Raw genomic sequence first — 64,065 nt, forward strand, 5'->3', positions numbered from 1 at the left:
GACAGAGTTACTTCTCAGCAGTCTTATAGTCTTATCTGTCCAATATATAGTCCAAAGGGCAATTCCAATAGACAACAGAAGGGTTCTCAATCCTCTTCAACAATGCACTTTTGGTATTATATACCGGCTGCTCCGTAGGAAACCAACAGGTACCTGAATCCAACAGGTGAAAGATATCTACAATAAAACAAACAGGCGCTCCATAGTGCATTACCAGTTTAAAATTTGTTTTTATTAAAGGAAAAGAACGTCCCCAATACCAAGGGGTAACGTACCGCAATAGGCGGTATAAAACACCGCAAGAATGTCAGCATAAAAGATGTTAGTGCACAGCACTGTTACCAATACAGGAGCGGTCTCTCTCTTGTCTGGGCTCTGGTCTCAGCGACGCTAGGCCTGTTCAGGATTTGCTGCACAGTCGCCACTGCCCGCCGTGTTCCGGAGCCTCGCCGTCCCCAGTATTCAATGAGTCAGGGGCTCGCCGCCCCTGACCGCGAATTTGAACTCCTGCGGTGGACGCCGCAGGGAGCCTGAGGACGGCGGCAGACAGGGAGATGGAAGTCTCCCTGCCTGCCCCAGAACGTATGTGGGGGGGGAGGTGGGCTCCCCGGGAGCCAGGCAGCACAGGCTGCCCCCCCGGGAGAGCCAGCAGGGGACCAGGCATTCACTGCACTGATCGTGCATATGTAATGATCGGGTGCAGTAAATATATGAATATCTAATGAGCGTCTCTCGGCTCCCGGCCCCCTGCTGGCTGCTCTGTGTAAAAAATATATATATATATTTTTTTTTTAAAATTAAATATATATTCATGTGCTAAAAGCACATGAATAAAAATAGCATGCCCCTTCACAGATCCACGTCTGAAGAAGGAGTTACCTCCGAAACATGTTACGCTGGATGCCAATACACTGACGGGAGACTATCCAACTGGGATCGTTATTGATAAAGCCTGTGCGGTGGTGCAACCCGTTGCTTCCCCGGGACTTACCAGAATTTTCTAAGCACCAAGCCCACCGCACCCACCACAAACGGTGAGATCAATAAATCTGTTATCCACCCCCGTCGCCTTTTATGGTACAGAAACTGTTGTTTTATTCTACTCATATGAATTGTATTATATGGTATTTATTGTCATACCTTGTTCATATGAATGTTTGATGCAACTGCACTTTATTGCACTTGCACTTTTAAAATTGTTGATATATGTACAATAAAATTCTTCTGGTTAATTAAAATCCCTTCACGGGTCCAGATTGTTCATATCAGCTGTGTCACTCTTGCGCCGCCTCTGTAGACCTATACAAACTTCTTGGTCCCTTCTATAAGAGTTAGTGTTGCTCTTTCTTTTTGGTCAACAGAGGGCAGCAGAGTACTACACAGCTAAAATAATGCGCAGACAAAATCACCTTAACCCCTCTCCAGAAAGCCCATAGAGTCATACCATTGGGACTGCCTTGGTTAACTGACTGGTTCCAATAGGAAGTCACTGTAAGTCACAATGAAGCCATTGCAGTTTCACAGACTGCATTTGGCTTCAGTTATTCAGGGAGTGGCCCATGGGTCCCAAAGTGGAGAAACTATTTACCAGTCCAGGGGCCCAGCAGAGAAATCTCCTGTGTGTATGTGTTGTATGCCAAGCAGGCATGTCTTTCTAGCTTCCATAGTCATCACTAGTATCGGGGCATGTACTCACTCCTTGCTGGCTACAAATGATCTATCGGAAACGTGTCCCATCTCCGTCCAAGGCCTATAGAAGTTGGCATACATGCCCTCTGCACCACCAGAAGCTGTAATGAGTTCTGTGCATCTGTGTGGTCACCATCCAGTTGTCACTCAGAAATGCCCATTTAACAGCAAGAGTGTTCCAATCTATCTGTCTGTACTTGCGATCTCTGTCCATGTACTTGAAGCAGAACTTGTACAGTCAGCGATTTTTGTCTATGGCTCCTATGCAGTGTTCTGAATTCCAAACCCACTTGCATCTGTGATTTGTAAACTCGCTAATTTCAGCACTTTTTGGAGAAATTTGCAAAATGTGTTCCTAAAGTAAGACTTATTATGGAAACGAGACCCTGGATTTTAAATGGATTTATCTGCTAGATTATTAGGAGAACCTCAGCTACCCAAGCATATAGACTATTGTATTGAGAGCTATGATTGTGACGTCTTTATTAAAAAAATATGTCATAGGTGAGAATTGTCATCCTTACTGAAAATAGGGGCAGATGCACTATGGATCCATATCTGATCTACAGCTTTGTTTCCTGATGGTCTGTCAAGAAACCCCCCTTGATAGACCATTTTGTTTTCTATAACAGCTTTGTTGGTTTTTATGCAATATGATTGGCTGTAACCAGAGGCGTAACTAGACCTTTGTGGGCCCCATAGAAACATTTTGAAAGGGCCCCCCTGCACTCCATGAAAACAGGGGATGGGTGGAAGAAAGGGGGGGGGGGGGGTGGGGGGTTAGCTGAAGGGAGAGGGGTTTAGGGTTAGGCACTTACTAGGGATTTAGGTTTCTACCCAAATTCTGGCTTTTTTTAAGTCAAGCTGCAAGTGGATTACATTCTATATGCATTTTCAGTCACTTTTTCCTCCTGCGTCTGTAACAATTCATATAATACGCATGTGCTGTATTCTGATAATCTCTCAATTAGAGGATTTGCAGAGTAGCAATGTATGCTGAATTAGCCCCATAGAGTGTAAGATCCAATGGGGCAGGGACCAATATGAATGGCTAAATATAAATATTCTCTTTAAAGTGCGTTGGAATGTGTGTGTGTGCTATATAAAATAATTGGAGGTAAGATTATTGCTATTTATTTAATGACATCTTAATTAAATGTAATATTTTTAACCTTGTATTTGTTGAATATTTATGTATTTTTTTTTTTTTTAATATATGTTTCTAATATATACAGAAGTAGCCATGTGAATGTTTCCTGCGATGCAGCATGCTACACCAGGCTGTGACTATTCACAGTCGGTGATTGCTCCTTTAAATGGGTGCTGGACGGGGTCCTGACAGTCAGGATCCCGACAGGCATTCACCCGACGTCGGGATCCCGACTGTCAAAACACTGACAGCCGGGTTCCCGACGGCCACCTGCTATTTTCCCTCGTCCACGACCCCCATAGAGGGAGAATAGAATAGGTTGCTCGCATAGCGAGCCACCGTTCCCGCAGGGTGGCAAGCGCAGCAAGCCCGCGAGGGGCTTATTTGCTCTCACCATGCTGTCTGGGTCCGGCCAGTCGGGATCCCGAAGTCGGGCTAATGACTGTTGGGATCCCAACTGTCGGACCCCTATACCACACCCCTTTAAATCCTAATGGAGCTATCACCGGCTGGGAATAGTCACAGCCGGCACAGTATGCCGTGTCACAGGAAACATTCACATGGCTACTTCTGTATATATGAGAAACATATATTAAACAAATATTTTATATAATATTCTGTAAATAAATCCTCTTAACAATAGCATATGCTACACTTATTATGAAATAGTAGCCACATGTTGCACAGCTCAACAGCACCTGCAGGACTCAGTCACACTGCAGACTACTGGACATCTTCGGTCTGTCTTCCTCTTCAAAGCAAGCAGGCTCCGGGTTTGACATGCAGCGCTGAGTTCATATACCAAAGCGGCTCCTGGGGCTCTATTAGATGCAGTAATATACTACCTCCACTACTTCCCTTGCGGCACCAATCCCTCCACCCAGTACGCTGCTCCGGCTCTGGCCTGGCTCGTCCCGTCCATCGTGCTACGCTACCACAGCTCCGGCATTGCACACGACTCTTCTTTTCTACCCCCGCCGCTCGGTGCGCTACTATGTCTGGCTCGGCACTCTATTATGTCCTGCAGCTGCTCCCGCTCGGCACTCTATTATGTCCTGCAGCTGCTCCCGCTCGGCACTCTATTATGTCCTGCTCCCGCTTGGCTCAGTCAGTACTCAAATACTACTAATAAAAATATACAAAACTGTGCAGGGGATTGCTTGCTGTACCTCGGGCCCCCCAACCCGCCGGGCCCCATAGCAGCTGCATCCCCTGCACCCTCGGTAGTTCCGCCACTGGCTGTAACTAGCAATAGCAGACCCATAGGCAAACGCAAGGGGGCTTTCTGTTTGCCCGAAAACCCCCCTTCTCTTACCAATGGCTCAAATTGTTAAAGCTATAGTAATGCTATATAATACTAGAGATGCTGCCACATCATGCATTTTAAGTAAATGGCTATCTTGTGGCACATCATGGTCCTCAATCTGTGCACAGGACTAGAGAGTAGCTGCCAGGAAGAAGAGACAGGAGCCCTCCCATGAGGTGGGAGAATGTCTGCTTAGTGCAGTACTTGTTCTATTATGTTTTTGTACAGTATTTATTATAGTATGTTCAACCTTTTCATGGCCTTTGATGTATATTAAATACAGCCATAGACCATCTATATAGTTTTAAATATTGATACTGTATTGAATACAGTATCCAGTGTATAAAAAAGATCAATGTGTACATTAATGTCCAGTGTAATTACCAGGTTCTTCTTCAGCTCTCCCAGACCCCCACTCTTACTCCAATATTCTGCAGAGTGGGAGTCTGTGGACTGCATGCGGAAACTTCCCTCTAGAAACCCTGCGTTTGCCACTGAAACCCCACTCCCTGTAATAAAGATGTGATTCCTGGATTTAAGGGGTGGGCATGTGGCAAATAGGACACAATTCTATGATAATTGTATCATATTGGCACTGCCCATCTTCTTAGACCCAGGAATCAGAGGCATTTTGCCACAAGGAGGTGTGGCCTAATGTTGCAAATCATCTACTCCAACCCCAATCAGCTTCCTGCTGCATCTCCCGTTAACTGAAGAACCTCCTAAGCACACCCACCCCACCGAGCAAGTCCCTGCATTACCATGCGGGCAGATGTGTACGCTTTCACAACCGCTCGCATGCAGCTCTACAGAGGAAAGAACATTCGAATATCAAATGATTTTTCCTCCCTTTGTGGATAAAAGTAAGTCCATGCTTACTTATATCCTGGACAAAGATGGCTAAAATGAGGGCGGGCGCGGATGTCATGTGACGTTAGTCACGCGCCAGGAGCAGTCATGGGCACACCGCCGTCCCAATGGGCCCGCCCATCGTTTCTATGCGTGCTAACACCTTCTTTATTTTTTGGAGCACGCCCATAAAATGCTGCCGGGACCCCATTAAATGCCCTCTGGCCATCATTGAGTGAACTACCTGGTGAGTGTAGACCCCCACCATCAGGGATGGGGCCGAATTCGGACCTAAACGATCAAGGGGGAGATTCTCTAAGAATCTCTGCCCCCCTTCGCCGCCCATCGCATATTTAATTATCGCATATGCTGTAACATATGCGATAATTAAGGCAAAGGACAGGTCTTGCGTTAAGAGCTGTCCTTTGCGGTGAGAGTCGCCGGGTCCCAGCAGGTCCCGGCGGCTCTCCCCTCCCTCCCACACCCGGCGCTGCTGAGCCGGGCTCTCCTCCTCCCTGCACCCGGAAGAGGATCAGTGCAGGGAGGAGGTCACAGGTCCGGGCAGCACTGCGCTGTGCTGCCCGGACACAGGTGAGGGGGGAGGGGTCGATGCGGGGCGGCGGGGGGTCGGCGCGGGGCGGCGGAGGGTTGCGATAGAAGCCCATTGGCTTCTATGGGGCATCGCCAGATTTTTCTGGCGATGCCCCCCACCGCGGTAACCCGGGGTTTTTACCGCATTTTTAGCTTAGAGAATCTCCCCCCATGTCTGAATTGGCCCTTAAATGTGGTTTAAGTAAAACACAGTATTATAACACAGGTATAATAAAGACACATTTCCAGCAAGATTTTATATATTTTCTTTAATGCATTTCCAAATTTAGACAGATATATAATTGTCAATCCCTCTGTATTCTTCTCCTGTAGAGTAATTTTGCATAATGTTAAAACTTTTACTAAATACCAAGATTTGCTAGTAATATGTATATATTTTAAACAGGGTTGCCGACTTCTCAGCTGCCCTTTCTGGGAGAGGGCAGCCAGCTACAGGAAATAGGGGGCTGGACCAGAACCCGGTATGTTAAAGGGGCGGGAACGTGGGCGGAGCTACCCAAATTACATTTGGGTACGTAGCCACTACACTTGAAAATCCTTCCTCTCCCCCCTCCACACTGCTTCAAATTTATAAATAGAATTGATCCTCTCCTCCTGCACTCTCCCCATGCCCACAGCTTCAATATTGTTCCTCTCCCCTGTCCCTACTGCATCATATAATTTTTATAAAGATGGGGGGGGAGTCACCATTTTCGGAGCCTGAGAAACCCTTAAACAAAACATAAAAACAGCGGGGAGCGGAGCAGAAGTATAGAAGCAGTCAGCAAGTACCGAATCAGTCAGCAGCTTACTCACAACCATTTACATCGCGGCACTGCCCTCTGCTGCTCATGCCGCTCCCGAGGCTGCTCCCTCTCCCGAGGCCGCTCTGTGTGCTGTGCTGCCACTGCAGCACTGCAACCATGTGACCATGTCCCACAGAACCCTGCATCGGCCGTATTTAATATGACAGCAGCGATGACCCGGCACTCGTAACTAGCGCATGCACACTCACAGATTTTCTCCTTCCGGTCTGAAAAACCGGGAGGATCCAGGCTATTCTCGGGAGACCGGGAGGAAGACATAAAAAGCGGGACTCTCCCGCTAAATGCGGGAGGGTCGGCAACTATGATTTTAAACCACACAGTACCTATTACGTATTTCCTTAATAACATTTGTAAAATAATATTACAGTCACACGACCTCTGTAAATTGAACCAATATTCATAACATTTACGATGCACAAAAAGTGCAATAGAAGCTTCCTCAATGACGTCATTGATTCCTGGTGATTTGATAGGTTGCCTTCCCATGAACATTGGTTCTGTATGCTCTGTGTATTGTCCACGGCATTTGTGCCACACACACGATTGTCTGATAAAGACAAAGCAAATTGCAGTAGACTTTCGTAGTGAAAATCAGATCAGGCAAATGTCACATTTCCATTCTTGTGTCCCTGTTCCACAGAACGCTCCAATTCAGTGTAATAGTAAATTCTGTGCTCGATGGAACATACATATTATATATTACATGGGCTGGGATGATAACAGCATCGATTCATGTGAACATTGATCGAGGAATTTCAAAATAAATAGGTTTGGTTAATGCCCCTGAACTCACTCATGAGTTGGTGACGGTTCCTTTGTGTTTTGTGTTAAATAACTATTTTATTGTGTAGATTCAACAAACTAGTTTAAAAATTGTATTAAATTAGGTCAGCAGCTCTCTACTGTATAACGTGTAAATATACTAAGATGGGATCTCTATTGAAGATGGGACATTGCCCATAGCAACCAATCAAATTTTACAGATAGAATATGATTAATTGCTATGGGCAACATCCAATTGTCAATAGAAAGCCAATCTTAGTAAATTTACCCTTTTAGATAGAAGCTCACTTAAGGGCAATTTGCATCAGACAAGACTGAAGAAGCTTTGAAGAATGAGGTGGGTATGGGGCCTAATTTGGTTCGCTCTGCTATCTGCAGCGCAGTTTCCAATGCTGGGGGAACTGCACATGTGCAGCATGGGTCCCATTATCACATAGCGGTTGAATAGCAAATCTGCGATGAGCAGAGGCATTTGCGAAGAGGCATGGGTGGGAGAGGTTGATATTTTTTATAAACGGTTGTGCATGGCCCCTGTTTTCTGGGTGTGGCCAGGCCTTGGAATTTGCCTTGTTGCACAGTTTCCTTGGCCTCACAAACCTCACTGCGACAGTCAGGCAGTTTAATGCAATTGCAAATGCCAGCAGGGGGTGGTATGCAGACAGGGGGTGGAATGCAGGCAGAGGGTGGTATGCAGGCAGGGGGTGGTATGTAAGCAGGGAATGGTATGCAGGCATGGAATGGTATGCAGGCAGGGAATGGTATGTAAGCAGGGGGTGGTATGCAGGCAGGGGTGGAATGCTGGCAAGGGGTGGTAAGCAGGCAGGGGGTTGTATGCAGGCAGGGAATGGTATGTAAGCAGGGGGTGGTATGTAAGCAGGGGGTGGAATGCAGGCAGGGGGTGGTAAGCAGGCAGGGGGTGGTATGCAGGCAGGGAATGGTATGCAGACAGGGGGTGGAATGCAGGCTGGGAGTGGTATGCAGACAGGGGGTGGAATGCAGGCAGGGAATGGTATATAGGCAGGTGATGGTATGCAGGCAGGAGGTGTAATGCAGGCAGGGGGTGGTATGTAACCAGGGAGTGGTATGCAAGAAGGGGATGTAGTGCCGTCAGGGAATGGTATGCAGGCAGGGAATGGTATATAGGCAGGTGATGGTATACAGGAGGTGTAAGGTAGGCAGGGGGTGGTATGCAGGCAGGGGGTAGTATGCAGGCATGGGGTGGTATGCAGGCAGGGAATGGTATGCAGGCAGGGAATGGTATGCAGACAGGGGGTGGTATGTAGGCAGGGAATGGTATGCAGGTAGGGGTGGTATGCAGGCAGGGAATGGTATATAGGCAGGTGATGATATGCAGGCAGGAGGTGTAATGCAGGCAGGGGGTGTAATGCAGGCAGGAATGGTATGCCAGCAGGGAGTGGTATACAGACAGGGGGTGGCATGCAGGCAGAGGGAGTAATGCAGGCAGTATATGGTATGCCAGCAGGGAGTGGTATGCTGGCAAGGGGTGGCATGCAGGCAGGGAATGGTATGCAGGCAGGGGGTTGCATGCAGGCAGGGGATGGTATGCAGGCAGGGAGTGGTATGCAGGCAGGGGTGGTATGCAGGCAGGGGGTGGTATGCACATCCTCCTGCCTTTGCATTGCTTAAGGATTACTGAATTAGGCCCTTGGTGCAGAATAGGTAGAACATTTTTCTCATCTCTGTCCCCATTTGTCATAAGCTAATCATCAATAGATATAATACAGTAAATCTCAGACATGAGTGTATTGGAGCCAAGCAGTGGTGATGACAATTGCATACACGGACAAGGCTACAATGTATGCTCGGAAAAGAAATTTGTCAACAATGTAGCCAACCTGAAGCCACTCCTCGGTAATACCATCATTTTCATTCAAACAATCTCGGATGGACCCAATCTCTTTTAAGATACAAAACAGTACTTCAGATTCCTTTGTTACTATGGGTTGGCTATTGTAATCCTTTACATTTTCATTGCTGTAATTCATCACTGTAGAGAGAAAACAGCCATTAGTATAAATGTAGAAAAAAGAGAAATAGCAGCGCTCCAATATAGAGACAAAATATTTAATAATACAATCAATAAAAATGACACAGAATAAAAGAATAAAAGGAATTAAAAGGAATTAAGGTAAAAACATGATAAATGGCATAAAGTTCCACAATATAGCAGCAATAGTGAGGTAGAGTCCGTTTCTATTAGGCCCAAACAGTTGTTAGATGATAGTATAGTTACCAGTCCTGGCTGAGTATACAAGATAGGCTGATGGTATTGTCCATATGGTTCAAGTGGTCGGCCCAAGCTGGCAAAATGACCGAATACCACTGGCGAATTGGTTGGAGTAATACTGTATATGGAGATATACTGTATGTCCCGTGTAGCCAATTCTTACATATATACAGATTGCACACGGTCAACACAAGCACAAGCTTGTGGTGGCAAAGGGTCAACATGATTCTATTGGAATTGTTTATTTTTTGTCTTCCTCATACTATTTAATCCTTGTGGACTCCGTCTTGGAATGGTAAAGTGTGGGTTGAGCACAGCGGTAGTGGAGCAAGGCACTTGGTGTGTGAAGCAAGTCATGCAGGGGTGACGTGTTACAGTAATTGGGAGTTCACGGCTCAGGTGCCAATATTGACACCAACAATACCTGAAAATCAAATTTCAACATTTTCATGTATCAACCTTTTCATTTGTCTCAGTCAATCTTGTGTATGTTAATCTTTTGGTGTTAGCCTAATGACTGTCAACTTATACACTGTTGACTATTTATACCATAACCCTGCCAGCCCATCAAACATTTTCTGTCTAAGTAGTGAATGGAACTGGCCTCCTTCTAGAGCTTACTGACAATCATTTGTGCTCAAATATTTCTATCTACTAGAGTACCTGAAATACAAGAGCCCCTAAAAATTATTGGGGGTCAACTCAATTTGAAAAGAGTTTGGAAAAGTGAACTTGCATCATCGCTCATTTAAAAAATGTGCTCACTCGAGAAATGCAGAATACAGGTAGTAATGGCAAATCATAGGCATTATGGCTTTATTGTGCAATTTGTCTATAAGTAGTAATCTGTAATAGGTGCAAGAAAAGTGAACCCCCAAAAGTATAAACTGATGGTCCATCTACATATGCCTCAATTGGTATTTCTACAAGAACTTGCAGACACTGTTGCTGATCTATTTCTGGAGCACCAATGATGGCTCATCCTCTGGAATTTCAATGCATGGGTTGATGACAAGCTCTCACATCTTAGCCAAGACCTTCTGTGCACAATGAATGTCCTGGGCATCACACAAATCATTCCTTCTGTCACACTTAAAAGTAGTCACACACTAGATCTTGTCTTTCAGATTGGATTACAAGTCACTGACCTTAAAATAAACCCAGTCACGTGGTCAGACCACCACTCCCTTTGGTTCTCTATTGCATCCCCTCAAAATAGATCTTTGCCAATGGAGCTGACCATGTATTGCCCAAGGAGGGGTATGACTCCACAGGATCTTGTAGCAATTCTGGATCTCTCTGCATTACTGGGAGCTTGTGAAGATCCCTGATCCCTAGTCCGAAACTGTAATAGGGATATGATGGCTGTATTTGATATTATTGCCCAGTGCGTGTACAACGTCTCAAACCACATTGTCAAGCTCCCTGGTTTGACAGCAGTCTTAATGAGCTCAAGAAAAGGAGGCATAGAATTTAAAGACAATGGAGGAAGACTAACCTTTTGGAGGACAAGACAAAATTATCAAAGCATATCGTGGAATATCAATCGACAATAACCCACAAGAAGTCAGAGTTCCCATAAACTGAGATCATGGCAGAAAACTGTAGGCCTGCACAACTTTTCCGCATAGTGAAAATGCTTTGCAAGCCAGAATTCCTGCAGCCTAATGAAACAGCCTAATGAAACACTTTCCCAGGTAAGATGTAATGCATTTAGAATATCTGCCATCAGGGCTGAAATCTCCACAGTGCCATCAATTGAGTGCCAAACTTTCAAGCCTGACAATGTAAACCACCTATCCTCATAGACCAAATCCAAATGACTGACCTTCAACCCAGGACACTTATTAACTGAGGACGAGGAAGGTTCTTCACTAGGATTTTCAGATCCGAATTTATCCACCACGGCTTTTGAGAATGAAATTAAGTCTTGGAGTCTGAGATCAGATTAGCCCATTCCAATGCTTCCCCTTTAGGATGGGTCAGAGTTCATAGCATCTAAATAATAGTCTGCTAGGGCTTGGTAATTGGCAAGATCTCCATCAAAGCGGATGAACTGAGGCTCTTTAGATGAATCCAATGGAACTGGATCCTCCTGGACAATGGGCTGGGTGGACAACTCAGACAGAGTAGAGACTCCATGCACGGCAGGCAAATTTTCCCGAATGGCAGGCATTGGAACCCGGGAGACCATGGAAACAGATCCAGAGATCACGAAGGAAGGTCCGTGGGTCACAGAGACTGGCCTCGAGGCAACAGAGACTGGCCCTGAGGAAACGGAGACAAGGGCCAACAGATCCTCATGCCCAGAGGCAAGGGCAGATGGGTCCTCATTCCTGGAGGCAAGGGCAGATGGGTTTCCTCCTGGGGTGATGGATTTGGAACCCCCACCTGGGGTGTTGGACTTGGTACCCCAACCTGGGGTGATGGACTTGGAACCCTCACCTGGGGTGGCAAACTTGGAACCCCCACCAGATGAGATGGACTTGGAACCCCCACCTGGGGTGATGGACTTGGAACCCCCACCTGGGGTGATGGACGTGAAACCCCCACATGGGGTGACGGACTTGGAACCCCATTATGAAATAAAAGAACAGGAATCCCCTTCTGGGGCAAAAAAAATGCCCCCCCTTTCTGGGGTAACATACAGAGCCCATTTTTGAGGCAAAGTGCTCAGTGGCCTCTCTTGGTAAACCACACATGGAGACTCCTTCTGGGGTGTGATGACCAGAGGACCCTTCTGGGGTGCAATGCTCAGAGATCCCTCCTGGGGTAATATAGTCAGAGACCCTTTTTGTCACAGATGTATTTTTGTGGTATCCCTTGGGGTGCTTCCTCCAAATGGGTGGTGGGAGTGATGTACCTCCCGGCTTGTTGGAATATCTGAGGCAACGTGGGTGTCTACTTGATCTCTATGGCAGGTCTTTAAGGAGGTGGCTTTCCTGCAGAATGTGGTGCTCCAGGCAGACTGCCACCTTTTATCTCTTCACGCTGCCACTCCGGATATCATCCAAGTCACCAGGAGTACTCTCAACTTCTAGACGGGACATTTCAGCCCCCTTACAGCCCCCCATTTCCATCAAGGCATGGCACCACATTCTGCAGGAAAGCCACCTCCTTAAAGACCTGCCATAGAGATCAAGTGGACACCCATGTTGCTTCAGATATTCCAACAAGCCGGGAGGTACATCACTCCCACCACCCATTTGGAGGAAGCACCCCAAGGGATACCGCAAAAATACATCCTAACCAACACTTTTGGGCCCAAAAGCAGGACTGAACACTCCCACAAAAAGGTGACGCTACTAATTATCTTTCAGGACGCAGCACTTTTAGTATCCTTTTTTTATCTACACCCTTTTTATATATTATTCTAAAAATTGATTGTGAACTATGTATTAAAAAATGTACACCCCTTTGTTTCAATAACCTTGTTCCTGTCAATTTAGTGCAACCTACTGTACATTCTGTTTATTTGTGCTTTTATATAGGGACTGACACTCCCTTTTTTGGTTGCTGCTGTGCAAGACAACACATACAGGCGCCCCATCAGGTACATTTGTACCTGTCCCTATATATATATTTCTCAAAAACAGACTCAAGACTTTCCTGTTTACTCAAGCATTTCCTTTATTCCCTTAAAATTTGTTTATGAGAAGCTTTTCTGCACTTCATTGTTTCTGTACTGTATTACATTCATTCTATCTATCAAGAACCTTGAGTCCTATTGGAGAAAGAGCGCTATATAAATAAAATTATTATTATTAATATTATTATTATTATTTCAGTGAGTTTTTCTAGGAGCTCATTACCATTTATCACTGTCTAAATATAGGAGCTGCTCACCATATATTACAGCACAGTTATAGACACATTACAACATTATTACTTCAGTGTCTACATACATTGCAAGCGTGGATCTTCTTGCTTTTGAACACACAGATGTGTGTAGCAGCATTTGAATAAAGTCGCAGATGGACGACCATCAAAATACACAGACAGCAGATATTGATACGTCTGACGCTTTCTCTGCATACAGTCCAAAAAAAGCTGTGCAGAAGTAAGTATTTGCAGTGATCCCTGTGATTACACCATCTGAAGATAGTGTTACTATCACGGGGGTCACTTCTGTGTTGTGTTTTTGTTTATTTTTTAAATTAATCAGGTTGTATATGTCCCATTGTAAGTATGGCATATGCTATCTGGTTACTAAACAAAAGGGAATTTAAGGGTTTAGAGCAGCGGTTCTCAAACTGTGGGCCCTGACCCCAAAGTGGGTGCCGACCTTCTCAGCATGGGGTCGCCACTCTATGTTGCTGACCATCAGGTTATTTTAGACTCCTCCAATCACTCTGTGCCTCCACAATGCTGCCATGTATGTGCTGTCTGCTGACTACACGTGTGATGTAACGGGTTATGGTATATTAGACTCCTCCCATCACTCTGTGCCTCCACAATGCTGCCATATATGTGCTGTCTGCTGACTACACATGTGATGTGATGGGTTATGGTATATTAGACTCCTCGCATCATGTTGTGCCTCCACAATGCTGCCATGTATGTGCTGTCTGCTGACTACACATGTGATGTGATGGGTTTTGGTATATTAGACTCCTCCCATCACTCTGTGCCTCCACAATGCTGCCATGTATGTGCTGTCTGCTGACTACACATGTGATGTGATGGGTTATGGTATATCAGACTCCTCCCATCACTCTGTGCCTCCACAATGCTGCCATGTATGTGCTGTCTGCTGACTACACATGTGATGTGATGGGTTTTGGTATATTAGACTCCTCACATTATCTTGTGCCTCCACAATGCTGCCATGTATGTGCTGTCTGCTGCCTACACATGCCATGTGATGGGTTTTGGTATATAAGACTCCTCACATTATCTTGTGCCTCCACAATGCTGCCATGTATGTGCTGTCTGCTGACTACCAGGGCCGGATTTGTGCCTAGGCCCGTGAGGCACCGGCCTCAGGGCGGCACCAATTAAGGGCGGCAGGCAGGCTGACATTCTGTTAAATAGCAGCATGGCAGAGCAGGTGGGCAGTGCCGAGTGACGAGCGCCACCGCCGCAGACATGAATTATCATATGTCTGCGGCAGCGCCGCTCGTCACCCGCCGCTGCCCACCCACTCTGCCATGCACATTACATCACCGCTTAGTGGCTGGGTCCGACGGTCCCCCTCCGTGTCCAAAAATGGCTCAGGCTCACTGCTACCGGCTCCCACCCATTGGCTACTCTACACACACACAGTCTATTGGCTGCTGTGTATCCAGCAGCTGAGCGGCGCGCAGATCCTCCCTGAGCTCAGTCAGTCACAGTGTGTGAGCCGGAGAGAGACTGACAGAGACAATGTGCTAATCACTGTACTAATAAGTCCCTCCCTCCCTCCGGGTCCTCCGTACAGTGAGCAGTCCAGAGTGCTTAAAAAAATATTAAGGTGGGCTACAGTTACATTTTAATGAAATATATAAATAACAATGTATATTCATATATGATTACATTAAAATAGAGCAGGGGGGGAGCACAGAAATGTTGTGCCTAGGGGCGGCCTGACCCCTAAATTCGCCCCTGCTGACTACACATGTGATGTGATGGGTTATGGTATATTAGACTCCTCCAATCACTCTGTGCCAGCACAATGCTGTCATGTATGTGCTGTCTGATGACTACACGTGTGATGTTATGGGTTATGGTATATTAGACTCCTCCCATCACTCTGTGCCTCCACAATGCTGCCATGTATGTGCTGTCTGCTGACTACACGTGTGATGTGATGGGTTATGGTATATTAGACTCCTCCCATCACTATGTGTCTCCACAATGCTGCCATGTATGTGCTGTCTGATGACTACACCTGTGATGTGATGGGTTATGGTATATTAGACCCCTCCCATCACTCTGTGCCTCCACAATGCTGCCATGTATGTGCTGTCTGCTGACTACACGTGTGATGTGATGGGTTATGGTATATTAGACTCCTCCCATCACTCTGTGCCTCCACAATGCTGCTATGTTTGTGCTGTCTGCTGACTACACATGTGATGTGATGGGTTATGGTATATTAGACTCCTCCCATCATTCTGTGCCTCCACAATGCTGCCATGTATGTGCTGTCTGCTGACTACACGTGTGATGTGATGGGTTATGGTATATCAGACTCCTCCCATCACTCTGTGCCCCCACAATGCTGCCATGTATGTGCTGTCTGCTGACTACACCTGTGATGTGATGACCTTCTGCAGTAACTTGCTGGGGCCATGTGATGACCTTCTGCAGTAAATTGCTGGGGTGGGTCCCAGTGCAAAATAATTTGAGGACCCCTGGTTTAGAGCATTTTTTTTTTCATGAGAAAAAGCCATGTAATACATTCAGGTGATACTCAAGGTGAAAAGAGTGTGAAAATCAGTTTTCCACATTATTATAGGTTAAAAATGTCAAAGGGGCCAATGGCCCGGTGGACCAGTCTGGGCACAGAGAGCTGGGATGGTCATATGCAGTGTAGGGCTGTCTATTTGTCCGGCCTCACCTCCCACCTGACTTGCGTGCACTGAAATAAATGGGTACCTCTATTAGGCCATGTCCCAACTTGTAGCATAAACTTTAGCCCTGTCCCCTGTAACATGCTTGCACATGCCTTCAGTGCACACGTGCAGGAAATGCGAGTACCAGAAAGCATACCCAGCCGAACCCTGGCTTGGTGAATTCTGCTTCATAATGAATGGAAGAGACAATATCAAAAATAAACTTTGCTATGAATGCTTGGGCCAGTTATGCCTGCGGTATGTTTTCTGACACCTCTTGCTTAACCCCTTCCCTGGCACTCCTGATAATTTTCTGGGTTATGCTCCAGTGCACAGACTGGCAAACCCGGAAAATTCTCGGGAGTGCTACTGCCTGCGCTCCTTCCTGCCAGGCAGCGCTGCTGAGCTAAGCGCTGAGATCTTGTAACGTTACGCCGCACACAGCCGGGTTGCCGGGGCGGGGTCAGCCAGCTGCTGATATAGTGATCAGCGGTGATGCCCAGTCCCGGGAGAGACGGTGGTGGGTTTTTTCAGGGAGCACTCCCCCAAATAACTTGCACAGTGGTGAGCGCTACCTAAAAAAAACCCCACCACTGATGGGGTTAAAACAAAGAAAAGCAAGAAGGATTGTAAGCCCCCACAGGAAGATTCTGTCCTTTCTGTGTCCCCTTAGTACCACTGCATTACGGTTTGACAGGTGTACTGCCCCCAGTTCCGTCCAAACTCCTCACCTACCACTGATGGCCAGGTGCATGGAATCAGCAGTGAAAGAGCACTCACCTGATTTGACTACTACCTTATTTTTAATCTGATTTATTGGTGAGTCATAGCCTTCTTAGTGTTAAGGCCCCCATACTTTAGGCCGACTTGTCCTGTTAGGACAAGTCGGACCCAATTCTCCTGTGAGACGCCCGGGAGCCTCACATACAATTTGCCACTTGACGAGCCAAATTTTACATGTGATAAATCGCTTGCGATTTATCACATGTCGGGAAGCAGGGGGCAGGCGGTGATCCTCATCAGGGGGAGCAGTGGGGCGGGCAGCGGGGCCCTGAGCACTTAGCTGGCTGCCCCGGCGAGTGTTGACCTGGCCGGGTGGTGTGATGATAACAGATATCAGCTGCACTGCGGGACGGTACATGCAGTGGCGGGTATTAGATTTTTAAAATACCTGTCAAATGACTGGCAGTTCTCTGATCGGCTGAGAGCTTAGCCAATCAGAGAACGGCCAGTCATTTGTCAGTTATTTTAAAAATGTAATACCCGCCACTGCACGTCCCATCCTGCAGCGCTGCTGAATGATATCTGAGATCATCACACCGCCCAGCCAGGTCAGCACTCGCCGGTGCTGCCAGCTAAGCACTCAGGGACCCGATGCCCGCCCCACTGCCCCCCCGGTTAGTCTTCATGCATATGCCTGTCAGGTGGGCAGGCATATGCATACAGGGAGGTTGGATGTGATCTTATGTGCTGACCGTCCGACCTCCCTGATCTGGTCTGATGCGCACGGGACCGCGCATTGGATCGGATCGCTATCACACACCTGCGATTTTGGTCCGATTTCACCCGGTTATCGGCCCAAAGTGCCAAAATCGGATGAAATCATCCCAAATCCGCATAGTGAACGTCTCCCAGACTCGATGGTGGACTGTTACGATCCAGGGAGTAACTAAGGTAACAGAACGTCTCCCAGACTGTATGGTGGTGCTGCCTCTAACCTCACTCTATAATGTGATGATCTGGGGAGTAACTGAGGTAACTGAACATCTCCCAGACTGTATGGTGGTGCTGCCTCTAACCTCACTCTATTGGCCCTCCCTGATAGATGGTCGTGGACTGCGGGATGCTAGGCTTCGCCTGTAGCCGCCACGGCTGAAAGGGCAAGTTAGGCCCGCCCAAGCTCCGGTGCAGCAAGGTGTTAGGTGGTGACAAGCCCACAACGACCACCAAGGATAGGTCCAAGATGACAATCTGACTAAATTAATAACCTCGACTAAAGAGGATAATGCAGAACTACCAGTCCCTGAAGTGACACAAGTGAAAAATAATAATGAGAATACTGCGACTCTGTCGCAACCAAAACAACAGTCAAGCGACCCTGTCGCAACCAAACACCAGACGACCTCGTTGCACACAGACAAGTTGTTCCTAGCACAACTTATAGGGGAACAACCAACAACCCGACATAAATAAACTGTAGAAATAATGCCCAACCTCCTCTTGGGCAAATGACATGCACCACAGTGCAACCTAACTGTAGCCTAAGACCACTCACAACACCGGGCAAAAGATGGAAGGGATTGGTTCCCAGATGCTTGGGAGTCAGCATGCTCACGCAGGAAAGGTAGCAGCAGCACGTCCCAGGAAGAATCCTGCATAAGGCACAGGATGACTTGACCCAGACTGCAGCAGGACAAGAGATTTGACAGAACAAGACAATCCAATACAGGACATAGCAAACCAGGAAACAGGAAGCTATCACCTGCTCTACATTGCTGGGGAGAATGCCTTAAGAAGGACTCAGGTGATTAGCACACCTGTGACATCTCCAGCCAACCTGCCAACAGGAATAATGAGCTCATTATCAATCAGCCTTGTGAATAAATCAAGACTCCAAAAGATTTGAGCTGCAATGGCACATACTGACCACCGGAGGCCACCAAAGAGTCAAATCCCAAACACAAACTAAACAGAACACAAAACAGAACTGAACCATACTAATGGTTCCTAACACTTAGACACAATAAAGATTATGGTGCTATATAAAAATAAATATATTTATAAATAAATATATGCAGGCAGATAGTACAAACATTAGATCTATAGATTGTGAGCCGGGCCCTCCTACCTCTACGTCTGCTTGTTACTACACAGTTTGTTTAATCACTGTTGTTTCCAATTGTAAAGCACAATGGAATATGCTGCGCAATATAAGAAACTGTAAATAAATAATAAATAAATTTACAGTCATAATGACTAAAAAATAAAATAATTAGCATATTTATTTATTTATTACCAGTATTATATATTTATATAGTGCACACACATTCCACAGTGCTTTATACAATATACGATCTCATTGCGCCATCATCACCTCAGATTTGCCAATTACAGATGGAGCCGCTGTCATCAGAGCACCTGCCACCCTGCGCCATCTGCCAGAAGGGGCAAGACACTCACGTGCCCCTTTCTTTGCAATGGAGGCTCGCGCGTCTATATCCTGTCCCCATCTGCCGGATCGCCATACGCCAGAAACCTGCAGATGGTGGTCTGGCGGAAACAAGAATGGGTCCACCTGTAAGTATTTTCGTATATGAAATAAATTAAAAAAAAATAAACTTTTTATGCTGCAGTCTGGTGCTTACCAGTACTACAGCTCTCCATATTCTTAGACATACCAGTACCACAGCTCTCCATATTCTCAGACATACCAGTACTACAGCTCTCCATATTCTCAGACATACCAGTACCACAGCTCTCCATATTCTCAGCTATGCCAGTACCACAACTCTCCATATTCTCAGACATACCGGTACTACAGCTCTCCATATTCTCAGACATACCAGTACCACAGCTCTCCATATTCTCAGACATACCAGTACTACAGCTCTCCATATTCTCAGACATACCAGTACCACAGCTCTCCATATGCTCAGATATGCCAGTACCACAACACTCCATATTCTCAGACATACCGGTACTACAGCTCTCCATATTCTCAGACATACCAGTACCACAACTCTCCATATTCTAAGACATACCAGTACTACAGCTCTCCATATTTTCAGACATACAGGTACTACAGCCCTCCATATTCTCAGACATACCAGTACCACAGCTCTCCATATTCTCAGACATACCAGTACCACAGCTCTCCATCTTCTTAGACATACTGGTACAACAGCTCTCCATCTTCTCAGACATACCATTGCTACAGCTCTCCATCTTCTCAGACATACCATTCCTACAGCTCTCCATCTTCTCAGACATACCAGTACCACAACTCTCCATATTCTCAGACATACCAGTACTACAGCTCTCCAAAGTCTCAGACATACCCAGTGGCGTAGCTTGTGTAAGGCAGCCCCCGCCACTGCTTGGAGGAGCGGGGGCTGCGTGGGCGCCGGAAGCCCCTCACTCTAACCTGCACAGCTGAGGTGAGGTCCGTCCTCACTGTCTGTCTCTACCTCCCTTCCTACCAGCAGCAGCACACAGGCAGGAAGTTCGTCTGTGTACACAGTACACAGCATAAACTCCGTCCGCGCAGGCTGGGCAGCTGCAGCATCGTCCCTCTCCCTGCTTTCTGTTCTATCTTCACTGTCCTGCTCCAGCGGCTGCCTTCTCTTCCCCTGCACTCTGCACTCCGGTTACAGAGCCCTCCCCTTCTACAGGCTTCAGCACAGGAGCTGAACACAACAAAACCCTGGGTTTTCTACAGTGGGATGCAAAACAGTCAGTCTGTGTCATCACATGTCAGCATATTTGTGTCAGTGTCTGGGTTTCTGTGTTATGTCTCTAGATGTCAGAGTCTGTCAGCATCAGTGTCTCTATGTGCAGTCTGTGTATCAGTGTATCCCTGTGTATAGGCATCTGTCAGTGTCCATGTGTCAACATATGTGTCTGTGTCAGCATCCATGTATCAACTTGTCAGCGCCCATATTTTAGGATCTGTCCATTTGTCATCATCTGTCTGTTTGTCAGCGTCTGCGTGTCCATGCGTTAGCATCTGTCAGCATACAGTACTTCCTACCTGTACAGATTTTCGTGGGACAGGGATTTTTTTTGTGACTGAACCTCTGTCCCACCCAAGGGCAGCAATGTCCTGCGATGGGAGGAGGGGCAGTTGGGAGACGCCCTGTCACTCGGTGCTCTGCTTGGCAGAGCAGGGGTGAATAGACATTTTGCGCCTACACAGAGCATCTATTTTTTTCTGGCAGCCGTGCGCCAGAAACTTTTTTTGCCCGGACGGAGCAAAATTTATAGTTACGCCACTGGACATACCGATACTAAAGTCCTCCATATTCTCAGACATACCAGTACCACAGCTCTCCATCTTCTTAGACATACTGGTACTACAGCTCTCCATCTTCTCAGACATATTGGGGGGGAATGCTCTAACATCATCACCCCAGCTCCGCCCCCCAAATTGCCGCACTTCGCATTCATAATTATCGCATATGCACTAACATATGCGATAATTATGGCAAAGGACAGCTCTTGCGTTAAGAGCTGTCCTTTGCGATAGAGTCAGTGGGTCCCATGGGGACCCGGTGGCTCTCCCCTCCCTCCCTTACCCGGCGCTGCTGCTGCTGCACCAGGCCCTCCTCCTCCCTGCACCCGGAAGAGGTCAGTGCAGGGAGGAGGAGGTCACAGGTCCGGGCAGAACAGCTCTGTGCTGCCCGGACACAGGTGAGGGGGGGTGATGCGGGGCGCCGGGGGTCCGTGTGGGGCGGTGGTTGGTCGGTACCGCATTTTTAGCTTAGAGAATCTCCCCCATACCATTGATACAGCTCTCCATATTCTCAGACATACAGATGGGGCAGGTCCCATCCTGACTGGCGGATCGCCAGAACGTCCGCCCTGGCGACCCGCCAGCAGCCGCGCCAGCGAATACACTGAGACGCGCGTGCGTCTCACGCGCACGCGCGTCTCAATCTCCGTCGCCAGCGCGACGGAAACCCTGTCCATCTCCGCCTCAGGGAGACGGACAGGGTTAGGGGGGGTTAGGGGGGGATGCGGGCAGGCGGCGGGGACCCCGGGTTACCGCCGGCAAGCCGGCGGGACCCCGGGGGAACGGATGGAAGCGCCGTCGGAAGGGGACGCGCGCGCCTCTCGTGCGCGCGCGTCCCCTTCTCACCATCGCCATGGCGCTGGCGGGGGATGGCGGCTGGCGACGCCAGCGCCATCCCCTGCCAAGATGGGACCTGCCCCATCTGTACCATTGCTAGTGCTACAGCTCTCCATATTCTCAGACATACCAGTACTACAGCTCTCCATATTCTCAGACATACCGGTACTACAGCTTTCCATATTCTCAGACCTATTGCTAGATTTTTCAATCAGAACTCCTTCCTTTTGGCAAAGCCAGGTGGCCATCTTCTTCAGTACCAAGGTCTTCACCCACTGTGGAACCTCTGGATAAATATTTTTCAGATGGATTATCCGAACTATAAAAATGCTCTCCAGCACGTTGATTACAAGCAGTACCATACACAATATGAAATACAGACCTATAAAAAGTAAAGAGAAACGTTTTAGATAACTATTCTTATAAAGACTTAAATGTGAAATGTGATATATTTCAAAGCACAAACAAATCCACTAAGCACACTATAATGCAAATGAAACATACATCTGTATGATAATAGCATCATGGTGTGTGGCATAATGTTTAATGGGCATCACGGTCTGTGGCACAATGTGTAATGGGCATTATGGTGTGTGGCACAATGTGTAATGGTGTAGTGTGTCTACGGGGCTCTAGCTGACACAATGGGTTTAAGGTGCTCTAGATGGCGCAGTGGGTCTAAGAGGCACTGCTGTGTAGTGTAATGTGAATTGGTACTCGGTAGAGGCAGGGTATAAGTAAATATATTTATTAAAAACTTATACCCCTTTCCCACTGCAGCTCTTAAACGGTATATTGTCTTTTTTTAGCCTTTTTAAAGGGGTAGATAAGCTGCAAAATTTTCAGCTTTGCGTTTCAACCAGAAGCACCCTCTAAGTTCATGAAACATGCCCGGTGAAAACCTGGCGCATACCGTATTCTATTAGTTCTATGATGTCAATTTTTTAATTCAATTATGCCAACTTTGTAACTGTTACTGTGTCAGACCATTGTCTTTTTCATCAATAGTTTCAAAATCTCAATGTCATTCTCACTTATTAGCGGGGTTCCAGTCGCCGGTGAGTGGTCTGATACAATGATGAGGAAAACAGAATAGCCCAGAAGGAGGGTTATCTTGAAAGATACTCTCTCCCCACTTTCTGGGGGGAGGTAAAATCCAACAATATCCAGGAACATCAGAAACATACTGGGCAGTAATAGAGTCACGGTGTAAAAGACAGGCCGTCTTCGGATTATTACCTGTCAGAAAAGGAAAATGGAAAAATAAATGAAAACTGATAAAATGTCAATCATGCAATACTACAGTGGTGAATGGAATGGAGACTTATGGCCCTCATACAATAATGGTGGGCATTCTGTGGGTGGTTAGTGATTACTAGAAAGAAAACTTTCTAACACCATCGCCATGAAGGGGCTGTTACAACAACACATGCCACATACCACATCTTTGTGTTCCCTCCTCATGATACTGTATATGGTGGGGATCTCCAAAGTGGTCATGCACCAAAGTAAAGAGAAAGTATATCAGGTAAGTGACCCAGAGGGAGGGATGGGTATAGCTAAGGGTTCTTATTTCAAGAATTGGGATAATGGGGCAGATTTATTAAGCTTTGGGAAGAGATAAACTGGAGATAAAGCGGAGAAAAGGTAAAAGGAGATAAAGCACCAGCCAATCAACTCCCAACTGTCTTTTTCAAACACAGCTGATTGGCTGGTGCTTTATCTCCTTTTACCTTTTCTCCGCGTTATCTCCAGTTTATCTCTTCTGCAAGCTTAATAAATCTGCCCCATAGTGTATTATGGAAGCACTTAGTGTAGATATGTGTACTTAATTAAAATAAATTAATTATGCACTGTACCTCTATCTATTGTACACTGAATATTGAATCATTTAAAGAGTATTGAAGTACCTAACAATATTTTATTTATTAAAGGGGTAGGTAAGTTTGATTATGAGGAGGTATAGGATAATCATTTTAATAAAAAAAGGGGTTATTTTGGTGAAACTAAGGAAAGTAATAAAGGGTTTATAAATGTGAATTGAAATAATTAATCATATTGGAGTTAATTAATGATAGTATGTGGGAATGTGTGATCAAGAATGATTGTATAATTTTGAGTTGGGTTGTTATAATAATGCTTAACAGTTAATGATTTCTAAGGAGAGTTAATTAATTATGAAGTCATGGTCATTGTTGGGTAGTCAACAGGAATGCTCTGCAGTATAATGTATATAGTGTAAAGTATAATATCTGTAAATAGTATGCTAAATGTAATGTATAACAGTGACTAGCATGGTCTGTATAGTGTATATTGGTTACTAGGATCTACCTAATATGGAATAATGATCACTAGGAGGGTTTATGCTTTCTGTGGTAGTCATTAGGATGCTCTCTATATTGTGGCCTACTCTAGAATGATCTTTGTATTGTATTGCAGAGACCGGGATGCTCTCTGTGTTAAATGGGCCTCCCTAGCATGCAGTCACTAGGATGCTCTCTTTATTGTATGGTGGTCACTGTAAATGTATTTGGTGTAATGGGGAGTTGACTTTGTAAGATGGTAAAGGAGGAAGAGGAGGAGGAACCCTATTGGCTGCAACATGCATTGTGTTCTTTTAAAACATTGTTCTTCTTCTACAGATGACATCTATAAATATTACTAGCACAGATCATTATGTACAAATATACAAGTTTGAGCTTAAAACATGTGGGCAGCTGGTAGAAAGAATTAACTTACAAAGAACTTTAACTCTCCATAGCTGTGGTAATTTCCCTTGTACATTCTGGAGCTGGGAATTACCCGGACGAGCTCCCACTGTCCCTCTATCTTGTGCATAGTCTGAAAAGTATTATTCTCACTAGCATTCCTCGAAAAGGCCAGATTAATATCTTTAACTAGAAAAGAAAAATGTCAATTAATACACCACTTAATATATTAGGAAAGTATTACCCAAGGCTCTGTATGATTATTTTCCCACAGCCTCCCCATTCCTTTTTAGAAAAATGATGGAATACTGGACTACGGACATTAATCGTCACAACTTTATCTTATATCTTCACAACTTTACACTTTAATAATAGGCAGAAAGTGAAAAGTGACAAACATACTTGTGTGAGTCCAGCTTGTGAAAGTGATGGAGCAGTTCTGATGATCAAAGGGAAAGTAGTAAATGTCAAGCTTACAGGAAGATGATATTTGCAATGGTTTGCTGTTGAATACTCTGCCATTATTATTAACATAGACATAACCAATCTCTGAGGACCTTTCAATATCCACACTGTAAAACAATTAAAATGTAGTTAGTACTAGGCAGGGAGGGTTAATGTATCAAACATTCTAAAGAGGACAGGGGAGTGGCCTACAATAGTACTCATTAATTTGCTATATAATGTGCTTGGTGAAAGCTGTTTGATACATCATTCTCCCCCTATGCCATTATGTAGGCGCCACCCACAACATGGAAGGAGTTCCATCACTAAAACATGAATTTTAAATATATATATATATACCCCTGACGAAAACTGGCAGGACGCCAGTTGAAACGGCTGTCGGGAAAAGCTGGTGTATGCTTTCTTTTTGACATGCTTTAATACACTTCGTTTTTTCTTCAACTACGAGTGAGTGCTGGTTTCTTTTGCATCCCTCCACAAAAGGGAGGTAAGTGCTTATATTATTGCTTATATGGGACCCTGCACCGCAAACCGGGAATACCAACAGTGAGTGCCACCTTGTTACACCTAATCTATATATATATATATATATATATATATATATATATATATATATAGAGAGAGAGAGAGAGAGAGAGAGAGAGAGAGAGAGAGAGAGAAGATGGATATAGAGAGCGCTTAAGATGAAACCGCCACCTTAGTGCGAGACTTAATATTGAATACGATGTTTTGTGAATTATAAAACAAATTTATTTAAAATATATATAACATGATGAAAAATCAGACACTGTAAATGTTTGACACGATGATTCGGCGAAGCCGGGTTTCAAGATAAAGAAGAGACCCGGATAGAGACCCAAAGAGTTTCGTCGATGAACGACTTCTTCAGGGGCTAAATGACTCGATTTTTTTTAGCTTGAATGGTTCAAAATGAGTTTTGAAAAAAACTTCTTATAGTGACGTTTGATGACGTCCAGCGGAATGACAGATTGGTTAAAAGTAATGATGGGTCAATTGATTTTTGACCTTCCAAAAACTGCATACAAGGACCAGAGGTGTGCTCCTAAATTGCTTGTCAGTGCCTGTCTGACATTTATCCCTCGATACTGTCCTCCACTAACAGGGAGGTCTTATAGAGCAGCTGCTACATGTAGTGCAAACGGAAGTCTTTTTCTCATATATATATATATATATATATAACATACTTGTGGTTCAATAATCGACTTTTATACTGAGGTTCCCAGAGCAACTAATAAAGAGCTTTTCAGCACAATAATCTAATTATCTAAATTAGAATTCAGATTCAATTTAAATTAGTTATGTAGCCGAACATACTGCAAACTATTGTCCATCATCTTCTTCTTCAAACACAATAATTATACAGTGAAAATAGGGCACAATAAAAAATGTATAACCCAAAAAAAAGGGTATTAATAACTAGTGAATGCTTCTCCCAGAGAGATTCTGGAACACTCCTAGAAACACCAAGAAGAAGATATTTGGTAGAGATACCAAAAAAAGAAAGGTAAAATATCATATATTTAATAAATCTTAATATGGAGATTTAAACAATTAGTACTGATCATGAAGAGATATGATAGGTGACATTTAATGGGAAATCACCAACTTAATAGGATGCGACTTGCGGTAAAAATCACACTTTTTGCTGCAAAAGTCACACATTCTGACCTGTCACACTTCAATTTGTATCTAGATGTTTTCCCATTGAAAAATATACCACTCACAAATTTAATGGGATGCGATTTTTTGTAAAACATTACCAAATACCGCAAAACAACCCATTTCAACATGGCGAGTTTGACAGAAACATGCACAGACCAGTGCAAACTGTGCATGTTTATCCTGGGGATCCCCTATGTTTTTGCTCCCCTAAATTTCTAAATCCAGGACTGGTTCTTTGAGCCCAGGGCTGCTTATGCTCAGGAAGGGGGACCCCATGCTGTTTTGCTAAAACATTTTTCTTTACAAAAAATGCACAGTCTCCATGAATTTGCACATTTTTTACGACTAATGAATACAATTTTCAATACTAAAAATCGCACCATTTCACAAGCAAATTTGCATTCTATTAAAGAGCTGATGTTTTTTAAATTCCCAATTTCAGGAAATGCGATAATGTGCGAACCTTACTAAACATAGTATCCCATTAAATGTCACCCGATGTCACAGTGCATTAGTACACATTAATAATTCCCTAAGCCGCACCAAAATTCATAATATGTAAGCTAATTAACTGTAAATGTACAAAATTAGTTAGGATTGCCGCTATGCTCCACCTCCCCAAAGTTAATGGAACAGGTACGTACGACCTCTAGATTGGAGATGTTTAACGATACCTGTGTAAGTATTTGTGACTGGTTCCTTAATGGTAAAGTGCTTTCCCGGGTATAATGCAATTAATTGAAAGCCTTTAGCTTGTAGTACATCTGCGTGGTGTTAATTAGGAAGGTAGATCTCCGCGATCAAGCTATAGGGGTTTTAGCCACCATGACCCGCTTGGTCTAAGATAGAGCCTCAGCTCTGGTGTAAGGAGCAAAGAATGATTTTTAGTGGTTCATTTATGTATCTGTACAATTTTGAAATATGAAATTATTTCATTACTGTAACAATTAAGTATTCAATTAAGCTTCTGCATATTTTTATAATTATTCTAAAGTGATCTCCATTTTTATTTTTTTTCTCCATTTGGTCATTGTAATCATTGTTTCACATAAGTGGAGGGGGGGTCTGGATTTTTTTATGTATTTTCGATTTAATGTATGTTTGACTGAAGTAGAACAGTCATGCAATATTAATTCACAAGAGTTACCAAATAATGATGCTTTACCAGAATAAATAATACTTACAATTCCAAGACCACAATATCTGGTATCCACACGCGCTTTGTGGGAATTGACAGTAAAGTCACATTATCAAATTCTGATGGATCCCAAGTTAGAAACTCATCCACCCAGGACTGAATAAAAGGATAAGGAAAAAAAGGAACTGTAATAGTTTTTTTTTTAAAAGAAAAAGGAAATATTCATAAACTAATGGTGTGTACACACGTTAGATGTGCCTTAAGATCCTATCCACGATCTGATCAGATAGGATCGTGGATAGGATCTTAAGGCACATCCGATTTGCATCCTATCTTGACTATATAGTGCAGATCTGCACTATATAGACAAGGCAGCCAAGACTTTCTGGCTTCCGATACGTGAACGCGCATCGGGATCGGATCGGGATCGCAAGGGTTAAAACCCTTGCGATCTGCATCCGATGTTGATCTGATGCCGATCCGATGTTGACTATATCGTCAACATCGGAAAGGAAATCGGACCTTGTGTACACAGCATAAAAGTTAATCTACAGAACATTTGTTGTGGAACAGCTTATTTGTTTAGCATCAAGCCAGTGGCGCTAATTGTAACAAAGCTATTTACAATTTCGGTACTTGTGTAGTTTCATGGCGCCACTGTCTGTTTACTGTTTCTGTGAAATTGGCAGCTTGCCATGTTTACTCTATCTTTGCAAATTGGCAGCTTGCCAGCAGTCTGTTTACATTTACTTTGAAAAACTTGGCAGCTTTCCAGCTAGCGCGCAGGCTCAGTCAGTGGGCGGTATTCAATGAGCCTGATTCGCCATGTTTTTATGGCGAATTATTGACTAAAACGGTGAATCACCCTATTCAATGACCACATGGCGAATACATTTGAAGGTTTTTTTCGCCATGATTCACCGAGTAGCAATCGCTATCCTTTTATGGAGAAGTGGAATGTGAACTTTTAAAATAAAGTGTTTTGTTTTTTACATTTGGTGTCAAAAAATCAGGAATTTTATTCTGAGGAGGGGCATGCTATTTTTATTCATGTGCTGTAATATATAAAAATATATATATTTTTTTTTTACACAGCAGCCAGCAGGGGGCGCCGGAGCCGAGCCGCTCATTAGATATTCATATATTCACTGCACCCGATCGGGTAGTGAATATACGATCCCCTGCTGGCACACCCGGGGGGCAGCCTGTGCTGCCTGGCACCCGGGGAGCCCACCTCCCCCCCCACAAACGTTCTGGGGCAGGCGGAGAGACTTCCATCTCTCTGCCTGCCACCGTCCTCAGGCTCCCTGCGGCGTTCACCGCAGGAGCTCATATTCGCCGGTCAGGGGCAGCGAGCCCCTGACACGTTGAATACCGGAGCCGGCGAGGCTCCGGAACGTGGCGAATGTGCAGCGAATCCTAAACAGGATTCGCTGCACCTCGCTGGTATTCACATTGAATACCGTCCAGTGTGTAGTTTAACTAAACTTGGCAGCTTTTCAGAGTTCTATACTGTACTAAGGTAGCGCGCGCTCACTGTAATAAGCGATGTTACCACGTTATCTGTGAAATAGCGTTATGTATTTGCACTGTAGTAGCGTCTCAGTCACAAACTGCATCTGTAGCCACTAATAGCATCTCGTTGGCCGCAATAAGAGGTTGCGTCCCAGTCACAGTAGCGTCCCGTTCTCAAACAGCAGCTGTACTCAGAAATAGCGTTACAAATAGCGTCTACTTCACCTGAGTCACAAACAGAGTTGTGTAGTGTTACTTGTGTACTTTCATGTCTCCAGCAGGAACTGCACTCACAGTTCATTGTGGTACCATTAACAAAGGGGGTGTCAACCTGTTAATAATGACACCTGTCAACTTAACAGCTGTTGTCCTTGTTTACTTCACTATCCACACCATCCCGAAGCGTGGCGAGCGCAGCGAGCCCCGCGTGGTGGAAGATGTACGCGTCCGACCGACCTTTTCATACCCCCACTATCCAGGTCAGCCCGAAGCGTGGCGAGCGCAGCGAGCCCCGCAAGGGGACACGGAATACATGTGAAGTAATCCATGTCCCCTCGAGGGGCTCGCTGCGCTCGCCACGCTTCGAGCTGACTGGATAGTCGGGGTATGAAAAGGTCGGTCGGACGGACGCGTACCGCGTGCGCTTGCCACGCTTCGGGGTGGCATGGATAGTGGAGCTGTTTCAGGAACACATTCATACCTGCAAAATCTTACACTTGAGACAGTAATGATGACATTTTTTAACTATTAACTGTTTAGTGAAATATAAAGAAGAATAAGGAAGAAATTAAAGAATAATTAATTAATTTAACGAACAATAAAATTTAGAAAGAAGTCATTCTTAAGAACATGAAGCACCTGCTGCATCATCACCACCACTTGGACAGGAAGCAGCTGCTGACATCAATGCTGTCGGCTCTGCTTCGTCATCTTTCTCAAGTTGGGGGAGCAGGGTCAGTGCATACAGGATGCGCTGAAAGGGGTCCTGTGCACCTACACTCTTCCTCCAGACAAACTGCTGGAGGTAGAAGTCCAGGTGGTGGCACGCCATCCCCCACTTGCAACTACCCCACAAGCATTCTATGTTCTGGGTGTGGACCCCAGTGTCAGGATCCATATTGTGGTACTTGTGGTTCACTTTTGCGTGGTGGTACCCGGCCTCCTCCAACTGCTGCGTGTTATACGCCCTCCAGCAGTCGCTAAAGATGGTGGTACCTAGTTCCACATTGGCCTCAATGGCAGCCATTAGGGTGCTCGCATCCCACCGCTCCACTGCAGTCCTGAAGCACCGGCCTGTCTCCCTCGAGATGCCTCCAAACACCCACTGCTGGGGCAATATGCGTCCAACTTGACTCTTTCTCTGGACATACTGTAGAGGATCTCGTCCACCTCCACGATGGTACCTGTCCCTCCAATGTGCTGCTGAGGCTGCAATAGCAGGTCCACTGTGCAGGCCTCCCTCATCAAATTATTGTATAACACAGTTGTCTTCTGTGAACAAGTTACATCTGCCCCACCTGCAGTGCACATGGTTTTGCCCATCTAAGAAGGATTTTGTCAGAAAGCAGGCAGCTGGCGGCATCTGATGGATTAGCAAGGCTGCAAATTTCGCAGCCTTGCGTGCCAATCAGAAAAAGGTCCTTAGTTTCACCTGCCTGATAAGTGCCAGCATCTGGGCTAATTGAAGAGCCCTGGATGAGTCAATTAGCTTTAATTAGCACCATGGCTATGCGGATACATCCCAATAAACACATAACTATTTTGTTGTAAATCCACTATTTTAGTTCATTTGAGCACTATAATTGTCATTATCTTGATACACAGCCATTTCTTATGTACAAAAAGTTTATAAGAATTTGTCAAAAAATATACTTATGTAACAAACAATATAAATATAAAATAATTTACCTGATTATACCATACATATGTGGTCAGTACTTGGTTTTTTTCATTCTGGGAGAAGAGAAAAAAAATAAAAACATATCTGCAGCAAAATATTTACTGATAACAAAAAAATGTGTATTTAGTCTTCAAAAATAAAATATTTTAAGAATATATTCTGGCAAAAAAACAAATAACCCGGCCGCTATATGCGACAGGGGAAATAGCGTCGGGTGCCTAGTCAATGCTGTCTTTCCCGACAGCATTGAAGGGGCAGATCAACAGAATGGGCCCGACTTTAAAAGCAGTCGGCCCCGTTTTGTTGATTTCGGCCATGAATTGTCGCGATCGTGGCCGAATCTCGACAATTCGCGTCCGTTTACGCAGACACGCCCCATTTTTGCCGATCCACAGGCGGGATATTGCCGATCAGTGTGTCGCATTAACCCTGGTTGGTAGGGTTAATGCTTTGGCCGTGGGACCTTATATAATAAGTGTCCCCCGGCTGTGGCATTACCCTGCTGGCTGGTTGGGCCTGGGGCTGGTTCTTAAAATATGGGGGACCCCTATTCATTTTGTCCCCCATAGTTTGGGAACCAGCCCCGGACCTGGAGCCTGGGGCTAGTTTTAAAACATTGGGGAACTCCTATTTGCCGGGTTCCTGGATTTTTTATTACCAGCCCCAGCTCTTTCAGCCTGGTGCTGGTTACGGCTGTGGGGGAGACCGCACGCCGTATTTTTTATTTTTTCTATTTTTTACACACTGAAGCCTGCATGGATAGTTATGCCACTGCCCACCCCTCTTAACGGCACTGCTTATATTCCCATCATCAGAATCCTCATCGTCAACATTGTCATTTGCACCAGCTACACCAATATCCTCCTCATTCTGGTGTACTTCTAAAGTAACATCCTCAATCTTAATGTCAGCATGTTGACTGGCGCTACTCCTCCCAATACCCACAGAGGATGTGCAAAATCTATCTATCCTCCCCTGAATTGCCACCATCAGTATTGCACCGCATCTCTGAATGCCTTTCTGCCATTTCATTTTGGATGTCATCTTGCCACCTCAAACTAAACATTTTTAAATCAGAATTAATTATTTTCCCCACCAGCCACGTGTAATTAATTATAGTACATTATTGGTAGGGTCAGGCCTAGACATCACAAATCGTGGACACACTTGGACTCTGCTTGGGGATTTGTGATATCTGAGTGCAGTTAGTTCCTATTCTTTAACAATATTTATTTTGTATTTTTTTTTATGAACATAGGTCAAGGCTTTAGTCTTTCCTTGGCACTTTGTGTTGTAAATAGCATGTTGCCAAGTTAGCGTTTCTCTTTAGATAGTTAAAATTGTCTCAGCAGCAACCCTGGGCTCAAACAGATTTAGCAGCATCCCTGGGATTATACAGTAGACTTAGCAGCATCCCTTGGCTTATACAGTAGACTTTGCAGGGCTTATTCAGTAGACCAAGCAGCACCCTTGGACTTACACAGCAGACAGACCAACTCTTTTTTTGTGGGGGCCCAACAAACCAATTCATTTCAGCCTCAGTTGTGGCAGACCCTGCTGTCCCTGAAATGGTTTGTTAAACTGTACATGTCCTGTTAATACAACATAAGGGTGGGTGGGAGGACCAAAGGACAATTCCATCTTGCACCTCTTTTATTTGCATGATGTGCTCTTTGGGGCCTAGTTTTTAAATCTGCCATCCTGTGTGCCGCTGCATTGCCACTCCTAAATGGGCCAGGTGTTTGTGCCACCCACTTAGCATAGTCATCCAGCTACCTCGGTGCATCCTTTTGGCCTAAAACAATACTGTGATTTGTGAAGTGTTTAGAATAGACTGGAAATGAGTGAAAATTAATGTTATTAAGGTTAATAATAGCGCAGGAACCCAAAAAAAAAAAAAAAACACCCACTTTCTGTGATTTTAGCTGTTTTTATGTTTTTTTTTTTTCTTTTAAAACATAGATCCAAAACCAAAAACAGAAAGGGTAATTTTGCCAAAACCAAACCATATCTAAAACCCGATGGGAGAGACAATCCAAAACCGAAACACAAAACATGAAAAGTGCCCTGTGCACACCCCTAATATTTATGTAGTAGGGGCCCCACTTTTGTTTCATCCAGTTTCCTTATTTGATTTATTCATTACAGATGGGTCAGTTCTCTGTGTGTGTGACGGTGCGCCATTCGCTGGTACAGTATCTGGCTGGTGGCGATCCGGCAGGCTTGGTCATGCAAACTTCTCAGAAACTTATGTGTCCATTTCTGAGAATGGGGCTCGCGAGCGTCTCCATGTGCACGCACCCCATTTGGTGATTTGGCAGATGGCAGTTGGCGCACATTTTTTTTTTTTTATTTATATAACAATTGTGAGCGACGCCGGCATTTCTAGCAGATATTTTGCACGTCTCTCACAGAGATGTTACCACTCAAAGGGTTAAAACTACTTGGTACCAATTACTTATATTTGTATTAGTTGTTTGAAATCTTAATGTTTCCTCTGCAAATGTAAGCACTTCACGATACACTCTAAAACAGGCATGGCCAAACGAAGGTCCTCCAGTTTTTGTGAAACTACAAGACCCATCGCCTTGCCAAAGTTTTGCTATTAGGGAATGCTAAAACTATGGCAAGGCATGCTGGGATGTGTAGTTTCACAAAAGCTGGAGGGCCACAAGTTGGAATGCATGGTCTAATGCAAGAATGTCTTGTTGCCCTAAAGCATAATATAAAAACACAACATGATGTTTTTTATTTATATTTTTAATACAAGCAAGAACAAATCATTAAATGTGAGACTGCAACAAAGGGAGTTATTCAGTAAGGATTTCAAAGCAACATCTTACTCCAATGGGCAAAGGCATGTTGCAATGCTGGTGGGGCAGATGTAAAATGTGCAGAGAGAGTTATGTAGGGCACACACCAGAACGATTTGGCCTCAAAACACCCAAATTAGATACAATCTCGACCGATTGTATGTAAATTGGGCATGTTTTGGGCCATTTCTGATCCAATGCGCAGCCCCGCTGGTTGTTTGCTTGTTTCACGGTTCCTACCTGTAGCAGGTAGGATCTGGAAACGACCCTTCAGCTGGGTACAGGTCGAGATCAGATCGGATTCAGATCGTGTGCAGGTCATCAGCAGATCGTGTGCTCCTACAGATCGTGAGTCAATTGTACGATCGTCTTACGATCCGCTCACAACCTGCATCCTTCTGGTGTGCACCAGGCATTAGATTTGGGTGAGTTATTTTGTCGCTGTGCAGGGTAAATACTGGCTGCTTTGTTGTTACACTGCAATGTACAGTAGGTTTCAGTTTGAACACAACCTACCCAAATCTTAAGGTGCCCATATACTGGTGAGATGTATCTCACCAAGTGGTTGCATGCAATTTGCTTGCAATGTGGGCGGGAACTTCCTGGGGGACAGGATCTACGGGCTGTGAGAAATATTAGGAGCAGCCAGTGAGATCTGAGATTGAGATGCGAAGCACACGGGAGCGCGCCTGGCATCGCAATCGCACCAAAACCACCTGCAATGTGCCAGTTTCCCTGAGATCCATAGCAGCAACGCATCGCAATCTCATAAAAGAAGGCCACATCGCACCAGTGTATGGGCACCTTCACTCTCTCTGCACATGCTACATTTGCCCCACCTGCAGTGCACATTTAGAGAACAAATTTGTCCTGTGATCAGGTCTGAATTAAGCCAATGGTGCCTTTGATAAAATATAAGGGGATGATGCTGCTCACTGGGAACGACTGGTAAAATGGGCCACGTCCCATCACATTGCCAATGTGATGGGACGTGGCCACACCACTGTAAAATAATGAAAGAGAGGACAGTCTGCTGCAGCTGCCTCTCACACAGCCCCGAGCTCACGCTTCGGGCTCGCTGGCTCGCTGCGCTCGCCACACTTTCTATTCTCAACTCCACGCCGACATGGATAGTGGGGGTATGAAAAGGTCGGCGGATGCGTACCGCCGCCCCTCGTGGGCTCGCTGTGCTCGCCACGCTTCGGGTTGACGTTGATCGTGGGGTGGCGTTAAAATTTTTTGGGGGTGCCATTTCACACTTCAGGGGGTATTTTTGGGGTCTGTGGGCCATTTAACATTGTTCCCTATGTTTAATTGGGTCAATTGAGGCATTTTACATTGTTCCCTATGTAAAATCGCGGTCATCGCATCAGTCGCATCGCATGCTTTTTTTGGCCGCATGCGACGCGACCGACGCGATTTTGACCTTTTTAATGCATTTCAATGGCAAATCGCGGGCATCGCGTCGGTCGCATCGCATACCATTAGAAATGACCCGCGATGCCCGCGATTGTGGCCGTGCTAGGAAACGAGTACCGTATTCTCCATTATAAAAATATCCTCTGCATCATGCCAGTCTATAATTATGGAATCGGTACTTCTGTCAGACCAGACTTAGGTCTACAGTCATTAGGTCGGCCCCGGAAGGTCGACTGTCCCCAATGTCGACAGGGTTAAAGGTCGACATGGGTCAAGGTCGACATGACTTAAGGTCGACATGGGCCAAGGTCGACATGGGTTTATGTCGACAGTCATTATGTCGTTCAGTTTTTTTACCCGAATGTCGACACAGTCGACATGGACACAGTTGGAGTTGAACCGCAGCCGCTCGCAATGCTTCGGGCACGGTGCCTCGCTATGCTCGGCACACTATTTTATTCTCCCACCATGCCCTAGTGGATGGTAGGGCATGAAATACCGCCTGTCGCCACATGTCGGCTCGAAAAAACAGTGAAAAACTCATGTCGACCTAATGACTGTCGACCTAAACCCATGTCGACCTTGGCCCATGTCGACCTTAAGTCATGTCGACCTGGACCCGTGTCGACCTTTAACCCTGTCGACCTTGCTGCCAGTCGACCTTCCGGGGTTGACCTAATGACTGTCGACCTAAGTGTGGTCTGACAGATGACCGTTTCCCATAATTATGAACTATCCTCTATACTCTGCCTATGTATCTATTATGTTATTTTCCCAAGCTTATATAGTAAGGCCGCTATATATATCATAATTCTCTGCCGACACTGTATATCTATTATGTTATTATGACTATTTGCATAAGCCTGTGTAATATAACAGCTTTATACCATACCTCTCTTTCTAAAGTATATTATGAAAATATTTTTTCTCATTATTTCTATTTATTGTGTGTATATATAAATTAATGATGTATAAATTGTGTATCTTAGTTAATGTTAGAATCGCACATGCGCACCACTCGTAATTAATATAACATGGAATCCCGATATCTGCACTAAAACGGTACTTATAGAAAGGTTCTGATATAAGGAAGGGAGCTTTGTAGTGTGACACCCGCTCCCATCAAACTTTATCATGGGGAATGCACGAAAGCGCCGGCTCCCGGAAACCGGAAGTACGGGAACCGCCATCTTGATTAAGGGCACAAGACAGGCTGAATTACTATGCCTGATTAGAAAATATAGTGGAACGCATGTGCGGCTCACTGAAGCCGGAAATGACCTAATCGGAAGTCCGATAACGGACTGCTAATATACTGTATAGTAAAATGTGTTTTTAAACTATTTCTACTGCTCGTTTTTTTATAAAAACAGCTTCAGTTCAGTTCAGTTTTGTCTCCTATTTTATATAATATAAGCCGATATCCATTTTAATGAATTTGATAAGTAATTGATTATTACATGCAACAGGTGCCAACCATCCACCTCATTATCTGGGGTATAAAACACTGGTACAAGGTATACTAGATATCACCTTGAAAAAGCTATAAGAGCGAAACGCGTTGGTGTATTGGAGCCTAGACACCCACCTTTGGATCACCTACTCAGCTTTCCTACTGTGACCGGACCAGCTTCCTGAGTAAACCCCAGTAGCCGTGCATAACCAGGACACTGTACCATCAACAAACCAGGTTGAGCCCTATACCATCTGGTGCTCCCTGGGCTGGAAGATACCATCACTCCTAAACAGTCCTACCTCCATCGGCCTAATTCACTTGGGACATAAGTAGGAAGCATATCTAGGAACGGACACAAGAAAAATATTCCATTGGAAAACTGGGTGACCATCCTTGCTCCATTTTATGAATACCACTACCAGTACCGTTATGTCTATATGAATTTCATTTTAAAGTGTATAATTTTTTTTAAATGTGTTTTTTTAATTTTCCACCTGTTGCATGTTATTAGGTAAAGCGCGGTTTCACATCCCCCTTTTTACCATATATTTCTGTGTGTTTGGGCTTGACTCCCAAACCTACGAAACTGCAGCTTAAGCAAAGCCACCCATTTTTAGGCGCCCTCTCGGGACACTTTGTGCCCCACAACCCCTTTTCTGTACATGTGCCGATCACTGGAAACAAGGCATCCACACCGTTTTTTTGGAGGATTCAGCAGTGCTCCTGCTGCCTCCACTGCACCCTGGAAAGTAAGTACTGTAATAGAAAACTGTGACAGCTTATAGTTATCATTTTATAGAATGTATTTAATTAATGCTCAGCAGGGGGGGATCTGGCAAGGGCTCGGGATGTATGAGAGGCACTCCATCTGCAGCTCTGGAAGACCGGTTTGACCGCCCCTGATTAATATGCTTAATATATTTCCCCATTGATTTCTTGGCTAACTGGGGATGCAGGCTAAGGAAGGCTGCATGTAGGAATGTTCTGTGACTGCATAAAGCAATGCTATTTAATAATTTGCAAAATAATTCAATTATTTTGAATTAACTTTAATTTCACAATTTACAGTTTTATTATATGGTCTCATAGACCAGGAATGGCATATATGCACAGTTGCCTAATTTCTGGATGCCCTCTCCAGGAGGAGAGGGTAGCCAGTTCAGTGAGGCAGGGGGGCGGGGCTGCTGATGGGGTGGGTAAAGGGGTGTGGGATCATCCAGTGTGAGGGGGTGGCCAGTGCCCTCGTGGCCACTGAGGGGATGGCCAGTGCCCTCATGGCCACACCCCCAGCAGTGCAATGCTGGTATTTCAGGCATTGCACAGTGGGGTTGTGGGGCCACATTGACCTGATTCACATTTCACATAATTTGCTCCCACGGACACCCCCTTCCCCTGCTGAGCTGCTGAGGTGGGGTCTCGGGAGATTGCCCGCATTTTGGGAGGCTTGCCCCACTTTCCGGGGGCCTGGGAGGTGGACCCAATTTCAGGAACCCGCCCGGCCATTCCGGGAGGGTAGGCAACCCTGCATACTGTATATGCCACTGATGATAACCCTTAAGCACCTATATGTCCCTCAAATGTAAAGAGTAAAATCATAGGAGATAGTGAACTTACCACTTCGAGAATAGAATATATTATGATATCTATGTTCACCGTTGTTGCTTGTCTCCAGTTATGCACTGGTCTCACATCCTTCTTGTACCCATCCATCAAGTAGTCTGCAAGTCTTACAAGGTTCGGCTTAATTTTCTCAGCAGGTTGTTTTGCTTCAAGTGTACAAGGACAGATTAGTCAGTCAGTCTGTCTGTCTGTGCGTTAGTCCATCCGTCCAGCTTTCCCTATAGTTATATATCTGTCTGTGTATCTGTGCATTAGTCCATCCGTCCAGCTTTCCCTATAGTTATATATCTGTGGGTTAATCTGTCCGACCATCCATCCCCGTAGCTATTAATTTATCCATCTATCTATCTATCTATCTATCTATCTATCTATCTATCTATCTATCTATCTATCTATCTATCTATCTATCTATCTATCTATCTATCTATCTATCTATCTCTGTTTGTCTGTCTCTCTGTCTGTCTATATATCTATCTATCCATCCACACACACGTATATATATATAGTACACTTATCCCCCCACGGAGGAAAGAGTCCAGACCGGCACATAAGTACACAGTTTTCATCAGGGGCAGCTGTTTCAACTGGGAAGATCCAGTTGAAACAGCTGTCGGGACCGCTGCTGTTACCATTCTGTGTACATATGGAATAAACCACATTTCTTTCTTCACTCGTGTGCCGTGCTGGACTCCATCTTCTGTGGGGGGGGGGGGGGGGTAAATGTACTGTATTCTAATTGTTATGGACCAGGCACCAGAACATTTTGATTAAATAATTGGAGTGCCGCCCTGCTATATATATATATATATATATATATATATATATATATATATATAACAATACATGCATATATAACAATACATGTATCTACAAGAGGTATGTATTCATACACATACACATATTAGTCACTATCTCCCTCTCATCATTGCATATGTAATAAGGTCTCATACTCACATACAGTATACAGTATAATCAGATGAACTCACCTGTAGATGGGGTGAGAAGATATAGGCTGAATATAGTGTGGTACACCCACATATACAGCATTTTTGCCGGAGGTCCAGTGGATCCTTTTCACCAATACTGTAACTTTCGGAGCTTCGGCTTCCTTTTTCTGTTGGTCTTTACTAGTACATTTCAATACTAATAAGAATGAATATTCTGAGGTTTTGTATTTCTCTAGAGAAAACACATTTTATAATTTTATTTATGTGCAAATTTGTCATAAATATGTTTTATACTCCATTATGCCTCTGTGTCATTCCCTGTCTTCATTTTCCATGTGATGGTTGTATTATTTTCTTTGTCCTTCCTATGTAAAGCTGAGCTACAGGCAGTATCAGTCTCTCCTGTATAATGTTCCTCTGAAATCGGTCCCTCCCCATTCACCGTTAGGATGCTTAGGTCAATTAGCTCCTGGAAATGATAATGCATCTTGAAAACCTGGTCTTGGAAACTACAAAATATATATTATTCACTGGTAGCTATTATTAATTATAAATTCATAAATGTAATCAGTGTCAGGCTGGGGCATGAAGTACCCACCATGGAAGGCAGTGATATGGGCACATGTTTAGGGGTGTGGCCAGCCTTCAGAGGGGGTGTCACAGAGGTCGACTATCCACTAGAGATTAAATAATATAGTAAATTATAGAAAATATTGCTAGTGCACAGTGGTGGTTTTTAGCGGGGCTGCAGCCCCCCCCCCCCCCAGGTAAAATCCGCCACTGTTCTAGGCCTAAGTGAAGCAAGATGTAGTCTGTGAGACTGCTCTGGCTTCACTGTAACTGGCGGTGACTTACTATTGGAAGTCCAACCTGCCAGTTACTAAAGGCAGTCCCATTGGGAGGTGTAACCCTCCCTCCGGGATGCCTCTGTATGCACAGCTGCTGGTAAGCCCCCAAAACGGGTTCTGCACATGTGCAGTACTGCAGACGACACAGCGCATGCGCCCGCATCGTGACAGCCCCTTTCCTCCGCAGAGGTAAGAGCTGCCGCTGCTACTACATACACTATATTGTACCAGATGAATATAAGTGTAAAATCAATATATAATTCCAGTGGCCAGTATGGAAGCCGATCCCTAAAGGCAGAGGTGCCCCCAGTGGCGTAACTACAAATATAGCGCCCCCCCCCCCCCCCCCCGTGAATTTTTGGCGCCCCCCCAAAAAGTTAACACCAACTCCCCCAGAAAAGTTAACACCCCCCTCCTTACCCCCATTAACACTTGCCGCCACCTCTGTAACCAGGACACGCAGCGGTGACTGGTCCCGGCGCATCTCCTGGCTCAGCTCCTGCTATTATAAAATTTCCGCCACCTTACAGCAGACCATTTTTTGGATGCTAGAGGAGGCGGCATCCTCCTTTAGCATCAAAAAACCGGTCTGCTATAATGGGGCGGACATTTTGTGAGGGAGATTTTTCATAATAGCAGGAGTTGAGTCAATAGAAGGGCTAGGACCGGTCATCGCAGAGAAGTAGATCTGCATGTCCCGGTTAGAGGTGGCGGCAAGCGGCAACTGGGGTAAGGCAGGAGCTGAACAATAGCTCCGCAGACCCCTGGCGCCCACACTTTACTCAGCACCTCCCCACCACCGCGGGGTCTGCTGGGCTATTGTTACACCACTGGGTGCCCCTGCATGTTTCAGGCAGTGGGACCCACCCGGAGTTCCCCCTGTTCCCCTATGGGCCAGTCCATCTCTGAATATAAATCATGTTTGCAATTAAAACACACAGATATCAAGTGGCACTTAAAATACAGACAACAGAATAAAAATATAATAGAATTTATTAAATATATGTGCTGCTTAATATAAATTCTATTATATTTTTATTCTGTTTTCTGTTTGTATTTTAAGTGCCACTTGATATTATTGTGTTTTTCTTGTATGTATTGGATACTGGCAATCCACCATTCAAGTGACTGCTGATATACAATGTTTTGTGTGTCATGATGAAGCGCGCTAAAGTGAATTTGTTTACAGTGGTGAATAATTCCCAGCAGCCTCGGCAGCTGCACAAAACGTCAGTAGCAGGGTCAGAAGAGTAAGCAACTGTTGGGCAAGAGAGCCTGTGAGGAGAAGTCCAGGGAGAAAGAGTGCGGCAGATAGCAGGAGCACGGAGGATGCTAATACTTATTGGGGGTATGCAAAAATGGCTCATCAGTTGCTTGGAATCCCTCTCGAGACTGTAAATGATAAAAAGAGAGGTGTGGTGAGTCCAGAACCAAAATACATACATACAGTACCTGTACCAGCCCAGGAAAGAGTGTTTTCATATTTACCTACACAGCTGTATACTGTTTAAAGACATTTTACCTCAGAAAAAAAGATATTTTACCTCAGAGAGCTAAAGTCAGCTATGGTTATATACAGCTACAGACAGAAAAGAGACAGTTTACCTCAGAAAGGCTGTAATACGCTCTTCTCTCACCCAAATGTATATATTGAAAGATGTACTATCCCAGGAAGGTTAAAGGGCGAGATTCTCTATTACAGAAATGCGGTGAAAACCCCGTTATCGGGGTTTTTACCGCATTTCTGTATTCTGTAACCTCCCTCCGTAGTGTCACCGCTGCGGAGGGAATCGCCAGCAAAAGCTGGCGGTTCCCTGCAGAAGCCTATGGGCTTCTTACAGCAGCGGTGTGTGAGGGATCCGTCACGGATCTCTCCCAGCATGCCCTGCGGCCGGCGCGTCAGTCTGCGCATGCGCAGACGGACTCCCGGGTCATAGACCCGGAAGTCCAGCAACGGCGCCGCATCGCAAGGGACAGCTCTTACCGCAAGAGCTGTCCCTTGCGTTAATGACCGCATATTTTAGAGAATATGCGGTCATTAGAAATGCGATGCCCGGCGAAGAGGGCTGCGGATTTTAGAGAATCCCGCCCAAAATAAGTTAACAATCTAATGCAGGGTTAACAGAGAGATTGCTTTTACCTCAGATGATAACTGTACAACAGGCAGACATTGGTTTGGTTCCTCATCAGAAGGAGAGAAGTCGGTTTCCCTGACTAATATTATTTGATGAAGAAATAGAGAACGTACTAAGCAATAAGGTGTAAAGACTTTATACAGATGGCTTCATGCTAAAGTGACTTACACGCTTAGGCAAAGGATATGAAGAAAAGTGGAGAGAGGATATATACAGTGTTGTTACAGTGTTGTTACAGTGTTGTTACATTGTGATTAAGCCAGCAATTATTACCTGATTCACTTTCACTTGGGGATTACAAATAAGGCCACTGTAAGGATACTCAGGGGTAGATTTATTAAGCTCGGTGAAGTGATATACTGTCTGTTTTGTATCACTCTCCAATCAGCTCCTACCTGTCATGTTTCAAACCAAGCCTGTAACTTCAAGGTAGGAGCTGATTGGCCGGTGATAAAACTCAGACAGGTTATCACTTCACCGAGCTTAATAAATCTACCCCTCTATGCGGGACTCCAAACTACAAAACACAAATAGACGTTTTGGTTATAGTGACTACCTAATAAAGGGGCGGGATATATTAATATACATCGCCGCACCTCACTGCCCAGCCACAGCGATGCTACCGCATATGTACTAACATATGCGGCTATCATCGGGGTGCGGTGACGGAGACCCCCACGATACCTGTAATGTGGTGTGCGGGGGTCTCCATCACATCCCTGCGGCTGTCAGTGTCCCCAGCGTCTCCTCATCCCCCCTGCAGCCAGGAGGATGTCCTCCCGGCTGTGACACCTGCTGGGGGAGGAGGAAATCGATGGAGGATGGGAGGGGGGGTCGCGCGGACGGCAGGCAGCTGGCGGCGATAGAAGCCCATAGGCTTCTATAGGGTGCGATACCCTGCCCGGCGGAGACGGGTAATGGTACATAGGAAAATGTGGTAATACAGGGGTAAAACAGGGGTAACTACCTTGAAGTTACAGGCTTGGTTTGAAACATGACAGGTAGGAGCTGATTGGAGCCGTGAGTGCCGCACCTTCACCCCATATATATATATATATATATATATATATATATATATATATATATATATATATATATATATATATATATATAGGTCTGGTGTAGAATCGACACTCAATCTCTCCTGTATTGATGCCCTGGGTGCCTTCAGGAAACTTTGGTAGTGCAGGAATAATTCTGTTTTAGGGTCTTTTCAAAATAGTCAATATTTATTGCATAAGAGCAATTGTCAAAATAGCAAGAATCAGCTGTATAACAAACGGCCGAGCATAGCGGCCAACTATACTTACCCATTTGTTATACAGCTGATTCTTGCTACAGTATTTTGACAATTGCTCTTATGCAATAAATATTGACTTACTAAGTTCAGTGATTCCAAACCGACAACTCCTGGTGACAAACTCAACTCGGAGGCTACCTTACCGTAATTGGTATGTCTACCTTTAATCTCCGGGATGAACTGACAAACAAACATCGAACTAAGGATTTTGACAACATCTTTTCTGCACAGTCTTCACACACGCCTACAGACACATCATGGGAAGATGAACTCAACAATCTGAAAAAAATTCTACAGAAACAAATCAGAACAAACTGGGACCTCTCCAGTTTGGAAAATTATTTGAAACATAAAATCACCCCTAGAGGACTCAGACCCAAGACTTTTCCATCCTTTGACCTCCATACAGAAAATCTGAAAAAAGATTGGGAGACAAGTCTCCTGAAGTGCTCGCAGGAACTCATTTCCATACTCATTAAACACAATCAATTAATATTGGAGGAAAATATTGAGTCATTGGGAAAGAAACTAGAAAAGTGGGAACAAAATAACGACTTCCAAAACAATTTTGAAAAAAAACAAGAAAGATCTAGAGACCTACGAGGCAGTAATAATTGAAAGAAAAAAGTCCAAATTCCAACGTGATTGCCGTGACTTCAGCACTGGCAGAATTTTTAATTGGACTAGACCATCCCAGCAATATCGAGGCCAATACAAAAGGGACCAAAGTGGCAACACCACATTCTCTGAGTCCGAGTACTCGAGCACCGACGATAATAGCGATAACTCTAATAGGGACAATTTTTTAGAGTTTGGGAGGGGCAGTGGCCCCAGACAGGGAAGAGGAAAAGGAAGACAAGAAGGAGCATCAAGAAGCTGAAAAAAAGACTGGTCAACATGGGAACCTCGCCAATCCAGTCGACAATCTCAAAGGAACAGGCGACTCTGACGATAACAGAACCCGGCTTACAGATCATCAACCTGTCAGACCATACCCTAACACCTGACCAGATTGCGGTCCTACAAAAAGGTCTTTCCTTCTCTCCCACAAATCACTTTGATCGATTTAAATGGGAGACTAGTCTGCATCTTTTCAGCCATAAACTTCTGCTTACTAAATTTCATGCACTTCATAAATCTGATTCGGACAAAGACCCCACCTCCTCATGGTCCTCACAGGAACTCCAAGCCATTCGTGACTTGGAAGAACTCCAGGATCCGGGATCTCAACAACAAGGTCGAACAATATGCAAAAAAAGATCCACTTTTTTCCCCTCCGAGTCCATATGCCCAGAGGTCAAAGTCTTTACCAACCTGGTGGCACGTGACTTCGATGAACTTCATCGGAAGAACAAAAATTTCCGCACCAAGGGCAATTTGACCAGACAAGAATCCATGGCCCTACGGGAAATCCGGAGTTGGGATGACATTGTTGTTAAACCCTCGGACAAGGGGGGTAATATTGTTCTTTGGCCGACACCCATGTACCTCAAAGAGGTACACAGACAACTGAACGATGCATCCTGCTACAATAAAACCCTATTTGATCCTTCCTTGAACTTCCAAATTGAATATGATCGCATTATAGGAAGAGCGTTTTCAGAAGGCACCATCACAAAATCGGAATTCCAGTATCTACAAAATCCCAACCCTAGAGTTGCCACTTTCTACCTTCTCCCGAAGGTCCATAAATCCGTATCTGAACCACCAGGGAGGCCCATTGTCTCCGGCAATGGTTCCCTCATCGAAAATGCCTGTACATTCCTTGATATCCATTTACGTCATCACGTAATGAGTCTCCCATCCTATACCAAGGACACTACGGATGTGTTAAAGAAAGTACACGATATACAACTCGACGACGATCATGTGCTTGTGTCATTGGATGTGGAATCCCTTTATAATTGTATCCAACATGATCTAGGGATCGGTGCCACCAGGTACTTCCTTAACATGCAGGGGATGACCCCTTTTCACGATTTTCTTTTGGAACTCCTGAGTTTTGTTCTCCATCGGAATTTCTTCGTGTTCAATGACCACTACTATATCCAGGGAAGAGGGATGGCGATGGGAGCAGCCTGTGCCCCCACTTACGCCAACCTCTTCCTTTGATGGTGGGAGAGGGAATTTGTCTTCCAGAATGATGGGGATGTTGAATGCATACACAGTTGGATGAGATACATCGACGACATCCTCATCATCTGGAAGGGCACTATAAATAAACTTAATGACTTCATCTTAAGACTCAATACTAATAATCTCAACCTAAGATTTACCCACGAAGTCAATCCCAATACCATCACCTTTCTTGACCTCCGATTGTATCGTGACATTAACAACAAACTCAGCACAGAGCTGTTTAGAAAAACTACTTCAACTAACAGTCTGCTGCACAGCACCAGCGCACATTTCCCTCCTACAGTATGCAATCTCCCCAAAGGAGAATTCCTGAGGTTACGCCGCAATTGCTCTGATGACCAGATCTTTTCTGAGAAATGCGATGAGCTGTCCAAACGCTTGCATGACAGAGGATACTCCAAGAGGCTTATCAAAAAGGCCAAAAAGTCTATATTAAACACCTCAAGGGAGTCTATCCTCTTTCACACCAAAACAGACAATAGTAATTCCACACAGACTATTAGGATGGTCGGTACATACTGCCAACAATGGAAATCCATCAAAGACATTGTGCAAAAGCATTGGCACATTCTCCTTACCGACAAAGATCTATGTGAAAATCTGAAATCCAGTGTCGATATGAGCTGGCGGAGGGCACCCAACCTACGTGATAACTTAGTCCAGAGTCACTATGTTAGGACAAAACCGAGAGTGCCCATCATTAAAGGAACACATCCGTATGGTAGTTGCAAAGTCTGTAGCCAAGTGATTAACATCACCAACATCAACAATAAGTTCAATGAGTCATTGGAAGTCCATGGATACTTCAATTGCAAAAGTAGCAATATGATATACTGCATCCTCTGCCCATGCGATATGAGATACGTAGGCATGACCTCCCGCCCATTAACCCCTTCCCGACATTTGACGTATATATACGTCATGGCCGGGATGTACTTCCCGACACATGACGTATATATACGTCATGACTTTAAACGGTCATGCGTCCAGGGACGCGGTGACAGAGGGATGATGTCTGCTGTCCCTGACAGCAGACATCCTCCCTCATTGCCCAGGGGGGGCAGCTATGCCCCCCGTTATGGGCGATCGCTGTGATTGGCTGTTCAAACATGAACAGCCAAAATCAGCGTTGAAATGTGCGATTGGTAAAAATTAGACGCTGCTGCCCCCTAGTGTCCAAAAAAAATAAATGAAGTTAAAATAATGATTTTTTAATAAAGTATAGATATGGTCTTTGTTAGTTATTAACTATTTTGAGTGGTATGAATATTTGTCTCACAAGCAGAAAATGGAACATTTTGCAAATAGCAAAATGTTCCATTTTTTTACGACATTTTGGTATTTTTCGCAAAAAAAAAAAAAAATTGTATCGACCCAAATTTACCACTAATTTAAAGTACAATGTGTCACGGGAAAACAATCTCAAAATCACTGGGATAAGTAAAAGCAAAAAAAAGTTATCCCCACTTAAGTGATACATGTCAGATTTGAAAAAAAGGCCTCTGTCAGGAAGGCAAAAACATGCTGCGTCGGGAAGGGGTTAAAGCAAAGTATCCTTGAACACATGGGAACTGTTAGAAATGCCTCAAAGGATAGGTCAAGGATGAAACAAATTACATCAGTCGCCAGACACTTCCTGCAATACCATGCCTCTGACCCCTCGAAACTACGTTTCTTTGGCCTTGAACAAATACACCTGGGCCGTAGAGGGGGCAACATTCACCAATCTCTACTACAGAGAGAGAGTTGGTGGATATTCAACCTGGATGCACTTTCCCCTCGAGGTCTGAATGAAGAGTTAATTACAGTGCTTTCTTGGACGTTTGAGTCTCTGTACCCCCATGTGTAGGCTTCCATTCCATTTTCTTCACCCTTTATCCCTCTTCTCCCCCCCCCACCCCCCTACTCTATTTATTAATTCTATCCCTCTTCTCCCCCCCCCCACCCCCCTACTTTATATATCAATTCTCTCCCCCCCCCCAATCTATTTAATTATCATCAGCCCACAACTTTTCTATCTCCCCCAATTACCCATATCTCCCCCATATCTCCCCCAATCACCTTTATTTTATCTAGTAACAACTTTTATAATCACCTATCAGCGTAAATCTTGTTACTCATCCTCTTGTCACCATTGATATATGGTCATACTTAATAATTAACAATTTATACCTAGTTCATTCACATCAATAACTATTATCCAATGTGTATTTCAATGTTCTTGTACCTCAGATCTCACGGGGTCGACATAGGATCTGTCTATTGTCTATTTTCTATTTTCTATTTTCTATTGTGATACTCATCTTCCTGTCACCATTGATACAAGGTTATACTTAATAATTTATACCCAGTTCATTCACAGCAATAACTATTATCCAATGTGTATTTCAAGGTTCTTATACTTCAGATCTCACGGGGTCGACACAGGATTTGTCTATTTTCCATTTTTATTTGTAGCATCACAGGCAGATAGATTCGGGCACAACATGTCTGTCACGTGCATACTGCAGGTCTCTACCATCTATATCTATACTAACATTATCATTCCCACTCCCACCATGTCCCTATTATTCACCTCCCTCTATCTCTCTCATTTTTATCTCTCCCATTTAACTCTCCCTTTTTACCCTCCCTTCGCTCAAATACCTCATCATGATATGTTTTGTCCCCACCACCTCCAGCATACTGTACAAGGGGATCTATCCCCTCTGTTGCCATTTTACGTGTGGCACAACTCAGTCTAGCCTCTCTAGCATAATGCATTAAACCTTTCTCCAAATAGCGCTATGAATGCGCACACCCATTCCCAGCATTCTACTAATCCGTTACTGGCCATTGAGCCTCCTTATTAGCCAACCCTGCCTCTATTTGTCCACCGGAATGTCAATCACCCAGCCGATTCCTCTCATTGGCTGCCCCACGTATAATACGTGTTGGGGAATCCCTGACCAGCGCGTCACTGTGATCAAGCCTCCCCGGCGAAACACGTGTCAGTGTCGCACCCTGGGACCACCCCCTGACGTCATCTAACACCCGGAACTCTCCGACAAGCTGCGTACTACGAGCGGTGCACCAGGCAACCTCCGCACAGGTTACCACGCTGCAGCAGCTACCCGATTGCCGGGACCCCCCCTGGGATTACCTAACACCCGGAACTCTCCGACAATCTGCGTACTACGAGCGGTACACCAGGCAACCTCCGCACAGGTTACCACGCTGCAGCAGCTACCCGATTGCCGGGACTCCCCCTGGGATCACCCTTCCCTACACAGAAACCCGGGGCTGAGAGCGCCCCCCTCTCCAGCGGGTCCTTACCCGCCAGGTACCAATAGAAATTTAGTGTAGGATCTCACATTACGTGTAGCCCAGAGTACCCAGTCTCTCCCCCTCCATCTTTTATACTTCTTCTCCCTCCCCTTAATCCACCATCTCCCCACTGACAGGATCAGCTTGGTTGTTACCTAGCCAACCCGTTACACTGTCTCCTTACCCTCCCTTCTTTGTTACAGTTATGGTGATATTATGCTGATTGTGTTCAAATGTCTAGTCCAACACTGCACAAAGGGTATACTGTGAATTGTTCTCCTTTTGCTTGCATCTACTTGTGTGCATTTTTTACCGTGGCTTTATTAGCTGAGTTACCTCTAGATTGTTGGCAGCACAATAGAATACGGAAACTTTCGTTAGTTCCCTCACCTGTGCATCCACCTAAAAAACATCTATTTAACAGCAGAGTGATATCCTTGTGTAGATTTACAGCTACTTCCTGTGGTACCTATCACCGTATACCTGTCATCATCAGTGCTTTTGCTCAGGGACTTGGTTACATTTTACTGTCCCTTTGTGACTGACGAAACACAGAAAAGTACTATACAACCCCCAAATCTACTCTGGTGTTCATGTAATTTCTTCATGTCACCAGTTAGACCTACCGAATAGGGGGGGCACATTCATCCCTCCATCTCCTACTTTTTACCTTTTTCCATACAAACCTTTCGGTCCTCTATTTCTTGAGCTGAGCACTACCAGGTCATCACTCTCAACCCCCATCTGATATTGTCATATGATGGAGGATAGCAGAAGGACCTGGTAATTGCAATAATCTCAGTATCTGTCACCTCTTCTACTCATCACTCTCTCATCCATGGTCAAGACTGGACCCGTCCTGCAATACTCTATGTAACAGGCTGTGGTTTCTTGCTGTCCTTGGAAAGCAGAAGTGACTGTCGGTCCAACATGTAATTCCTGTGTTGTTCCGCCAGATAGAGTATACGACCATACATCACTGAGCCGCCTGATCTCATCCGATCTCAGCAGCTAAACAGTCACTGGCCAGATCAGTACCCATTGGGGGACTGATGGGGAATATCTGGTGTTGTATCAGTAACAGGTGACCGCACAACACCAGGTACCCCAGGAAAGACCACTGCTCTATTCTTCTTTTTTCTCCTGCTATCCCTTAAAACTTACATTTATCAGTAATATTTACTTGCATTGTACTGTATCACATGATACCTACCTGATTTAATTTAATTTAATTAAATTTTTCGACGTCCTACTAAATTGGGGGTGGTCCCCCAGGTGTTAAAAATCTTCGCCAACCAATAGTGATCATGACTTACTATTATAGTAAATAATTATATTATTACCTATCATCTATTTTGTTTTGTAGATTTGACATACCATTATTGTCTGCAATTCTCATATTCTTGACGCCGCCGATTTGACGCGCATACCTATTTTAAGTGAAACCAATTAAAAGTTATATATTAATCCAATTTTTACTTACCTTTCCATTTTCCAATTTTTCAATTAAGCGTGCCCCAAAAACCCTGTTTTGTTCTCCCTTTGTCCCCTCTTTTGGACACCTACATTCTATTTTGAAAATACCCTTGGAATGACACAGAATTATTCCTGCACTATATATATATATATATATATATATATATATATATATACAGTGGCGGAACTCCCGGAGGCAATGGAGTCATCTGCCGCCTGGCACCATCCTTAAGGGGGGCACTGGCTCCATTGCCTCCTGATGTTCCAAGCCTGCAGGGCAAGAGACTCCGCAGAAGTGTCCCGGGCCCCAACACAAGTGAAACTGTAATTGTATGATGCAGCTGGTTCCCGGTCATTGTGCATTAGATATGCACAAGCGGCAACCCAGGCAGCAGTGAGCAGGTCTCCGCCCCATGCGTATCTAATGAACGGGGACCCAGGCCGGAAGTTGTACTTTCATGTCAGCCGCTTGCAGCGTCCAGGGCTGTGTGGGGAAGATGTGGTCAGCCGCACTGTTCAGCATGCACGGAGGGAGGCTGAGACGCCTGCTGATCCCCGTGCTGATGTGACTCCAGGACTCACTTTCTGCACTGCAGGTCAGAGACTGTAGTCTCCTCCTGGACCCAGCAGCGGCTGTTTGCATGTCCAGGGCTGTGTTGGGGATGCTGCGGCTGGCACTGACTGCTCTGCCACTGCACTTCTTACAGTAAGTGGCTTAGGCTGCACAGGAATTGTTCAGATGCTGTATTATAGTTTTAGTGTTCCTGCACATTACAAGAGTCAATTTAAAACCTTTATTATGACGCCGGTTTGCACAATACTTAACACTTTGCTGTAACAGCTCACATAGGTAACACAACAATCAGCTAAACAACCCTGTTGCCATAACTTTACCTTTCTACCAGTCCTAAATGTGTCTTTCCCTCCACCCATCTGTCTGTGCCCTCTTCTCCCACACCCATCTGTGTGTGCCCCCCTTCTACTCCACCCTTGCCCCTTCCCCCTCCACCCATCTGTCTCCTTCCTCTTCACCTGTCCATCTGTGCCCCCTTCTCCTTCACCTGTCCGTCTGTGCCTCCTCTTCTTCACCTATCCGTCTGTGCCCCCTTCTCCTTCACCTATCTGTCTGTGCCCCCTTCTCCTTCACCTATCCGTCTGTGCCCCCTTCTCCTTCACCTATCCGTCTGTGCCTCCTTCTCCTTCACCTATCCGTCTGTGCCCCCTTCTCCTTCACCTATCCGTATGTGCCCCCTTCTCCTTCACCTGTCCGTCTGTGCCCCTTCTTCTTTACCTGTCCGTCTGTGCCCCCTTCCTCTCCACCCATCCATCGTGCCCCCTTCCCCTCCACCCATTCGCCTGTGCCCCCTTCCACTCCACCTTTGCCCCTTCCTCTCCACCTGTTTGCCTCTACCTGTCCGCCTGTGCCCCCTTCCCCTCTGATGTCCTTTCTCTCTCATCCCTTTCTGTCTCTGACAAAGGATGGGGTAGGGGCCAAAGCATGGCGAGCGCAGCAAGCCCTGCGAGGGGACGCGTAATACTTTACATGTATTGCGCGTCCCCTCGCGGGGCTCGCTGCGCTCGCCACGCTTCGGGCTCGGTGGCTCGCTGCGCTCACCACACTATATAAAATCAACTCCACGCCGACATGGATAGTGGGGGTATGAAAAGGTCGGAGGACGCGTACCGCTGCCCCTCGCGGGCTCGCTGCGCTCGCCACGCTTCGGGTTGGCGTTGATAGTGGGGGTGGCGTGGGGGTGCATTTAACATTGTAAGCACCCATTAGGGTGCTTATACAATTAAAAATCTTATAGGGGGGCCAATTGACCTTGAAAGCACCCATTAGTGTGCTTATACAATTTAAAATCTTATCTCATCGTATGCCATATACAATGGTATACAATTTTAAATTGTATAAGATCGGGTCCCATCGCAGCACATCTCATCTCATTGCATACCATCTTAAGCCTTATGGTATGCAATGAGATGGGATGAGATGGGAGCCGTGATAGTACACAAGTACCAATTTTTTTTATATATATATTGCTAAATAAGAGTTTGGTACTACAGCCAGTAAAAGAGTCACACAAAAATAATTATAGACAAGAAAACCTTGAAATAAGCATTTCAGTAATATCTCCCACCTACAAAAGGTGCTGGGGAGGCAGCCATGTTGGGTGTACTGCAGAGGCGTAATTCTGGGGGGCAATGGAGTCATCTGCCACCGGGCTCCTGCTCCCAAGGGGGCACCTCTCCTCCCCTGCAAGTTTAAATCAGTTAATTAAAAGCCAACGATATCACTTCTGTGGCTGACCATAGACGTCACACTGTGTTTATTTTAAACATCATTTTCATAACAGAGATACATATATGTACTGTATAGAAATACCCTGGGTGGAATAGGTCACACCTAGAAGAGATGACACAAAATGGGTGGTTGCGGCATATTCAAGCTAAAACTAAGGTCCGATACCTGTAGTTTTCCTCCCATCCATGAGCATACCAGAAGAGACAGCCATGTTAAGGTGGCCATACACCTACAGATTTTCTGTCTGGTTGGAACAAAAACCTAGTAGTATCTGAATGACAGTTTGTCCGTTTTCCAGCATTTCCAAGCAAATGGTCAACTGTCATTTGCTCTCATCAGGTTTTTGTTCCAACCAGCCAGATCTGAAGATAAATTTGTAGGTGTATGGCCACCTTTAGACACGCTATGAAGATTACACTGTGGGGAATAAGCCATACAAAGCCCAACTTCTATGTTGGAGAACTGACTGGTGTGTAGTGGTATAATATACCCTGTCAAAAAAGAAAACAGAATGGGGTTTCCCCCAAGAAGCATTATCAGCCCCCGGCTCATTGACCAGTCCTGGTTCAAAAAATACACAGAAAAGCTTAAGTAGAGTTACACTGTATTTTATGTACAAGAACCAGGCTCTTGGAGCTGGTTCTCATCCCCCACATTATTAGAACCAGCACCAGTCTCCACTATCAGATGGATTACCAGTGGACACACTGGACAGGGTCACATGGCCAAAGCATTAACCCACCTATCTAGTCTTCCTAAGATGGGGTTTCCTGGGGAAGTGGTGATCCCCAATAAAGTGGTTCCTACCTCAGGGGCACCCAAGGCCTGGGCTGAAGCCTGGGGCTATCCTCGGCACTCCTGTATGGTGCGTGATGGCATCATAGGAATCAAGTGTAAAGAGTAGAATAGAGAGTAGAGACATATTGTATTTTACAGGAGGCACTACAAGTCCCAGCATGCTCCCACACTTGCTGATACTAAACTTGCACTTTTTTATAGAAATTGCGCTCTGTTACATTTACTGTAGCCGGGATACTGTCATTGGGTCACCTGCACGATGGTAGACAAGCATTAGGTCGACACCATTAAGTCGACATGCATTTAGGTGGACATGACTTAAGGTCAACATGCTGGAAGGTCGACATGGGTTAGGTTGACAGGGTCACTAGGTCGACATGGGTAAGGTCGAAGGGTCATTAGGTCGACATTGGTATTTGTTGTTTTTTGAGCCACAATGTGCCATCAGGTGGTATTTAGGCGCCTATTGAATTATTTGGATTGACCTTTACTTTAATATTAACATTTGTTACCCCTAGAAATAACTCACTCGGACACATGACCTGAAATAAATCACACGGACACATGACCTGAAATAAATCACACGGACACATGACCTGAAATAAATCACACGGACACATGACCTGAAATAACCACACAGACAACCACTGCATAAGTTTAAAAGGTCAACAGTATTTATTGTTGGTATGACCCTATTGAAAGGGAAGGCCAGGAGAGCGCTTGGAGACCAGCTAAGTCACAAACGTTAACAATGGCGGCGACTACAACGCCCCAACTTGTAACCAGGGCGATGAACCGCCCCCATTGAATTCAAGGCACAGCCCACACTGTGACGGTCTTACCGCCCCTCCTATTGCATGGTGAGGACAGTTCAAGGAAGTGGCCATCGTCCCCCCTCGGGGCGGGACTCACCAGCCTTCCTGGCAGAGGGTGGCAATACCACACAGTGACCTCCTGTACCTCAAACTTGACCGCTGATCGAGAGCGCCCTCCCGCCAATTATAAATTGATATTTGTGAAGCCAAATTGTGTAAAGGCCGAAAGGCCGGGTGGTAATTGAAGAAAGCAAGGGAGGGAGCGTGGGAATCCAGACTCAAAGAGGAAAAAGGATCACCTGACTACCCCCTAAATACCCTTGCATAAGCTACCACCCATTCTACACCTGATTGGCTACAACTACAACACTGGACTCTATGGGGTAAGAAACATTTCAACTAACTTTATTATACCGATCACAAAATTCCAAGGCTCTTATATGCCCTCATGCCTATGCAGCCCTTGCTTAATCTTCATGCCCTACCATCCACTAGGGTATGGTGGGAGAATAAAATAGTGTGCCGAGCGCAGCGAGGCACCGTGTCCGAAGCATGGCGAGCATAGCGAGCCATGTGAGGGGACGCAGTAGTATGTTTATGTGTCCATGTTGACACGACATGTGCCGACAGGTGGTATTTCATGCCCTACCATCCACTATGGTGGGAGAATAAAATAGTGTGCTGAGCGCAGCGAGGCACCGTGCCAGAAGCATGGCGAGAATAGCGAGTCATGTGAGGGGATGCAGTGATACGTTTCAGTTTCCATGTCGACACTACATGTGCCGACAGGTGGTATTTCATGCCCTACCATCCACCAGTGTGCACAGCACTCCGAGCCATGCGAGGGGACACGGTGCTATGTTTTAGTGTTTATGTTGACTGTGTAGACATTCCTGTAAAACAAAAACAACCATGTCGACTTTTTCAATGTCCCTAATGACCCTGTCGACCTAAAGTCATGTTGACTTTCCTGCATGTCGACTTAAATGCATGTCGAACTAATGGTGTCGACCTAATGTTTGTCGACCATAATACTAATGATACAAACCCCATTTAGCCCAAGGCATGTTGGGCCTGATTCAGACCTGTTCATTAGGCTGCATATGTTTGCAGCCTAGCAATCAAGGAAACACCGCCCACTGCCTGGCCGAATGCCAGCCCCCCCTCACACGAGTCCCCTCGCTAGCATCTGGCCACACAGACCAACAATCCTTCGATGGTCGCTCACCATTAAATGATTTTTTTGTTTTTGTTTTTTACTTTTTCGTAATTTTTGTAACGGGCTAAAGTGATCTGTGTATTAAGGACCTTATTCTGGTCCGCCTGCTCCCCAGCGCGTTCACACCAGGGGTAGATGTTTGACGGCGTCTGCGCATGTGCAGACACGGGGTACGAACAGGTAGGGTGAACTGCAAGTTTGCCATCCCATTTGCACCCACCAGTGTGGGTAGAGGGTGTGGGGCGGCAGCAGATGGGCACGCCCATGGGAATGCCCAGCGTTTCATAAGTATTCCCATGCAAAACATCCAATCACAGCCGTGCGGGCGAAACCGGCGAACGAGGGGGTAGGGGGGCGGGGCAGGTGGCTGTTCCAACGGCAGGCGGCATTTAGTCCACACACAATACTGCGAAATTCTCAGCATTGCATGTGGAGCAGAATAAGGTCCTAAATGCGGCTCTGACCATATGGCAAAGTTTGTAGAGTAATTAGAACATACATTGTTAATGTGTGATAATTTGTGTTGTTCTGCATAACACAAAGGAAAGTGATGGAAACCAGTTCAATAATGAATGTAAGACAGGTTCTTCTGAGACTTTTAAGTGTTCAACATTCCGGTAAGACCAGATGAATTCCCATAATATTGAGAGAATTGTATCATTTAACAATTATATTTCATTTTCAAAGCATAACACCTGAGATTTTAATGACACCTTAAATTATGAATGTCTGTTCTAAGTGAGTACTCTGTCAAAACTACCTCTTACTAGATGCTGTTGATTTTTTGTACAGTTGGGTTGTTTTTCTTTAAGTGTTGCTCATTTATACCCCTTTCAGACATGCTACCCGGAATGTGCAACCCGTACGATCCAGGGTTTTTAGTGACCCGGGTCGATTGCAGGTGCTCTTGATCAGGAAGACCCTTTCGGACATACACTGCTGAGCGTAAATGTGAAAAATCCTGAGATGTGGGAAAGGGGTATAATTTAATGGCATATTTTTAAGTAAGAAAAATACCCTTTTCCTGTTTAAAGATAAAACGTAAATACATGTATTATTAATCATGTATTAAGACCAATTTAGGGGCATATATATTTATGTAACTATACTACCAGGTTGGATACATGTAAAACCTAGTTCAAGTAAAATAAGAATATGTACCTTTTTTTGGAGGGGGGGTGTTACATTTTGGTTTTTACCACACCTTACGTTAAGGTTGTTACCACACCTTGGGATTTAGTGGGTCCCGTTCAGCGGGACCCACTGGACAACAAAGAGTCTGCACACAGGCTCCTATGTGGCTGTCTACACGGGTGTGGATCATATTGTCTACAGCAACTAGGTCGAAAAGCATTAGGTTGACACCACTAGGTCGACATGGGCTAAAGTCGACATGGGTCAAGGTTGACATGGGTCAAGGTCAACATGGGTTTAGGTCGGCAGGACATTAGGTTGACACAATCATTAGGTCGACATGGGCAAGGTCAACAGTCAAAGAGGTAGACATGGAGTTTTTCACAGTTTTTTTACCTGAATGTTGACACAGTCGACATGGACACACGTTTAAGTGCACCGCTACGCTCGCCATACTTCGGGCACGGTGGCTTGCTGCGCTTGGCACACTAGTGGATGGTAAGGCATGAAATACCACCTGTCGGCACATGTTGGCTCAAAAAACAGTAAAAAAAAAACGATGTTGACCTTGCTCATGTCGACTTAATGCTTCTGTCAACCTTATGACCTGTCGACCTAAAGCCATGTTGACCTAGACCCATATTGACCTTGACCCATGTCGACCTAGTGGTGTCGACCCAATGCTGTCGACCTACTAGCTGTAGACAATATAACCGTATCCCTTCCACACATGCTGCGGTAGGAGAAATAACTAAAAAGCAAAAGGAACCGGGCGCTTGTTCTATGGTGGTGGTGGTGGTGGTGGTGGTGGGGGGGGGGGGGGTGGAGTGGAAGGGAATAGCAATGCATAAGGTAGCAACAAGAAAATAATAGGTACAATTATAAAATAAATAAATAATAAAAATAATAATACATAAATGAAACTAATTAAATGAAAATAAATTAAAAGAAAAGGTACAGGATGTTTGCAGCACTCTTGTGAGAGATTTGGAGAGCACAAATAGAGTGGAGTTGTTGATTTAATTGTTGTGTGGCTTCACTGTTTGTACAACTAGCTTATCGGGGGATGCAGTTAAAATCCCGGCGGTCGGGATCCCGGCGTTCAGAATCCCGACGCCGGAATCCCGACCGCCGAAATACCGACACATTCTCCTTCCTGGGGTGTCCACGACACCCCTGGAGGGAGAATAAATTAGCGTGCCGAGCCTAGCGAGGCACCAGGCCCGCTGCGTGGCGAGCGCAGCGAGCCCGCAAGGGGGGGCGATCCACGTCCCCCCCTTGTCGGCATTTCGGCTGTCCGGATTCCGGCGTCGGGATTCTGAACGCCGGGATCCCGACCGCCGGGATTCAATACTGAATCCCTTATCGGTACTATTGGTGTCAGTGTGGATGTCTTCTCAGACCCAATGTAGCTGCAGCATAACCGTGATACTTGGGTATGGGAAAAAAACGGACCCAGACAAGACCCCGGACTGCCGGATCGGACATCAAAATCTGCAGTCCGGTCCAGGGGGTGTCCCGTCCTGGGGGTGTCCTGTCCGTGGGAGCTTCACGTGACAACTGTCACCAAGGAGAGGAGGAGGGGGAGAATAAAGCCTCCTTGTATGGTCCGGGCATTTAGCAAAAACCGGTACAGTCCGGACCACACGAAGAGGCTGTAATCTCCCCTTGCCCCCCCCCCAGACCAGACACTACAAGCTCGGGACTTCAAATTTTGATGTCCGGTCCGGCTGTCCGGGGGTCTTACCCGGGTCCGGTTTTTACATAGTCCCTGATACTTGACTATCAGACATGTATTCTGCAACAGAAAGATTTTTTCATATGCTTGCAATCAATAATGGGGTATACAAGTGACACAATAAACACTTTTATATCACTGCGTCGGGTTATATGATGTACAAATTAATGAATAACATTGGTAATACATTTTGCTGCTACTGATGTAATAAAATTTGCCCAATGTCAACCTAGATTAAAGAGTCCCACTGTGAGCAAATCATATTAAGGCAACAAGAATCAGCTGTTGATATTCTCCATGCAATGAAAAGACCCTGCCACTAAAGTATCCAATAGACACAAATGGATGGGTATATTAAGAGGTGTGCGGGCTCGGATATCCCAGATCCGATCCCACACGAACGGTAGTAATCCGAGCGTCATCACCTGTCGTCGGATTCTCGCGAGAATCCCTTAAATTGCGCCTATCTTTACTCCAGTCTAGGAGCAGGGTGGGAAAGGGTGTGCTGGTGCTGCTGCTGTGTACTGTCTCCAGGGCAGCTGAAAGGTATGCCGGGCGCTGGTAAAATTTTGAGGACGTGGTCTTATTGTGGCAGGCGTGGCCACTTCTCGTGATTAGGCCACACCCTCAAAATATTTAGAGGGGGTAAAAAAAAGTCTAAAGTCGAGGGGGTGTTATTGCTCCCACCCCCCACCGCAGCAGCAGCACACACCTACAGAATGTGCTGTACTGAAGCAAGTATGTGCTGTACCATTAGCAAGGACGACTGTGTCCTTCTGCTGTGTACTGTCTTTCCTCCTCTCTGCTGGGGCCTGCCTCAGCTGTATAATCCACTGGTGCTGCTAGTGCCTAAACTGCCTAGTGGCTGCCTGTACCTACCTACCTACTGTGTATTATTCCAGTCCGCTGATGCCAGTGTCTACCTATTACCTACTGCTATAATAAATTCCAGTCTGCTGGTGCCCTGCCAATGCCTACCACTACCACTAACTACCTATATATTTAATTCTAGTCTGCCTACCAACTGCTGTATATAATTCCAGTCTGCTGGTGTCACTGCCTACCTACTGCTGTATATAATTCCAATCTGCTTGTGCCCTGCCTTCCAGTACCTATCACAGTATATAATTCCAGTCTGATGGTTCCAATGCCTACCAGTGCCTATTGCATTATATAATCCCAGTCTGCTGTTGCCACTGCCTACCAGCGCCTATTGCAGAATATAATTCCAGTCTGCTGTTGCCACTGCCTACCAGCACCTATTGCAGAATATAATTCCAGTCTGCTGTTGCCACTGCCTACCAGCACCTATTGCAGAATATAATTCCAGTCTGCTGTTGCCACTGCCTACCAGTACCTATCGCAGTATACAATTCCAGACTGCTGGTGCCACTGCCTACTAGTACCTATCGCAGTATATAATTCCAGTCTGCTGGTGCCCTGCCTACCAGTACCTATCGCAGTATATAATTCCAGTCTGCTGGTGCCACTGCCTACCAGGACTTATCGCAGTATACTGTATAATTCCAGTCTGCTGGTGCCACTGGCTACCAGTGCCTATTGCATTATATAATCCCGGTCTGCTGTTGCAACTGCCAACCAGTACCTATCACAGTATATAATTCCAGACTGCTGGTGCCCTGCCAACCAGTACCTATCACAGTATATAAATCCAGTCTGCTGGTGCCACTGCCTACCATTACCTATTGCAGTATATATTTCAAGTCTGCTGATGCTACTGCCTACCAGTACCTATCGCAATATATAATTCCAGTCTGCTGTTGCCACTGCCTACGTATATAATTGCACTCCAGTGGTGCTGTCCTGTGGCATAACTCCACAAAAATAATGGAGATCCAAAATATGGATTTCTGAAGCTGCTGCCACTTGTCATGACATAGATGTTGAAATGCCATCAACGTCGTCTGCCCAGGCCGATGCCCAGTGTCAAAGTAGAGGGCATGTAAAATTGAAGCCAAAGTTAGGTAAAAGGACTATAAAAAATAAATGTAAATCGGTTGAGGAGAAATGTAAACTTGCCAATATGCCATTTACGACACGGAGTGGCAAAGAACAGCTAAGACCATGGCCAATGTGTATGACTAGTGGTTCAGCTTCAAACGACAATAAAAGTCCTCCTCCTCTCCCCCCGCTCTATAGAAAATTTAAGAGAGTTAAGCTGTCATCGACAAATAGACATCAAACAACTCTTCTGCCTTCTAAAGACATTTTATCACAAATCCCCAAGGAGCATCCAAGAGTGTCGGTGGTTGTGAAACCGAACCTTCCCATCACTGTAAGGGAAGATGTGGCTCCTCCCACCATTTGCAGTATGCCCTCTGCATATGCTGGAAGGATCACCCACAGTCTAGTTCCAGATTTTAATAATGAAGGTGTCAATGTTGTACAACAGGAGGGGGATATTGATGTAGCTAGCGCTGAAGAGAAAGTTGATGAGGAGGACGCTGACGTGGTTTGCTTAAATGAGACACCGGGGGGGAAACAGTTGTTGTCCATGGAATGAAAAAGCCCATTGTCATGCCTGGGCAGAGGACCAATAAATCCACCACTTCGGTCTGGATTTTTTTTATCCAAATACGGACAACAAATGTATTGCCATATGTAGCTTATGTTAAGCTTCAATATGCAGGGGAAGGATCTTGCCCACCTAGGGACATCCTCCCTTACACAGTACATCACCTGAAGACCCTTCATAATTATGTGTTTTCCTGTTTAGATCAGGAATTGTGGCTAGGATTGTCAGCAGTCCAGGGACACCTAAATCCCTTGGTCCTCCTGTTGTATCCAAGCACCTGAAAAGCACACCAACAACTCCCACCTCATCAAATTCCACCTCGATCCGGATCAATGGGAGTCCTGCATGCCATGTCACCGTCATGACCGACTCCTCTTCTATCCGGGATTCCTCCGGAGGATCCTGCAGTGCTATGCCTACTACTGTCGCTGCTGCTGTTGCTGCTGGGAGTCAGTCATCATCCCAGAAGGGAAGTTGTAAGACCGCTACATCTTTCACTAAGCAATTGACCGTCCAACAGTCGTTTGCCATGAGGACAAAGTACAAAAGCAGTCATCCGATGGCAAAGCGTATAACGGCTGGCCTTGACAGCTATATTGGTGTTAGACATTCATCCGGTGTCCGCCATCAGTGGAGTGGGATTTAGACGGATGATGGAGGTATTGAGTCCCTGGTACCAAATCCCATCTAGATTCCACTTCACTAGGCAGGCGATACCCGGGATGTACAGAGACGACAGAAAAAGTGTCCTCAGTGCCCTGAAAAATGCGGCTTTACCCACTGTCCCCTTAACCATGGACATGTGGACAAGTGGATTAGGGCAAACTAAGGACTATATGACTGTGACAGCCCACTGGGTAGATGCATTGCCTTCTGCAGCAACAGCAGCAGCATTTCTCTTAGAGAAAATGAGGGAAATCATCTTACAGTGGCTTACCCCACTTAAGCTGTGTACACACGGTGGGGGGGGGTGATTTCAGCACATGCTGTATCGCTGGCAATATGGTCACTTGAGCGACCATATTGCCAGTGATTTAGTGATTTACAATACACTGTGCAGAATAGCTTGCAATTTTCAGCCAAAATTGCTGGTCGCTGATGAAAACGGTACACTGAGCAATATATTGCTGAGAGATATTGCCAGTACACTGAGCAATATATTTCTGAGCGATTTTAAGCCAATATCGCTCAGTGACCAAATCGCACTGTGTGCACACAGCTTTATACTCTCCTGGGGATTTGTGGTGCCGGACAATGCCAGTAACATTATGCTGGCAGTAACAATTTCCAGCACGTGCCATGTTTTGCCCACACAATAAAATTGGTGGTTCAGCATTTCATCAGAAGTGACAGGAGAATGCAGGAGATGCTTGCGGTGGCCCGCAAATTTTGCAGACACTTTCAGCATTCTGCCACTGCCTGCTGAAGGCTGGAGTGGCAGCAAAAACTCCTTAACCTGCCCTGCCATCAGCTTAAACAAGAGTTGGCGTGGAGCTGATTTTATAAAGTGTGGCGAGCGCAGTGGAAAACTAGCCCGAATAATAGTGAGAGCAGTGAGCCCTGCGAGGGGACGCGGATTACTTGATGTGTATTCCGCATCCGCTCGCCACGCTTCGGGATCGTTTTCCATGTCCCCTCGCTGGGCTTGCTGTGCTTGCCACACTTTATAAAATAAACTCCATGCCTACGTGGATAGAGGGGGTATGAACAGGTCGGGAGGACATGTACCGCTGCACTTGCCACGCTTCGGGCTAACGTGGATAGTGGGGGTATGAACAGGTCCGGGAGGACATGTACCACTGCGCTTGCCACGCTTCGGGCTGACATGGATAGTGGGGGTATGAACAGGTCGGGAGGACATGTACCGCTGCGCTTGCCACACTTCGGGCTGACGTGGATAGTAGGGGTATGAACAGGTCGGGAGGACATGTACCGCTGCGCTTGCCACGCTTCGGGCTGACATGGATAGTAGGGGTATGAACAGGTCGGGAGGACATGTACCGCTGTGCTTGCCATGCTTGTGGCTGACGTGGATAGTGGGGGTATGAACAGGTCGGGAGGACATGTACTGCTGCGCTTGCCATGCTTGTGGCTGACGTGGATAGTGGGGGTATGAACAGGTCGGGAGGACATGTACCGCTGCGCTTGCCATGCTTCGGGCTGACGTGGATAGTAGGGGTATGAACAGGTTAGGAGGACATGTACCGCTGAGCTTGCCACGCTTCGGGCTGACATGGATAGTGGGGGTATGAACAGGTTGGGAGGACATGTACCGCTGCGCTTGCCACGCTTCGGGCTGACGTGTATAGTGGGGGTATGAACAGGTCAGTAGGACATGTACCGCTGCGCTTGCCACGCTTCGGGCTGACGTGGATAGTGGGGGTATGAACAGGTCGGGAGGACATGTACCGCTGCGCTTGCCACGCTTCGGGCTGACATGGATAGTGGGGGTATGAACAGGTCGGGAGGACATGTACCGCTGCGCTTGCCATGCTTCGGGCTGACGTGGATAGTGGGGGTATGAACAGGTCGGGAGGTCATGTACCGCTGCGCTTGCCATTCTTCGGGCTGACGTGGATAGAGGGGGTATGAACAGGTCGGGAGGACATGTACCGCTGCGCTTGCCATTCTTCGGGCTGACATGGATAGTGGGGGTATGAACAGGTCGGGAGGACATGTACCGCTGCGCTTGCCACGCTTCGGGCTGACGTGTATAGTGGGGGTATGAACAGGTCAGTAGGACATGTACCGCTGCGCTTGCCACGCTTCGGGCTGACGTGGATAGTGGGGGTATGAACAGGTCGGGAGGACATGTACCGCTGCGC

General features: G+C 45.6%; 2 protein-coding genes across 2 annotated transcripts in view; both read right to left on the reverse strand.

The window, feature by feature from the left end:
- The window catches only part of LOC146041618 (5-hydroxytryptamine receptor 3A-like), a 51,603-nt gene extending 40,746 nt beyond the window's left edge, over window positions 1-10,857 (reverse strand). The window contains exons 1-2 of the mRNA XM_083161556.1: window positions 10,752-10,857; window positions 9,075-9,203 (exon numbers count right to left, since the gene is read on the reverse strand). Coding sequence (XP_083017682.1) covers window positions 9,075-9,203; window positions 10,752-10,857 — 235 coding nt within the window. The remainder of the gene's footprint in view (window positions 1-9,074; window positions 9,204-10,751) is intronic.
- A 9,516-nt stretch (window positions 10,858-20,373) lies between these two features.
- On the reverse strand, window positions 20,374-39,591 carry LOC146041619 (5-hydroxytryptamine receptor 3A-like). The gene is made up of 9 exons (XM_083161557.1): window positions 39,531-39,591; window positions 38,539-38,690; window positions 31,245-31,289; window positions 27,868-27,977; window positions 24,938-25,107; window positions 24,567-24,724; window positions 22,862-23,066; window positions 21,919-22,209; window positions 20,374-20,411 (listed from the first exon to the last, which is right to left on the reverse strand). Exons 1-9 carry the CDS (start codon window positions 39,589-39,591, stop codon window positions 20,374-20,376), a joined length of 1,230 nt encoding a protein of 409 aa, XP_083017683.1.
- Window positions 39,592-64,065: the final 24,474 nt, after the last annotated feature.

Source organism: Crinia signifera, chromosome 19 (genome assembly GCF_055691185.1).
Source record: "Crinia signifera chromosome 19, ASM5569118v1, whole genome shotgun sequence".
Taxonomy (NCBI): Eukaryota; Metazoa; Chordata; class Amphibia; order Anura; family Myobatrachidae; genus Crinia; species Crinia signifera.

Excerpts from the sequence above, each read along its gene's own strand:
- LOC146041619 (XM_083161557.1), bottom strand. The coding sequence starts at position 39,591 with ATGCTGTATATGTGGGTGTACCACACTATATTCAGCCTATATCTTCTC. Across the intron at positions 38,691-39,530 it reads TCTTCTCACCCCATCTACAG|CAAAACAACCTGCTGAGAAA; the intron begins GTGAGTTCATCT and ends GTACACTTGAAG. Across the intron at positions 22,210-22,861 it reads GACTGGAACCCCGCTAATAA|GTCTGTATTTCATATTGTGT; the intron begins GTGAGAATGACA and ends TACTTTTTATAG.